This window comes from Ranitomeya variabilis, chromosome 1 (assembly GCF_051348905.1).
Source record: "Ranitomeya variabilis isolate aRanVar5 chromosome 1, aRanVar5.hap1, whole genome shotgun sequence".
Lineage (NCBI taxonomy): Eukaryota > Metazoa > Chordata > Amphibia > Anura > Dendrobatidae > Ranitomeya > Ranitomeya variabilis.
This window is the reverse complement of record NC_135232.1, coordinates 689,197,216-689,269,304: the sequence shown is the minus strand read 5'-3', so window position 1 is coordinate 689,269,304 and position 72,089 is coordinate 689,197,216.

Here is a 72,089-nt window from a genome sequence, read left to right as displayed (position 1 = left end):
ACTGGGGGCAGAGATGCTGGACACACTGGGGGCAGAGATGCTGAACACATTGGGGGCAGAATGCTGGACAAACTGGGGGCAATATGCTGGACACACTGGGGCAGACTGCTGGACACACTGGGGACAGTATGCTGGAGACACTGGGGCAGATTGCTGGACACACTGGGGGCAATATGCTGGACACACAGGGGCAGGATGCTGGACACACTGGGGGCAGGATGCTGGACACACTGGGGGCAGGATGCTGGACACATTGGGGCAGAGATGCTGGACATTGGGGGCAGGATGCTGGACACATTGGGGGAAGGATGCTGGACACATTGGGGGCAGAGATGCTGGACACATTGGGGGCAGAGATGCTGGACACTGGAGGCAGAGATGCTGGACAATGGGGGCAGAGATGCTGGACACACTGGGGGCAGAGATGCTGGACACACTGGGGGCAGAGATGCTGGACACTGGGGGCAGAGATGCTGGACACACTGGGGGCAGAGATGCTGGACACATTGGGGGCAGAGATGCTGGACACTGGGGGCAGAGATGCTGGAGACATTGGGGGCAGAGATGCTGGACACATTGGGGCAGAGATGCTGGACACACTGGGGGCAGGATGCTGGACACACTGGGGGCAGGATGCTGAACACATTGGGGCAGAGATAGTACACTAGTACACTCCTTATGTAACCCCAGTGCACCCTATCAAAAGCTTTTTCAGCATCGAGTGACAAGAATGCACTGGAGGAACCATAGAGCTCAGCAATTTTAATCAGATGAATAATTTTACGTGTCCCATCCTTCGCCTCGCGTCCCGCCACAAACCCAACTTGGTCAGGGGAGATAAGAGAAGGGATAATGTGATGCAGTCTCATGGCTAATATTTTTAAAAATATCTTCACGTTACAATTCAAATGTGAAATAGACCTTAAGTTACCTGGGCATGTAGGATGTTTACCTGGTTTTGGTAATATAGTAATTGTAGCCTCCAGATTAGAAGTGGACACAGATTCTTTTACCAGTCAATGCTTATAAAGTCGCAAAAGAAGCGGGGATAATATTTGTTGGAAATGGCAATAATATTCATTTGGCAACCCATCTGGTCCGAGGGCTTTACTACTCTTTGTCAATTCAATTGCAGTCCTAATCTCCTCCTCAGTGAAGGGAGCGTTAAGACAGTTTAGCTGGTCTTGGGATACTCGGAGTAGATTAATAATTTGTAAATATTGATCAATCTCTGACTGAGATGGTTGAGGAGTTTGAGGGTCTCTATGTAGATTATAATGTTGGATATAGTAGTGGGTGAATAGGCCTGCTATCTCCATGGGGTTACGAACATAATTTTCATGAGGGTCTACAAGGTGATCAATTCTGGTTCGCTTTTCGCGTTTTTTAACTCTGTGTGCCAGTGGGGTTCCAGCTCTGTCCCCAGTTGCATAAAATCTCGTATTAATTTTTTTAAGAATGTATGCATAAATAGAAAGGAGATTTTCTCATAAATAATTTAAATCTAAGTTTACATATAGCCTCTGAATTATCAAAAGAAGGGTTGGATTTATTAATTAGTTCTACTTGATGGAGTTGCATTATTATCTAATTTCTGCTCCTCTCTCTTTTCCGTTTCAAATAAGACGCCTGTTGAATGAATATTCCTCTAATGACCACCTTATGTGCTGACCATAAGGTCTCATCTGAAACCTCCCCCACATCATTAGTGTAATGTGAAAGCTCTGATGACACTTTTTCCATCCCATGCTTGTCAAGGAGAAGAGAGGTATTTAATTGCCACCTAGAGGATGGGTTTGTTTGGTGTCGCAGGTAGTGTTGAGCATTCCGATACCGCAAGTATCGGGTATCGGCCGATACTTGCGGGTATCGGAATTCCGATACCGAGATCCGATACTTTCGTGGTATCGGGTATCGGTATTGAAACAACATTAATGTGTAAAAGAAAGAATTAAAATAAAAAATATTGCTATACTCACCTCTCCGACGCAGCCTGGACCTTACCGAGGGAACCGGCAGCGTTCTTTGCTTAAAATGCGCGCGTTTACTGCCTTCCGTGACGTCACGGCTTGTGATTGGTCGCGTGCCGCCCATGTGGCCGCGACGCGACCAATCACAGCAAGCCGTGACGTAATTTTCAGGTCCTGAATGCAGAATTAGGCATTCAGGACCTGAAATTATGTCACGGCTTGCTGTGATTGGTCGCGTCGCGGTCACATGGGCGGCACGCAACCAATCACAAGCCATGACGTAATTTTAAAATGCGCTCGTTTCCTGCCTCCCGTGACGTCACGGATTGTGATTGGTCGCGTCGCCCATGTGACCGCGACACGACCAATCACAAGCCGTAACGTAATTTTCAAATCCTGAATGCCTAGAATTAGGCATTCAGGACCTGAAAATTACATCACGGCTTGCTGTGATTGGTCGTGTCGCGGCCACATGGGCGGCACGCGACCAATCACAAGCTGTGACGTCACGGAAGGCAGTAAACGCGCGCATTTTAAGCAAAGAACGCTGCCGGTTCCCTCGGTAAGGTCCAGGCTGCGTCGGAGAGGTGATTATAGCAATATTTTTTATTTTAATTATTTCTTTTACACATTAATATGGATCCCAGGGCCTGAAGGAGAGTTTCCTCTCCTTCAGACCCTGGGAACCATCAGGGATACCGTCCGATACTTGAGTCCCATTGACTTGTATTGGTATCGGGTATCGGTATCGGATTAGATCCGATACTTTGCCGGTATCGGCCGATACTTTCCGATACCGATACTTTCAAGTATCGGACGGTATTGCTCAACACTAGTCGCAGGGCAAGTATCAAGGTCACTGGGGCGTGATCCGACCAGGAAATGACCGTATATACTCGAGTATAAGATGACCCGAGTATAAGCCGACCCCCCTAATTTTGCAACAAAAAACTGGGAAAACTTATTGACTCGAGTATAAGCCTAGGGAGGAAAATGCAGTAGCTACCAGTAAATGTCAAAAATAAAAATAGATACCAATTAAAGTAAAATTAATTGAGACATCAGTAGGTTAAGTGTTTTTGAATATCCATATTGAATCAGGAGCCCCATATAATGCTCCATACTATTCATTATGGCCCAATAAGATGCTCCATACAAAATAGGCCCCATATAATGCTCCATACAGTTCATTATGGCCCCATAAGATGCTCCATACAGAATAGGCCCCATATAATGCTCCATACAGTTCACTATGGCCCCATAAGATGCTCCATATACAAAAAAATATGCCCCATATAATGCTACATGCAGTTCTTTATGGCCCCATAAGATGCCCCATATAATGCTCCATGCAGTTCTTTATGGCCCCATAGATGCTCCATATAATGCTCCATGCAGTTCTTTATGGCCCCATAAGATGCCCCATATAATGCTCCATTCAGTTCTTTATGGCCCCATAGATGCCCCATATAATGCTCCATACAGTTCTTTGTGGCCCCATAAATGCCCCATATAATGCTCCATGCAGCTCTTTAGAGCCCCAAAGATGCCCCATATAATGTTCCATGAAGTTCTTTATGGCCCCATAGATGCCCCATATAATGCTCCATGCAGTTCTTTATAGCCCCATAGATGCTCCATATAATGCTCCATGCAGTTCTTTATGGCCCCATAAATGCCCCATATAATGCTCCATGCAGTTCATTATGGCCCCATAGATGCTCCATATAATGCTCCATGCAGCTATGGCCCCATAGATGCCCCATATAATGCTCCATGCAGTTATGGCCCCATAGATGCTCCATATAATGCTCCATACAGTTATGGCCCCATAGACGCCCCATATAATGCTCCATGCAGTTATGGCCCCATAGATGCTCCATATAATGCTCCATGCAGTTATGTCCCCATAGATGCCCCATATAATGCTCCATGCAGTTCTTTATGGCCCCATAGACGCTCCATATAGCATTGTACCACATGTAATGCTGCTGCTGCACTAAAAAAATGACATACTGACCTCTCGTTGCTGCTCCTCAGCGTCCCGTCTCTCCGCACTGACTGTTCAGGCAGATGGTGGTGCGCACAGTAATACATCATCGTGCCCTCTGACCTGAACGGTCACAGCAAGAGGACGGGAAGACGGAGTGGCGCCTGGCGGGTGGAACGCGGACAGGTGAATATTTAATACTCACCAGCTCTGGCGCGGTCCCTGGCTCCTTCTCCCGGACAGATGGTCTCCGGGCACGGCAGCTTCTTCCTGTCAGCGGTCACTGGTACCACTCCCTATGGGAGTGGAGTCCATATTCATTTACTTTAATGAGCGGTACCACGTGACCGCTGAACAGAGGAAGAGCTGCGGCACCCAAAGACCATGGGACAGGCAGGGACAGCGCCAGGAGCAGGTGAGTATGCGACAGTCCTCTCTCCCCCTCACCCGCCGCTGACTTGAGTATAAGCCGAGAGGGGCACTTTCAGCCCAAAAATTTGGTCTGAAAATCTCGGCTTATACTCGAGTATATACGGTAATCCAATTTTTGCTGAGACGCATCTCCCTAAGGTCTTACTATTGACTAGAAAATAATCCAGTCTACTGTAGGTCTGATGTCGAAAGGAATATAAAGTAAACTCCCTTTCGGTGGCGTGAGACTATCCAGTAATCATGTAAATGGAACTCGCTAATCAAAGGTTTTAATTCTTTCCGGAAGTAGCTTTTTTTTATTAGCACAATCTAAAAGTCTATCCACAGGAATATTGAAATCTCCACAAATAATTTACTCTTCCTGAGATAATTCGGATACCTTCTGAAATATTTTGCGCAGAAAGAGAATCTGTGCATTATTTGGAGCATATCCTGTAACAATAGTATGCGCCTCACTGTTACGAGAGCACACTAAACTCAGAAATCGACCCGCTGGGTCTTTATAAGAATGTATACACTGAAATGCCACCATATTTTTAATTAATATACATACCCCTGCTTTCTTGCCAGGGTTATTTGCAAAGAATGTGTGTGGGAATTGGGGATGGCTAATCCTACTATTATCGGACTCAAGCAAATGCATCCCTTGCAAACACACCACATCAGATTGTGACTTCCGCACCTCCCTCCACATCATGGACCTTTTCCCAGGGGAATTCAGTCCTTTAACATTGAGTGATAGTATTTGGATGCTCATGGTGGAACATGTAATCACCTAGGACTTCCCATATGCCTCCAAGTACAATCTAACAGTGTAATCAATATGACTAAACACTCTTTCATCATAGCATAACTTTGAGAGCACAGACACATCAATAAATGTAAACAAGTCAGGGTTTCAAAATCGCACATTACCAGAACAAGCAAAAAGAAGAAGAAAACACCTGAAAAAAAATCAAAAGTAGTTAAAGCTACAAAAAAAAGGAAAAAAAGAAATAAAAAACAGGTTGCAAAAAAACAGAATGCAAACTGTTAAGTCAAGGATCTGCAGATAATGTTGCTGCAAGGGCACTGTTTCCATTAGCCCCACAATGGGCCTCAGAGACATGGACCTGCTCCAAACCTCCAGATCATGGGTTAAACCACTCCTGGGTTAATTTCTTCCAGTGATTGATTTTCCTAGGAGAGAAAGGAATCTTCCACTCAGACAGTCTTCCGTTTGTTTGGGAGAGTGACATACCACCATTCAACCTTCATACGAGATCAACAACTTCACCAGCAAATAACCTCATCTGTATCGGATATTGTTGTCTCTAAGAGACTTACAAACATGGGCATATTCCCTCCTCTTAACCAACATTGCTGCGGAAATTCCTGGAAAAACTAGAAGGTTTTGCAAATCCTCTGGCAGAAATGTTTCTTTAGTGGTGAAAAAATGCAGTCTGGCTAATGTGTCCCTAGGGAGATCAGGATTCCATCCCATTCTGCTCCCCGGTCCTCACCTGAGGCCTCTGGGTCACCGCTTCTGCTTGGCGGCCGGTGGGGACGCGGTCTCCTGGGGCTCCCATCCCATGTCATGCGCTGTCTGCTTCTGCTGCTGCTTCCTGGACTCTGTGCGTGCCCCGCAGGTCTCTGGGCACGTCTCTAAGGGCGAGCGCAACTGCACTCCCAATCTCTTAAAGAGACAGAGCGCCATTCTCATAATAGCTTTCAGCCAATGGCTGAGTGTCTTGTATTATTTCAGGCACCTCTGCCCTTAGGGAGGTACCTGACCAACAAGTGCTTCCTGTTACTATTCCCAGATGTCATGACTCTGGACAGGATGGTTCCGCCTCCATCCTGGTCAGGTCAGGGTTAATTCAGTCCACCTCCCTTTGTTTTTTTGGGCAGCTATTTAATTTTGGCAGTATCTGCATTTAGTGTCAGTGATACTTCCATTTACTCGGTTAGTGGTAGCTGACCCAGGTAACTCGTCCTTAAACGTGTGCTTCTGTGCCTTGCTGTGCATGATTCGGTTTTTCCCCTGACTTCTGCCTCTGTATCCTGCTTTTGTAATGTTCTCTCTCTCCTGGTTATATAATCCCCTTGGCTTGTCCCTGTTTGCTCTTTGTCTTGTCCCTAAGTACTGTGCGTTCATCTGGCTTCTGACTCTCAGCTCTCATTGACAATGTTTGCTGTCTTTGCCCTGTGCTCTGCGTGCTCAGTATCCTTCCCTGTACTCATGTGCAGTGGCTCTGCCCCCTGGTCACGTGATCACTCAGTGCCAGGTCCTGTGCTCTCTACACTAGTCTGAGGTCCTTATGCATTGCGCTCCTTCTGCCTGCACTCCCTATGCTCATTCACGCACCCCTTGGGCAGCGCCAGTGACATCTTAGGTGTCATTACACCATTTCCCCGTATCTTGGTGTCAGTATTCCGCCAGTTTCCTGCTAATTCCATTTGTCTCCTCAGTGTGCCAGTCGTGCCTCCCTACGCCTCCTGGGATGTTGCCAGAACTTCCTGCATCAGTTCCAGGCCACTACCTGACTCTTGTGCCTGCTGTCAGCCGAGTGCTTCACTACCCGCAATACCTGCCAGTCCACTTGTTCCGCTGGGTCAGCTTCCACGTGTCTGGGATCTAACTGAAGGTAGCAGCTGCATCCCTCGTGCATTCCAATCCAACCCTGTTTGAGGGGTCCTACTATGGGTGTCTGGGGCTCGCATAGTCATGCCCCCTTCGGAGCCCCCCGGACAGTGGTCCCATGGTTTCACAAAATTGCAATAAACGAATGTACACTGCAAGATCTGTGCCTCCGGCTTCTTCCACCTCTGTCCAGGCTGCGACCACCTCCACTGAAGGTTTCCAGGTTCCCAGCTATGTGTCAGGTAAAGGACCCCATCTGCTGGCTCCCACCCGGTTCATTGGCGATCCCGCCCAGTGTCAGGGGTTCATTAATCAGTGCGGCTGCACTTTAAACTCCTGGGCCATCTGTTTGCATCTGATCGGCCCAAGGTAGCCTTCATTATGTCTCACCTCGCTGGAGAGGCTCTTTGTCAGGACTCTGAACATTTTTTATTACCTTTTTGTGCATTACTGCCCTTTTCCAAGATGGCGTCTTTGGTCTCATGTGCACTGTGTCTTCCTGCTATAAAACTCCACCCCAGCCTTCAGTCTGTGCTAGAGTATTCTTCCTTGCGTCCAGCTCCTGAACTCTGGTGACTCCTTGGCTATATACCTGCTCCTGTGAACCTGTGGGGTTATCCTGCTACTCTGCTCTGAGTTCCTGCTGCATACACCAGTTCCAGTAATCCTCCTTCATCTGCTGCTCGTGTTTGCTTCCATCTGCATTTGCTGGACATGTAAGCTGTTTCTGCTCTGCAAGAACCTGAGACTATTACCCAGACCTCCCTGGTTGAGCTAAGATATTATTTGAACTGCCTTATAAGCATATCTATCTGTGTTGTGGACTAAGCAAGGACTTATTCGTGTCAAGTATCCTCAAGAATAATTGTGCTTCATAGACTTTCTGCGTGATTGCATTTTCCTCTGAAGTATCCTATAGACTGCTGAGCTGCATTTGATATTTGCACCAAGTGTTGTGGACTTGAGTTTCTCTCTGCACCTGTTTGAATCACCGTGTGATAATATAGTCTTTACCACTTATAAAACTGTGTCCTGTAGTTGTCTTATTCCACGCAAAGAGTCTCCTGAGTTATCCCCTATAATTATTACACTCTTGCTTGGCTGAATTCCTTATGGAAGAGAGGGGATCCTCTGGTCATTGACCTCCAGTCTTTTCTTGAGGCGTTCCCCAGGACCTTTGACAAGCCTGGCTGTACTACTTCAACAAATTCCTCCCTTCTTCTTCAGGAGAGTCTCACGGTGGCTCAGTATGTTGTTCAGTTCTGTACCCTTTCCTTCAAGTTGTCCTGGAATGATGAGACCTTGGTGCCTGCCTTCTGGGAGGGTCTGTCTGGAAGAATAAAGGATGAGCTGGCAGGATGGGACATTCCTACATCTCTACATGGCCTGGTATTCCTGGCGACCTGGATTGACCTCCGGTTTCAAGAGCGCTCTAAGGAGACTAAGCGAGAGAGGAGACCTTATCGCCTTGCTTCCATTTTTCAGAGGTCGGTTGCTTCCCATAATTCTGCTTCCCCTTCTGAGGCTATGCAAGTTGACCGTGTGAACTTGGCTAAACAACGCCAGGAGGAGCACCAGGAGGAGGGGAGGTGTTTCTACTGCGGCAGTTCTGAGCCTCAGATCCACTCTTGTCCTGAGAGGTCAGGAAACTCCAGAGCCTAGGGTCAGTAGTAGAGGCCTGCCTATCATTCTCTGATAACGACCGTGTATTTGTCCTTCGACACTAAGTTTTTCTGAGTCTGGCTACATGAATTCCGGTCCACAGGGAACTTCATTTTGCAAGCTGTAATGGACCGTTTCCGGATTCCTGTCCAGCGTGTTCAGAACCCGGTGTTGGTGACCTCCGTGGATGGCAGAGTCTTGTCCGAGCCTGTTCATTTCCAGACTGTGCCTGTGGAACTTCGGATATGTCTGATGCACTCAGAGAGAATCTGTTTTCATGTTTGCCTGGTTTGTCTCATCCCTTGCTCATAGGTCACGAGCACACGAGCCTGTGTTAAACTGAAAGACCGACGAAGTCCTGTGCTGGGGAAACTCTTACTTCAACCGATGTCTTGCTTCCATCTGTCCAGTTCGTCCCCCTGTGGCGCCAACTGCTCTACCGAATCTACCATCTTGCTACTGGTCATTCTCTGACATCTTCAATAAGAAGGAAGCTGATATGCTGCCTCCTCACAGGTCATATGATTGTCCCATTGATCTGCTCCCAGGGACGTCTCCTCCTCGGGGTCATATCTATCCTCTATCCCTAGCCGAGATCCAGGCCATGTTGGAATACATCCATGTGAATTTAGGTAGAGGATTCATTCGGAAGTCTTCTTCTCTGGCAGGCGCAGGTTTCTTTTTTGTCAAGAAGAATGATGGATGTCTGCGACCCTTTATCAACTATAGGGGTCTAAACCAGATCACGGTAAAAAACAAGTGCCTCTTATTTTGGAACTGTTTGACCATCTCTGAAGAGCCAAGATCTTCACCAAGCTGGATCTCAGAGGGGCCTACAACCTGATTTGCAAACGTTAGGGAGACAAGTGGAAGACAGCCTTCAACACCCGAGGTGGTCACTATGAATAACGGGTTATGCCGTTCGGGCTAAGTAGCGCGCCCGTGGTCTTTCAGGAGTTCGTGAATGATATTTTTAGGAATCTCCTCTATTCTTGTGTAGTTGTCTACTTGGGTGACATTTTGATCTACTCCCCAGACTTAGCCACTCACCGGAGGAATGTCTGCCAGGTCTTGTAGAGGCTCAGGGAGAACAGACTGTATGCCAAGTTTGAGAAGTGTGTCTTTGAGCAACCCTCTCTGCCCTTTCTTGGCTATATTGTCTCGTCCACAGGTCTGAAGACGGATCCAGGAAAATTAGCCTCTATCCTCAAATGGCCTCGCCCAACCAGGGTTAAGGCGATACAACGGTTCCTGGGATTCGCTAATTATTACCGTCAATTCATCCCACACTTCTCATGTCGAGTGGCCTCCATCTCGGCTCTGACCTGAAAAGGCGCCAACTCCAAGGATTGGTCTCCTGAACCTGAGGAGGCCTTTACTTAGCTGAAAAAGCCTTCTCTTCTGTGCCTGTGCTCCATCGTCTGGTCGCGGATAAATAATTGTTCCTGGAGGTGGATGCTTCCTCCACAGGTGCTGGGGCGGTTCTCACTCAGAAGTCTTCCTCCAGGCATATGGTCTCTTGTGGCTTCTTCTTGAAGGTCTTGATTTCCCTTTCCGAGCGAAACTATTCCATTGGTGATCAAGAATTGTTGCAATCAAGTTGGCTTTGCAAGAGTGGCGTCATCTTCTCGAAGGAGCAATCTGCTAAGTCGTCATATTCACCGACCATAAAAACCTAGCCTATCTCCAGTCTGCACAGAGGCTGAACCCATGCCAGGCCAGGTGGTCCTTGTTCTTTGTTAGATTCGACTTCGTTCTTCACTTCCACCCTGCCAGCAAGAAAGTCAAGTCTAGTGTCTTTCTGCCTCCCAACTTGGAGGAAGAGCCACAACACATTATTGAGCCTCACAGGATGGTGTCAGTAGCCTCCATCAATCTGTCTCAGGTTCCTCCCTGAAAGACTTTGGTATCCACTTCAGAGAGAAGGCGAGTTCTTCAGTGGGGTCACTCTTCCAAGTTGGCTGACCATGCTGGGCAGAGGAAAACATTGCAACTAGTGATGAGCGAAAAGCATTGTTGCTCTGATCTCCCCGAGCATGCTCGGGTGATCTCCGAGTATTTGTTAGTGTTCGGAGATTTAGGGTACCATCTCACAGTGGCACTTTGGTCGCTATGACGGCACGATCCGTGACATTCCAGCGATATTGTTACGATCTTGCTGTGTCTCACACGCTACTGCGATCAGGGACCCCGCTGAGAATCGTACGTCGTAGCAGATCATTTGAAACTTTATTTCGTCGTTGGATCACCCGCTGACATCGCTGCATCGGCGTGTGTGACGCCGATGCAGCGATGTCTTCACTGGTAACCAGGGTAAATATCGGGTTACTAAGCGCAGGGCCGCACTTAGTAACCCGATGTTTACCCTGGTTACCATTGTAAATGTAAAAAAAAAAAAACACTACATACTTACATTCCGGTGCCTGTCACGTCCCCGGGCGTCCGCTTCCCTGCACTCCTCCTGCATCCTGTGTCAGCGCCGGCCGGCCGTACATCAGAGCACAGCAGTGACGTCACCGCTCTGCTTTACGGCCGCGCTTACACAGGATGCAGGAGGAGTGCAGGGAAGCGGACGCCCGGGGACGTGACAGGCACCGGAATGTGAGTATGTGTTTTTTTTTTTTTTACATTTACAATGGTAACCAGGGTAAACATCGGGTTACTAAGCGCGGCCCTGCGCTTAGTAACCCGATGTTTACCCTGGTTACCCGGGGACTTCGGCATCGTTGGTCGCTGGAGAGCTGTCTGTGTGACAGCTCCCCAGCGACCACACAAGGACTTTCCAACGATCACGGCCAGGTCGTTGGAAAGTTGCTGAGTGTGATGGTACCCTTAGTTTTCGCGCCTCATTTGCATGATTTATGGCAGCTAGACAGGCTGAATACATGTGAGGAATGCCTGTTTGTTAGGGAATTCCCACATATATTCAGGCACTCCAGCAGCCATAAATCATGGAGCTGAGGCGACAAAAACTAAATCTCTGAGCACTAACAAATACCCGAAGATCACCCGAGCATGCGCGGGGAGACCCGAGCAACAATGCTATTCGCTCATCAGTAGTTGCAACTCATTTCCTGCTACTATTGGTGGCCTACCATGGGAAAGACATCTCAAAGTAAGTATCGGCTTGCTGTTGTGAATTTGCTTTTTGCTCCCTCTAGTGGTTACTAGTTTTTTGACTCTGGTTTTTCTGTCATTCCTTTTATCCGCACCTGGGTCGTTAGTTAGGGGTGTTGCTATATAAGCTCCCTGGACCTTCAGTTCAATGCCTGGCAACGTAGTTATCAGAGCTAGTCTGCTGTGCTCTTGTCTACTGATCCTGGTTCCAGTTGTATCAGCTAAGTCTGCCTTTTGCTTTTTGCTATTTGTTTTGGTTTTGTATTTTTGTCCAGCTTGTTCCAAATCTACATCCTGACCTTTGCTGGAAGCTCTAGGGGGCTGGTGTTCTCCCCCCGGACCGTTAGACGGTTCGGGGGTTCTTGAATTTCCAGTGTGGATTTTGATAGGGTTTTTGTTGACCATATAAGTTACCTTTCTTTATTCTGCTATCAGTAAGCGGGCCTCTCTGTGCTAAACCTGGTTCATTTCTGTGTTTGTCATTTCCTCTTACCTCACCGTCATTATTTGTGGGGGGCTTCTATCCAGCTTTGGGGTCCCCTTCTCTGGAGGCAAGAAAGGTCTTTGTTTTCCTCTACTAGGGGTAGCTAGATTCTCCGGCTGGCGCGTGTCATCTAGAATCAACGTAGGAATGATCCCCGGCTACTTCTAGTGTTGGCGTTAGGAGTAGATATATGGTCAACCCAGTTACCACTGCCCTATGAGCTGGATTTTTGTATTCTGCAGACTTCCACGTTCCTCTGAGACCCTCGCCATTGGGGTCATAACAGTTTGCCAGGCCAGTATTAAATGTTTAATGCATTGCAGAAGAGGGATTATAAGAAAGAAGATTCTGAGTTTTTTTTTTTTCTTTCTTCTTCCCCTTTACCTCAGAGTGGCTATGCTTGCTGCAGACATGAATGTCCAGACCTTGATTACAAGTGTGGACCAGCTGGCTACTCGTGTGCAGGGCATACAAGACTATGTTATCAGAAATCCTATGTCAGAACCTAAAATACCGATTCCTGAACTGTTTTCCGGAGACAGGTTTAAGTTTAGGAATTTCGTGAATAATTGTAAATTGTTTTTGTCCCTGAGACCCTGTTCATCTGGAGATTCTGCTCAGCAAGTAAAAATTGTTATTTCGTTCTTACGGGGCGACCCTCAGGATTGGGCTTTTTCGCTGGCGCCAGGAGATCCGGCATTGGCTGATCTTGATGCGTTTTTTCTGGCGCTCGGTTTACTTTATGAGGAACCCAATCTTGAGATTCAGGCAGAAAAGGCCTTGCTGGCTATGTCTCAGGGGCAGGACGAGGCTGAAGTGTATTGCCAAAAATTTCGGAAATGGTCCGTGCTGACACATTGGAACGAGTGTGCACTGGCCGCTAATTTTAGAAATGGCCTTTCTGAAGCCATTAAGAATGTTATGGTGGGTTTTCCCATTCCCACAGGTCTGAATGATACTATGGCACTGGCTATTCAAATTGACCGGCGGTTGCGGGAGCGCAAAACCGCAAATTCCCTCATGGTGTTGTCTGAACAGACACCTAATTCGGTGCAATGTGATAGAAAAACCGCAAATTCCCTCATGGTGTTGTCTGAACAGACACCTGATTTAATGCAATGTGATAGAATCCTGACTAGAAATGAGCGGAAAATTCATAGACGCCGGAATGGCTTGTGCTACTACTGTGGTGATTCTACACATGTTATCTCAGCATGCTCTAAACGTATAGCTAAGGTTGTTAGTCCTGTCACCGTTGGTAATTTGCAACCTAAATTTATTCTGTCTGTAACTTTGATTTGCTCACTGTCATCTTATCCTGCCATGGCGTTTGTAGATTCAGGTGCTGCCCTGAGTCTCATGGATCTCTCATTTGCTAAGCGCTGTGGTTTTACTCTTGAACCATTAGAAAATCCTATTCCTCTTAGGGGTATTGATGCTACACCATTGGCAGCAAATAAACCGCAGTATTGGACACAGGTTACCATGTGCATGACTCCTGAACACCGCAAGGTGATACGTTTCCTGGTTTTACATAAAATGCATGATTTGGTTGTTTTAGGGCTGCCATGGTTACAGACCCATAATCCAGTCCTGGACTGGAAGGCTATGTCAGTCTCAAGTTGGGGCTGTCGTGGTATTCATGGGGATTCCCTGCCTGTGTCTATTGCTTCTTCTACGCCTTCGGAAGTTCCGGAGTATTTGTCTGATTATCAGGATGTCTTCAGTGAGTCTGAGTCCAGTGCACTGCCTCCTCATAGGGACTGTGACTGTGCTATAGATTTGATCCCAGGCAGTAAATTTCCTAAGGGAAGACTGTTTAATCTGTCGGTACCTGAACATACCGCTATGCGTTCATATATCAAGGAGTCTCTGGAGAAAGGACATATTCGTCCGTCTTCTTCCCCTCTTGGTGCGGGATTCTTTTTTGTGGCAAAAAAGGACGGATCTTTGAGAACCTTGTATTGATTATCGGCTTTTAAATAAGATCACTGTCAAATTTCAGTATCCTTTACCGCTGTTGTCTGACTTGTTTGCCCGGATTAAGGGTGCCAAGTGGTTCACCAAGATAGACCTTCGTGGTGCGTACAACCTTGTGCGCATTAAGCAAGGTGATGAATGGAAAACCGCATTCAATACGCCCGAAGGTCATTTTGAGTACTTGGTGATGCCTTTTGGGCTCTCCAATGCGCCTTCAGTTTTTCAGTCCTTTATGCATGACATTTTCCGGAAGTATCTGGATAAATTTTTGATTGTTTATCTGGATGATATTTTGGTTTTTTCTGATAATTGGGATTCGCATGTGGAGCAGGTCAGGTTGGTCTTTAAAATTTTGCGTGAAAATTCTTTGTTTGTCAAGGGCTCAAAGTGTCTCTTTGGTGTACAGAAGGTTCCCTTTTTGGGGTTCATTTTTTCCCCTTCTGCTGTGGAGATGGACCCAGTCAAGGTCCGAGCTATTCTTGATTGGACTCAGCCCTCGTCAGTTAAGAGTCTTCAGAAGTTCTTGGGCTTCGCTAACTTCTACCGTCGTTTTATCGCTAACTTTTCTAGCATTGTGAAACCTTTGACGGATATGACCAAGAAGGGCTCCGATGTAGCTAACTGGGCTCCTGCTGCCGTGGAGGCTTTCCAGGAGTTGAAACGCCGGTTTACTTCGGCACCTGTTTTGTGCCAGCCTGACGTCTCACTTCCCTTTCAGGTTGAGGTGGATGCTTCAGAGATTGGGGCAGGGGCCGTTTTGTCGCAGAGAGGCCCTGGTTGCTCTGTTATGAAACCTTGTGCCTTTTTCTCTAGGAAGTTTTCGCCTGCCGAGCGAAATTATGATGTGGGCAATCGGGAGTTGTTGGCCATGAAATGGGCATTTGAGGAGTGGCGTCATTGGCTCGAGGGTGCTAAGCATCGTGTGGTGGTCTTGACTGATCACAAAAATCTGATGTATCTCGAGTCTGCTAAACGCCTTAATCCGAGACAGGCCCGCTGGTCATTGTTTTTCTCCCGCTTTGATTTTGTTGTCTCGTATTTACCAGGTTCAAAGAATGTGAAGGCCGATGCTCTTTCTAGGAGCTTTGTGCCTGATGCTCCTGGAGTCGCTGATCCTGTTGGTATTCTTAAAGATGGAGTTATCTTGTCAGCTATTTCTCCGGATCTGCGACGTGTGTTGCAGAGATTTCAGGCTGATAGGCCTGAGTCTTGTCCACCTGACAGACTGTTTGTCCCGGATAAGTGGACCAGCAGAGTCATTTCCGAGGTTCATTCCTCGGTGTTGGCAGGTCACCCGGGCATTTTTGGCACCAGAGATCTGGTGGCCAGGTCCTTTTGGTGGCCTTCCTTGTCAAGGGATGTGCGGTCATTTGTGCAGTCCTGTGGGACTTGTGCTCGAGCTAAGCCTTGCTGTTCTCGTGCCAGCGGTTTGCTCTTGCCCTTGCCTGTCCCGAAGAGACCTTGGACACATATCTCCATGGATTTCATTTCTGATCTTCCGCTATCTCAGGGCATGTCCGTTATCTGGGTGATATGTGATCGCTTCTCCAAGATGGTCCATTTGGTTCCTTTGCCTAAGCTGCCTTCCTCTTCCGATCTGGTTCCTGTGTTTTTCCAGAACGTGGTTCGTTTGCACGGCATCCCTGAGAATATTGTGTCAGACAGAGGATCCCAGTTCGTTTCCAGGTTCTGGCGATCCTTTTGTAGTAGGATGGGCATTGATTTGTCGTTTTCGTCTGCTTTCCATCCTCAGACTAATGGACAGACGGAGCGAACCAATCAGACTTTGGAGGCTTATTTGAGGTGTTTTGTCTCTGCTGATCAGGACGATTGGGTGACATTCTTGCCGTTGGCTGAGTTTGCCCTTAATAATCGGGCTAGTTCCGCCACCTTGGTTTCGCCTTTTTTCTGCAACTCTGGTTTCCATCCTCGCTTTTCTTCGGGTCATGTGGAGCCTTCTGACTGTCCTGGGGTGGATTCTGTGGTGGATAGGTTGCAGCAGATCTGGAATCATGTGGTGGACAACTTGAAGTTGTCACAGGAGAAGGCTCAGCGCTTTGCCAACCGCCGCCGCGGTGTGGGTCCCCGACTACGCGTTGGGGATTTGGTATGGCTTTCTTCCCGCTTTGTTCCTATGAAGGTCTCCTCTCCCAAATTTAAACCTCGTTTTATTGGGCCTTACAAGATATTGGAAATCCTTAATCCTGTATCTTTTCGTCTGGATCTTCCTGTGTCGTTTGCTATTCACAATGTATTTCATAGGTCCTTGTTGCGGCGGTACATTGTGCCTGTAGTTCCTTCTGCTGAGCCTCCTGCTCCGGTGTTGGTTGAGGGCGAGTTGGAGTACGTGGTGGAGAAGATCTTGGATTCTCGCCTCTCCAGGCGGAGGCTTCAGTACCTGGTCAAGTGGAAGGGCTATGGTCAGGAGGATAATTCCTGGGTGGTCGCCTCTGATGTTCATGCGGCCGATTTAGTTCGTGCCTTTCATGCCGCTCATCCTGATCGCCCTGGTGGTCGTGGTGAGGGTTCGGTGACCCCTCACTAAGGGGGGGTACTGTTGTGAATTTGCTTTTTGCTCCCTCTAGTGGTTACTAGTTTTTTGACTCTGGTTTTTCTGTCATTCCTTTTATCCGCACCTGGGTCGTTAGTTAGGGGTGTTGCTATATAAGCTCCCTGGACCTTCAGTTCAATGCCTGGCAACGTAGTTATCAGAGCTAGTCTGCTGTGCTCTTGTCTACTGATCCTGGTTCCAGTTATATCAGCTAAGTCTGCCTTTTGCTTTTTGCTATTTGTTTTGGTTTTGTATTTTTGTCCAGCTTGTTCCAAATCTACATCCTGACCTTTGCTGGAAGCTCTAGGGGGCTGGTGTTCTCCCCCCGGACCGTTAGACGGTTCGGGGGTTCTTGAATTTCTAGTGTGGATTTTGATAGGGTTTTTGTTGACCATATAAGTTACCTTTCTTTATTCTGCTATCAGTAAGCGGGCCTCTCTGTGCTAAACCTGGTTCATTTCTGTGTTTGTCATTTCCTCTTACCTCACCGTCATTATTTGTGGGGGGCTTCTATCCAGCTTTGGGGTCCCCTTCTCTGGAGGCAAGAAAGGTCTTTGTTTTCCTCTACTAGGGGTAGCTAGATTCTCCGGCTGGCGCGTGTCATCTAGAATCAACGTAGGAATGATCCCCGGCTACTTCTAGTGTTGGCGTTAGGAGTAGATATATGGTCAACTCAGTTACCACTGCCCTATGAGCTGGATTTTTGTATTCTGCAGACTTCCACGTTCCTCTGAGACCCTCGCCATTGGGTCATAACAGCTTGCCCTTCCTGTGCCCAAAACAAGTCTGCAAAGCACCTTCCATCCGGACATCTTCTGCCACTTCCAATTCCTTCAGTCCCATGGCAGCACATTGCTATGGACTTCATTACGGATCTCCCCGTTTCCTCTGGCTGTTCCGTTATCTGGGTTGTTGTGGACCGCTTTTCGAAGATGGCTCACTTCATTCCTCTGTCTGGTCTTCCGTCTACTCCTGAACTGGCAGAATCCTTCATTTTGCATATTTTCCCACCTTCATTGGTTTCCTCTCCATATTGTGTCTAACAGGGGTGTCCAGTTCACTTCAAAGTTTTGGAGGGTGATCTGTAATCTAACGCTTATCATCCTCAATCCAATGGGCAGGTGGAGAGGACCAATCAGATCCTCTCCGGGTTCCTGCATCACTTCACCAACGTGCATCATAATGACTGGGTCAAGTTACTACCGTGGACAGACTTCTCCTACAACAATCACATGATTCCTCTGCTAAATCTCCCTTCCAGATTGTGCTCAGTCTCCAACCCAGAATCCCTCTTCCTACCTCTGGGTCGTCGGGCATTCCAGCTGCTGACACCCTTACGAGGGATTTTTCTAAAGTGTGAAGAGACACCAAAACCACTCTAGAGAGAGCATCGCAGTGTATGAAGAAGCATGCCAATAAGAATTGCCTGGATGCTCTGACCTTTTAGCCTGGGGACAAAGTGTGGCTCTCTTCCAAGAACATCCGTCTGAAGATGTCATCCTACAAATTGGGTCCTCAAATTCATCGGTCCCTTAGAGGTCTTAAAACAAATGAATGCTGTGCCTTACAAGTTGAAATTGCCTATTTCTTCTCAAGTTTCCCTTCTCAAACCGGTAATCTTGAGTTCTTTTCTTAACGATCCGTGTACCACTCCTGATCCCATCAGCGAGGAGGATATCTTTGAGGTAGAAAATATTTTGGCCACAAAAAGGGTAGGGGAAAAGTTTTTTTTGGGTGGATTGGAAGGGCTTCGGGCCTGAGGAGAGGTCATGGGAGACCAAAGAAAATATCCAGGTCCCTCTCTTACTGGAGAGATTTTTTGCAGGCTTGAGAAAGAGGGGGCATAAAGGGGGGGTACTGTACACTGAGTTCCAAATTATTATGCACAAAGAGTTTAGGAGTGATAAGGTTAGAATTTTTTTGTTTGTCATTTAAACTCATTGATGGTGATGTGTGTCAGGGCTCTTTATATCACTGAAAGCAATTGCAGATACCTGTGCAAATTAGTTTGGCAGGTGTGTCCAAATAAAGGCAAGACTACTTAAGAAGGCTGTTCCACATTATTATTAAAGGGAACCTACCACCCCGTTTTTTAAAAATTAGATAAAAATAGTGTGAAATAGGGGCAGAGCTGGGCTTTACATTAGGGCCTTTTCGGTGCCTTTACACCCCCGTTAGGCTGCCCAAATACCTTTGTGAAGTGGCCGTTTTCTGCTGTCACTCAAGTGGGTCAGGTCGGATGGGCGTGGTCACAGCGCTGTTTGTCCCCCAGGATCCTGCTCATCATTACGTTGGTGGCGTAGTGGTGTGCGCATGTCCAGCAGGCGAATCCACTGCCCAGGAGATGAATAAAGGCGCGGTCTTCGCTATTCAGCCGTTTACCGGTGGGCGCGGCCATCTTTCCTGTGGCCGCGCCTGCGCAGATGGAGCGCTCTGCTGCCCGGGACTTCAGGAAAATGGCCGCCGCGATCTCCATCTGCGCACGCGCGGAATCCCGCGGCCATTTTCCTGAAGTCCCGGGCAGCAGAGCGCTCCATCTGCGCAGGCGCGGCCACAGGAAAGATGGCCGCGCCCACCGGTAAACGGCTGAATAGCGAAGACCGCGCCTTTATTCATCTCCTGGGCAGTGGATTCGCCTGCTGGACATGCGCACACCACTACGCCACCAACGTAATGATGAGCAGGATCCTGGGGGACAAACAGCGCTGTGACCACGCCCATCCGACCTGACCCACTTGAGTGACAGCAGAAAACGGCCACTTCACAAAGGTATTTGGGCAGCCTAACGGGGGTGTAAAGGCACCGAAAAGGCCCTAATGTAAAGCCCAGCTCTGCCCCTATTTCACACTATTTTTATCTAATTTTTAAAAAACGGGGTGATAGGTTCCCTTTAAGCAACCTACATTTTTTGACAAAATGGGAAAGAAAAAGGATGTGTCGGCTGCTGAGAAGCAACAAATTGTGGAGTATAGTTGTAGCGCCCCCACTGCCGCAGGGCCGAGGGGTACCCGGTACCGGGCCTCTGAGTCTCTGCTCTGGGGTTGTCACGGTGGCTAGACCCGGTCCGTGACCCTGCTGAGGGGCGTACAGTGATAGATGTAGATAGTGGTGGTGGTGCGGTGCAGTAAATAACGAGGACACCAGGTTGCAGTCTCTTTACCTCTTTACTGAAGGTCTCTGGGTCCTCAGTCCGGAATACGGTTCACCAGGCTGCGCAAGTCCGGCCGGTCCGATGGCACCTCCAGAGTTCTCCTTGCAGGTGGAAATCTGTGCCTTCCTGCTAGCGCTATGTGTTGTGGTCCTCCCCTGCTGTGCTTACGGGATAGTCCCCACAACTGTTGTGTCTGTTTCTCGTGTTCCCTCACAACAACTCGATTAGATGATGTTCTGCTAATCCTCCGTCCCTCCCGGTGTTATGGTTGGGACGCACCCGTATGACGGGTAGGCTCGGAGCTCTTCCGGGACCCTAGAGTCGCCCCTCTCCACAGGTTTCCCCCCAAGTCTGCATAGGTGATTTAGGTGAGACAGCCCGCCTGTGACTGACTGTCCTGCCGTTGGTTTGAAGTATTGCTTGGAGCTAGATATATGAATACTTCCTCGGCGTTCGTACAGCACGACTCCTACTGGTATTCTCCTTCTTGCTTTGATCTCGTTTCTCACTCAGCACAATATATCTCGCTTCTGATCCTTTCTTAGGGCACCGCCGCTATGCTGAGCAGGCACGGTCCCGTGACATTCTTTCTTGTTGCCAGGCCTCTGTCAGGGTCCCAAACCTGACAGGGACCCTACCGAATCTTCCCCACAACACCCCCTGCCACAAGGTGTTGCCTGGTTCCAACCCAGTCAGCTTTCTGAACTAACTTCCTGCCTGACCTCCAGTTTACCCACACGGTGAGGAGTGGCCTAATAAATTGCACCCATAGCTCCCCCTGGAGGCCCGACTGTGAAATGTATTGGTGTATGTGATACCTGGTCAGATGAACTCCTTCAGTGCCATCAGACGTACCATAGCCCCCCTTAGCGGCGGAGCCACAGTACTGCAATGACCAGGACTCTGGGGCGCTGCATATAGGTCAAGGCATGACTACAATCAACATTGCCAAGACACTTCATCATGATCATCGCACAATCAAGAAGTATCTAGCTTATTCCCAGCACACACGTGTGCGTGCTGATAGGGAAAAATTGAGGACTCTTTCCAACAGGTAATGGCATAAGGTTAAAAGAGCAGCTGCAAAAATGCCTTGTCATAGCAGCAGACAAGGTTTGCAGCTGTGCGTAAGCCATCCTGTCGACCACCTCTATCCACTGCACACAAGCAGAAAAAGCTCCAGTGGGCCAAACGATACATGAAGACTGACTTCCAAACTGTTTTGTTCACCGATGAGTGCCGTGCAACGCTCGATGGTCCAGATGGATGGAGTGGAGGATGGCTGGTTGATGGACACCCCATGAAAACACAGCTAAGGCGCCAACAAGGAGGAGGTGGAGTAATGTTTTGGGCTGGAATCATGGGGAGAGAGATTGTCGGCCCCTTTATGATCCCTGAAGGGGTAAAGATGAACTCCATAATCTATGTGGAGTTTCTAAAACAACACTTCCTGCCATGGTTCAAGAGGAAGAACCGTGCTTTCCGCAGCAAGATCATTTTCATGTATGATAATGCACCGTCTCATGCTGCAAAAAACACATCTGCATCTCTGGCTGCTATAGGCATAAAAGAGGACAAACTTATGGTGTGGCCACCATCTTCCCCTGACCTCAACCCCATTGAGAACCTCTGGAGCATCATCAAAAGGAGTGTCTATGATGGCGGGAGGCAGTTCACATCTAAGCAACAGCTCTGGGAGGGTATTCTGTCCACATGCAAAACAATTGAAGCAGAAACCATCCCAAAACTGACAAATTTAATGGACGAGAGAGTTCAGAAGCTTCAAGGGGTCCTATGTGAAAATGTAACATCACCTAGAATAAAGTTTTCACTTGAAAACTGTTTGATTTCATTTTGTAATAAGCTGATAATGCTTATAACTTCACAATTGACCCTTTTTTTATTCAAAATAAAAAAAAAGGTTGAAAACTCTGCTGTGCATAATAATTTGGAACATGCATTTTGAGTGTTCATTTTTAAAAAAAAGATACTGTTTTCATAGGCAGTTTGTTCCAAAACATTGCAAATACAGGTCCTTCTCAAAAAATTAGCATATAGTGTTAAATTTCATTATTTACCATAATGTAATGATTACAATTAAACTTTCATATACTATAGATTCATTATCCACCAACTGAAATTTGTCAGGTCTTTTATTGGTTTAATACTGATGATTTTGGCATACAACTCCTGATAACCCAAAAAACCTGTCTCAATAAATTAGCATATTTCACCCGACCAATCAAATAAAAGTGTTTTTTAATACCAAACAAAAAAACCATCAAATAATAATGTTCAGTTATGCACTCAATACTTGGTCGGGAATCCTTTGGCAGAAATGACTGCTTCAATGCGGCGTGGCATGGAGGCAATCAGCCTGTGACACTGCTGAGATGTTATGGAGGCCCAGGATGCTTCAATAGCGGCCTTAAGCTCATCCAGAGTGTTGGGTCTTGCGTCTCTTAACTTTCTCTTCACAATATCCCACAGATTCTCTATGGGGTTCAGGTCAGGAGAGTTGGCAGGCCAATTGAGCACAGTAATACCATGGTCAGTAAACCATTTACCAGTGGTTTTGGCACTGTGAGCAGGTGCCAGGTCGTGCTGAAAAATGAAATCTTCATCTCCATAAAACATTTCAGCCGATGGAAGCATGAAGTGCTCCAAAATCTCCTGATAGCTAGCTGCATTGACCCTGCCCTTGATGAAACACAGTGGACCAACACCAGCAGCTGACATGGCACCCCACACCATCACTGACTGTGGGTACTTGACACTGGACTTCAGGCATTTTGGCATTTCCTTCTCCCCAGTCTTCCTCCAGACTCTGGCACCTTGATTTCCGAATGACATGCAAAATTTCCTTTCATCAGAAAGAAGTACTTGGGACCACTTAGCAACAGTCCAGTGCTGCTTCTCTGTAGCCCAGGTCAGGCGCTTCTGCCACTGTTTATGGTTCAAAAGTGGCTTTACCTGGGGAATGCGGCACCTGTAGCCCATTTCCTGCACATGCCTGTGCACGGCGGCTCTGGATGTTTCCACACCAGACTCAGTCCACTGCTTCCTCAGGTTCCGGTCACCTCTTCTCGTTGTACAGCGTTTTCTGCCACATTGTTTCCTTCCAACAGACTTACCATTGAGGTGCCTTGATACAGCACTCTGGGAACAGCCTATTTGTTGAGAAATTTCTTTCTGGGTCTTACCCTCTTGCTTGAGGGTGTCAATGATGGCCTTCTTGACATCTGTCAGGTCGCTAGTCTTACCCATGATGGGGGTTTTGAGTAATGAACCAGGCAGGGAGTTTTTAAAAGCCTCAGGTATCTTTTGCATGTGTTTAGAGTTAATTAGTTGATTCAGAAGATTAGGGTAATAGGTCATTTAGAGAACCTTTTCTTGATATGCTAATTTATTGAGACAGGTTTTTTGGGTTATCAGGAGTTGTATGCCAAAATCATCAGTATTAAAACAATAAAAGACCTGACAAATTTCAGTTGGTGGATAATGAATCTATAGTATATGAAAGTTTAATTGTAATCATTACATTATGGTAAATAATGAAATGTAACACTATATGCTAATTTTTTGAGAAGGACCTGTATACTAGAATAGTAGATGACTGGAAAATAACAATGACTGCATTTCAGATAGGTAATTTAGAGAAAATATGAGGAAATATTATTTGCATAATAATTTGGAACACAGTGTAGTGCCTCCATCTCATTCTGCTCCTCGGTCCTCACCTGTGGCCTCTGGGTCGCTGCTTCAGCGTGGTGCCCGGCCGGGACGCTTGTCTACTGGAGCTTCCATCCCATGTCCCACGCTTTCTGCTTCTGCTTCCTGGACTCTGCGCGCACCCCACAGCTCTCCGGGCACATCTCTAAGGGCATGTGCGCGCGCACTTCCCGGTCTCTTAAAGAGACAGCGCAAAATTCTCAAAATATCTTTTCAGCCAATGGCTGGGTGTCTCATATTATTTCAGGCACCTCTGCCCTTAGGGAGGTACTTGAGCAACAAGTGCTTCCTGTGGCTATTCCCAGGTTCCCCGTATCTTGGTGTCAGTATTCCACCAGTATCCTGCTAATTCCATTTGTCTCCTCAGTGTCCTGCCTCCCTATGCCAGAACTTCCTATACCAGTTCTTACCCACTCCAGGTCACTACCTGACTCTTCTGCCTGCCATCTGCTGAGTGCTTCGCTACTCACAATACCTGCCAGTCCGCCTGTTTCTCTGGGTCAGCTTCCACATGTCCGGGGTCTAACTGAAGTTAGCACCTGCGTCCCTCGGGCATTCCAATCTGACCCTGTTTGAGGGGTCCTACTATGGGTGTTTGGGGCTCGCATAGTCATGCCCCCTTCGTAGCTCCCCAGACAGTGGTCCCATGGTTCCACAAAATTGCAAACGAATGTAAACTGTAACATCTGTGCCTCCCTTTCCATTCGTCACATATGCCATGGTTTAGGGGTTCTATTAACTCTATCCACCATCAGATCCCTAAATCAGGGAGAACTGCCTACAGAATGATTGCAGGAAAGCTTGTAGGCTGATATCAGCAATTCCCTCTGGATGCTTCTTATGCAAACATTATTCCTTCAAGATCTGTCCTCTAGATCATATACTTTGTCACTAAGCTGAGCTAATTCTTTCAAAGCCTCAATCTCATCATTCAGGGCATTATATGATGTGGTGAATTCTGCCATCTTATTTTCCACATGGGCAGTGTGTTCTCCCAGGCTGGAGATCTCTTCCTTCATCTCCCCAGCATAGATTTCAAGTCCTCTCTTAATGAGGCTCTTAAGGAAGAGAGGAGACTCTCCATATCTCCTTTCATGAGAGGTACATTATGCTCCTACTCCACTGTGTCCACTGCACCTTCCCCACGCCATGTGAGGAGTGATAGGATCCAGAGGGAGATGCAGGCACCATTTTACCTGAGCTCCCAGCAGGCTTCCCTCTGGAAAAGAAGTCCTCCAATCTTGGTGGAGATCCACGTTTCTGGGTTCTCCCCCTGGTCATCATGTGCTCGCAGCCTTCAGATACCCGCAACCTGTGTTATGAAGGTAAGGATTCTGTCTGGAAGCTGCTGTGTACCTGTGTTAGGTCCACAGTCTCAGGAGCCCTGAAGTTATGTGACTGCTGCCATCTGCTTGTAGGCCATGCCCCTCAAATTGGCATTTTATCATCATGTGCAACTAGAACTTGTGCTACCAGAAATAATAGCAGCTTATGCGCAATGAACAATCTATTACAGATCGTTCCGAGAAACAAGAATCTATCAGCAAATAAGTAGCTGATCGGGGGTCATTTAATGCTGCTGGTCATCACCTCCAGTTATGAAAGTTAGCTTTGTGAAGTTGAGTACAATCACTAGCCTTTCAAATAAACTACCTTACTTTGCTATATATCTGAGCTTAGTGAATCAACATGTTTAATTTGCACTTATTTCTTTTTTTATATTTCATTCTAGAAGAGCATGGTCTGATGGAACAGGGACTGAATGAGTTCGAGCAGACTGCACGTAGTGCATCCTATGCAAACTATACATGCTAAACATTCAATAAAAAAAATCTTGCAAATCTTTTATTTGACAAAGGACAAGCAATGTAATAATAAAAACAAATGTTCAAAGTACAGAAAACTGTACTTACTCAACAAACTTGACATGAACTGGATACAGATAAAATAAACTCGACATAGTGCTACCAAAGTAAGGTACAAATATATTAAGCACTGCAAATGTTAGGAACAAGTTTGTTTCTGGTTAATACTTTTATCAATCCTATTAGGATATGTTAGATTTAAAGGAGATCCAAGCTTATAAAGTATGCCATACACACAATATAGCTGTTGGCCAATTGCTTATTTGTTTCCCGTCCACCTAATAAAAATGCCAAGCATACATGTGAGACAAGCTGCTCCCAAATCTTTTTGAAGCAGCTCATCTCCTGACAGAGTAAAGGATTAGGTATGTTTACAATCAACATGACTAAGCTTTACTATTCCCCACATCTACCTCTGGGAGACTGTTGGAAGGTTCTCATAACAGAAAATTAATGGATATTGCCAATTTGTGTGAGGACTGATAAAATTAATCTTACAAGTATAAACAGGCAGCTTGGTTTTTAGAAGAAGATCAGGGCACTAAAGTCACCAATAATCATCACTAAAATCAAGGCACCTTGCAGAGGTCCAAGCAAGAATGAAGCATTATTTAGTAATTAGTAAGGATCAAAACAACACACAGATGTCGATAAACTAAAAATATAACTAAATATATCTACCAGGTCTGATCTTATGGACAGAGATGCAGCAAACATGCTGTGTGCACATGGGAATATATGCAGTGACTTGATAACCGCCTCAAAAGAGGATACTTTACCGAAGGCTTTTGTTTTTAGTTCCAGCCGAAGGAATCAATATGCCTAGCCCGTTATAATGTGCGGTATAATTATAGATAATATATAGCATGGTGAACATAAAAACACAATTAGTGGGAAAGTACATGAATACTTTTATTTGTCCCAGGTGTGTTCTGTTTCTTATCCTTGGCTAAAGAGCACAGATCAGTGATCTCAACAAACTGAACACAATATATCCAGAGCAATTTGGAAGAAAGTTTTTTTTTGTTTCTTTCATCATGTTCATCTTATGCTATAACATGATCAACAAAGCTCAAACAATGAGAAAGAAGAGTACAGAGCTTGTGAAATATGATTTGTGACAAAGAATGGTTTCTTCTTTTTACATGAGTAAAAAAAATAGTAAAGTTTAGTAAAAAATATCACTGATTTACTTATTAAAGGGAACCTGTCACCACGTTTTTGGAAGATGGGATAAAAATAGCGTTAAATAGGGGCAGAGGTGGGCGTTACATTAGTGTGTGTGTTATGCGTTTATTACCCACCTAAGTTGCCGAAATAACTTTGCAAAGTCTCCGTTTTCGCCTGTCAATCAGGCTGGTCAGGTCACATGGGCGTGGTGTCTTCACCCAGATTTGGCGTAGTTTTCCGTTGGTGGCGTAGTGGTGTGCGCATGCCCAAAGTCCGGAATCCTCTTCCAGGGGATTTAAAATAGCGCGGTGTTCGTTATTGCATTGGTGATCGGTGGGCGCGGCCATCTTCCTTTGGCCGCGCGTGCGCAGAAGCGGCGCTCTGCTGGCCGCGGCTTCAGGAAAATGGCCGCGGGATGCCGCGCGTGCGCAGATGGATATCGCGGCGGCCATTTTCCTGAAGCCGCGGCCAGCAGAGCGCCGCTTCTGCGCACGCGCGGCCAAAGGAAGATGGCCGCGCCCACCGATCACCAATGCAATAACGAACACCGCGCTATTTTAAATCCCCTGGAAGAGGATTCCGGACTTTGGGCATGCGCACACCACTACGCCACCAACGGAAAACTACGCCAAATCTGGGGGAAGACAACGCCCATGCGACCTGACCAGCCTGATTGACAGGCGAAAACGGAGACTTTGCAAAGTTATTTCGGCAACTTAGGTGAGTAATAAACGCATAACACACACACTAATGTAACGCCCACCTCTGCCCCTATTTAACGCTATTTTTATCCCATCTTCCAAAAACGTGGTGACAGGTTCCCTTTAAATGACAGTTGGGTCATGTTGAGCGCCGTGTTCACTTTACTGTTTACCATACCAGGTACAGTGCCTTACATCTTACATTTGGCAGTGGCTTTAGGGTATGTGTCCACGGTCAGTTAACGCTGCGTGTTTGACGCTGCGTGGGGCCGCAGCGTCAAACACGCAGCGTCCAGATGTTCCAGCATAGTGGAGGGGATTTTTTGAAATCCCGTGTCCACTATGCGTGGAAACACGCACGCGGCGGCCCTGCGACTCCAGACATGCTGCGCGTCTTTTCAGATCGCAGCATGTCCGTGTTCCTTGCGGCGACGCAGCGTCGCCGCAAGGAATATCACAGGGCCCTATGCGAGGTGTGCGATGATCCCGGATGTGTACAGTTAACACATCCGGCATCATCGCATCCCAGAAGGGGGCGGGGCTTAGCGCCAAGCGGCTTAGCCACTCCGACGATACCGCCGGCCATCCTGAACGTGGACACGCACCCTTACTTGGTATTGCAACTTAGTCTCATTTGAATTTAGCAATACCTGGCACAGATGCGACAAAATGTATGAAGCTCTGCCTGATAAACAATGAAGAGGACGTGGCACTGGCTGGAATAATAAAGCCGCTTCAATCAGCTGACCAGTGTGAATATTTGGATTCAGACAGAAGTTATGTTCATAGCCCATCAATATAAAAATCCAAGAAAACCAAAGTTAGTAATGAAAACATGCCATTACTGAAGGTAGAGATACTAAGAGACCGAATTTAAACAACAACATCCCAAGAACTGCAGGCTTCACTTGCCTCAGTTAAGGTACTCAGTGTTCATGACTCCACCATAAGGCCGGGGACACACACAACATATAAAAAAACGGTCTGTTTTTCACGGACGCGATTCGCACAAATGTTTACAAAACAGTGATCCGTGTGCAGTGCGAGGATGTGTTTTTCTCGCATCAAATGATCCGTTTGACATCCGTGTGACATCCGTATGGCATCCGTATGGCGAGATTTTCTCACAGGCTTGCAAAATGGACATATAACGTTTTTTTCACCTGAAAAAAATTAAAATCATCAACAATAACACTATTTAAGGGCCCTAAAACAGGTGGCAGCCACCAATCTATGCAGTAGAGTCCCTGCTTGTGTTGGTGCATTTCTACTTGCTGAGCAACATGTCTGATCTACTGACTTTTAACACCACAGAGCGTGTGCTTTACAACTGGGTACTTTCCCAACGTTTTGGGGAGCCATACCCAGTTATTGTAGATTCGAGGAGGTGGAGACGGATGTGGGTACATCCACTTTTGAAGCAACGGATCAATAAAGGACATTTCAATCATCTGTATGCTGCTCTGAGGACAAATCCTGACAAGTTCTTCAACTATTGTCGGATGAGGATACAAACGTTTGATATTTTGTTGGATATTTTGCGACCAGGGATCACCAAGAAGGACACCAGGATGCGCAAATCTATTTCTGCAGAGGAGCGCCTTATCCTTACGTTACGGTATGTATAAATCCTCTTTTTCCAAATAATGTTTTGACTTTCTTGGTCTTACCCCTTTTTATAATTCGATCATTAAATTGTTCTGTAAATTCAACATCATTTGAGCATCTTTTCTAATATTTTAGTTTATCTAACATCAAAGCCATCGCATGTCCTTAATGTTTGATTAAACATGGCATCTTAGTTATCTAATCTTAGTTTTTGTCCATATAACACTGTAATGTGTTCATTTTGTGTTTTTTTGTTTTAAACATACTCTGTTTTCTTTTAGCTTCCTTGCCACTGGCCTTTCAGCCTTTCATATGCGGCACTGCATTTAGAGTTTTTACTGGGCAAATCAACAATTTCTGGAATTGTGCGGGATACATGCACGGAAATCTGGAGAAGACTCCATCAAGAGGTGATGCCTGAGCCTAAAATGGCAGACTGGTTACGTATTGCACATGGATTTCAGGACACCTGCCAGTTTCCGCACTGTATTGGGGTCTGGACGGAAAGCACATCCGTGTGCGTAAGCCGCCGGGCTCAGGGACCCAATTCTATAATTATAAACAGTTTTTCTCTGTAGTGCTGTTGGCCCTGGTTGACAGCAACTACAGGTTTATAATTGTAGATATTGGGGCCTATGGGAGAACTGGAGAGACTCTAGAGTCTTCAGTTCTTCCATTATGGGTCGGCGGCTGCGCAACAATGAGTTGGATCTCCCAACCCCAAGTCACATACCAGGGGCTAATTTTGAAGCGGTGCCTTACATGATGGTAGCAGATGTGGCGTTTCAGTTATCAAGGAACGTCATGAGGCCCTATCCACAGAGAGGCCTGGACTACGAATTTTTAACTTGCGTCTTTCCCGTGCACGCCGTCTGATAGAGTGTTCATTCGGCATTCTCACTGCAAAATGGCCGGTACTTCAGTCCGCAATCCAACTGAGTGAAGGCAATGTCAATGGCGTGATCAAAGCTTGTGTTGTTCTTCACAACTTTACAAGATGCCATGATTGCCTGTCATCTGCTGATGATGAAGTTGATTATGCAAATACTGTCTTGTCTACTACACGTGTTCTTCCTTCACGTCGTCAGCCCTCAGGCCTAAAAGTTCGTGATGTGTTAACAAATTATTTTGTGTCACCAGAGGGATCGACTGTCTGGCAAGACAATGCTGTTTTGCTATAATCTTTAGTTATATTGTAACTTCATGAATAGCATAATGTTCCTGTTTGAATTGTGTAGTATGTTTGTCCTTAAAAAATACTTATTTTAAGTTGTCACATCATGTATGTAGTCAGAACAATATATAACACTCATATTTGTTAAACCATTTTTACTGCTTAAAGCATATATCTTGTAGCGAAAAACATATTCACATCATATATAATTGTAGGCATATAAACCTGAGCAAACAAGAAAGCATAACAAGCCAAGGGCACAAATAACTTAACACATAAAACAGCATAAATGACAGTCCAAAAACTGGTTTGGCGAAATTACAGGTTCTGGTAGGTTGGGGGTGGTGATGGTGATGGCGGGTGTCCAGCATGTGCGGAACTTGGCCTAGGGGGATGACCAACCAGACTGTCAACCTGTGGTATGCCTGATATATATGTAGGGTGTTGTTGCAAGGATCTATCCTGTGTCTGAGGTAAAACTTGATGTTGAGGGTAGAAGTGCATCAAGTCCTGTGTACTGGATTGTCCCATTTGGTCATACCCCCCAATATGGCCATGTCGAGCAGACACATGTTGGGACCAGCCTCAAAATGTGTGTCTGTTCAAGTGGTCAGATTGGGCAGTTGCTGGATAATCATAAATTGGCCTAAGTTGTGGTTGGTTGCTTTGGCCAGGCTGTTGTTGTGGAGCTATATGTGGCGGGGATGGTGCTGCGACTGTTTGTGTTTCTTCCGGTGGAAGGTCTTGCACCACCAGAAGGTTTGCAGATGACATTTGCCACCGTTCGAGGTAGTTAAGCACATGAGTTGGGTTGTTTGGGGGTGTGGCCCGGTGGAAGGTCTTGCACCACCAGAAGGTTTGCAGATGACATTTGCCACCGTTCGAGGTAGTTAAGCACATGAGTTGGGTTGTTTGGGGGTGTGGCCGCATCTATCACAATTTGGAGACAACCTCTGGTCCACAGCCTGAGCGAGCGTGGAATGGGCCGTAAATAGCAGGCAAGACTGCGGAAGTACGCTACCTCCCCATCGTCATGGGCAGCCCTGGCCAAATAGTCCAACACCCCTGTATCCACTTGCCTCCTGGTGGCAGTGGTAGAAGCCACCCTTCTGCGCCGACCACGGTTTGGTCTTGTATTAGGCTGTGGTGATGTATCCAGAGCCAAGGTTGGAATGCTGCTCTGGGCTCCTTCCTCCACCTCTGGATTGGCCTCCTGTGTGGCAGAAGATGCTGCTGCTGGTGGTGGTTGGTTGCTGCTTGTTGGTTGGCCAGATGGTCCAGCCATTTCGGCACCTTCACCAACGGGGTCAATCACCACCTCAGAGTCAGATGCAGTCTCCCTTTCTGTCAAATTAGACTCTGTTCTGTATTTTAAAAAAGATTTTTAATAAAAAATTACAAACATATTCATGTTATTGTTATGGAAATATTTGGGTTGGATAAATTTATCCCTCTGTGTGTGCTGCGGCCGCTCCCAATTAGACTGAGTATTTTGAGCGCTCAAAGGAATGAGACTGCAACACCATTGTGTCAGAACAACATTCCATCAATACTGAAACTTTATTGTACATACATAGTTTTATATTTTCACATAGAAAGGAGTGGTTAGGGGTTGTCAGGGGTGGTTAGTTAATTACCATATTGTCTAGCTCCTCTGTCATTGGTTATCTAAACATATATGGAATATTGTGATTAATGCTCATATGACTGCTGATTAAGCTACTAAAATTGAGCTCTTTGCATGTAGGACAGAGTTGAGACATCTGACACTGTTGGTCTGCTGTTTCAGCAAGATTCAGCTATATTCTAGGCATTATTTCAGACATCTGACCCAACTTCCGCTTTTGAGATGGAAACCCCCCATACAATCTGTCTGGCTTATATCAGGCTTATATCAGTTCATTGTCAGCCATTTTAAGCCATTTATTATAATGTATATATTAGCTGTGATTATATAAGTATATATTTGATTATAGAGGAGTATACATGCAAGTGAGATCTACATGATATATATATTTCTATCACAAGCCCCCCTTAGATATCACTTGCCCTAATCCTAGCCTCCTGTCCCAAAGCGCTGCAACTCTTTTGTGCTGTCGGCGAACTGACACAAGCCTAATGCCTGTGCCCCACTCCGTACAGACTTTTCGCAAATGGGCGGTCAGGAGATCTGTCCCTAACGGGGGTTCGTTGCAATCAGTCTCTTAGTCAATAGCATGTGTAGTGAGTAGTGTTGAGCATTCCGATACCGCAAGTATCGGGTATCGGCCGATACTTGCGGTATCGGAATTCCGATACCGGGATTCCGATACTTGCCGCGTATCGGATACCGGAATCGGAAGTTCCAAGATTCAAAATGCAGAAATTCAGCCAATGAGAATGATTCCAAGTGTGGGCACATCCTGTTTAGCATGGAGGGCATGAAACTACTGGCAAGGCTGTGATTGGCTGCTGAAATGATGTCATGCTGCAGTTTAAAAGTCGCTGGCGCCATTTTGCGATCACTCTGCTGTGAATTCAGTTAGTGACAGGACGCTGTTTGCTGACTGAGGGACAGTTTAGAGATAGCGATTTGCTTCTTTGTGCTTTCCAAAGGCTAATTTAGCAACCGCTGTGTTCACCTACTATTCACCTTGCTTTTGCCTTGTAGCGCTGTTTTCACAGCGATCTGCAAGGTCTGTGTGTGTGTGTGTGTGAGTGCAGCCCACTCTCTAGTCTGAGTGCAGCCACATAGGCCATCCATAGCTGGTTGTATTCAGTTCAGGGAGGGTGGTTCATTGCCTCATACTGTTCTTTTTTTTTTTTTTTTTTTTTCAAGTAGTGTAGTCGGCTGCTAATTTATTCAAAAAAATCCTATTAGTGTCTTTCCACCCGTCTCCAGCTAATTTGTGGAAAAACACTACATAGGATAAAGTAGAGGAGGGTTTTTGGGCCTTACAGCACCGTTTACGGCTGTCTGCACGGTCTCCGTGTGACTGCAGCTCGCCCTGTAGTCTGTGAGCAGCCATAGCCTGGTTGTCTCCAGCTCAGGGTTGTTCACTGCGTCATACCGCCAAATCAATTTTATTTTTTTTTCAAGTAGTGTAGTCTGCTGCTAATTTATTTAAAAAAATCCTATTAGTGTCTTTCCACCCGTCTCCAGCTAATTTGTGGAAAAACACTACATAGGATAAAGTAGAGGAGGGTTTTTGGGCCTTGCAGCGCCGTTTATGGCTGTCTGCACGGTCTCCGTGTGATTGCAGCTCGCCCTGTAGTCTGTGAGCAGCCATAGCCTGGTTGTCTCCAGCTCAGGGTTGTTCACTGCGTCATACCGCCAAATCAATTTTAATTTTTTTTCAAGTAGTGTAGTCTGCTGCTAATTTATTTAAAAAACTCCTATTAGTGTCTTTCCACCCGTCTCCAGCTAATTTGTGGAAAAACACTACATAGGATAAAGTAGAGGAGGGTTTTTGGGCCTTGCAGCGCTGTTTACGGCTGTCTGCATGGTCTCCGTGTGATTGCAGCTCGCCCTGTAGTCTGTGAGCAGCCATAGCCTGGTTGTCTCCAGCTCAGGGTTGTTCACTGCGTCATACCGCCAAATCAATTTTCTTTTTTTTTCAAGTAGTGTAGGTTGCTGCTAATTTATTTTAAAAAATCCTATTAGTGTCTTTCCACCCGTCTCCAGCTAACTTGTGGAAAAACACTACATAGGATAACGTAGAGGAGGGTTTTTGGGCCTTGCAGCGCCGTTTACGTCTGTCTGCACGGTCTCCGTGTGACTGCAGCTCTATCTGTTGTCAGTTCAGCCCCCAAAAAATAAATAAATAATAAAGTTCACCAAACACACCAGTTACACCACTTTACATTTGTGTAGGCCACATTAGCTCATATTAAAGTCTAGTCCACACTTTAGAAAATTAGTGTTTCTTATACCTGTTAGGAGGAGTTGCTCAGGAATAAGCACACAAATCCGTTAGTACTTTTCTGCTTATCTTTATCAGTCAACCAAGATGAAGAAGGCAGTGAGTAAGGCACGTGGGCGTGGGCGCGGAGCAGGGAGGGGACGTGGGGATTCTGTGCCTGCTGCGGGCACCGGTGACTCATCAGCACCCACTTTCACCAGGCAACAGTCGTTCATGCGCAGCTTTGTGTCAGAGCGCCGTACACCGCTGCTGCGTCAAGACCAAATTGAAGCTGTTGTCGGATGGATGGCAGCTAATGCATCAACTTCCATTAGTGCCACATCCTCTCAGACACAGAGCACTGGAGAGCAGCCATCTGTCTCTTCACCACCTGCCAAATTGCCCAGGCAGACAGAGAGCCCAGGACAGGAGCCGTCTCTACTTCTGTTCTCTGAATCTCTTGGCTTGGAAACAGGGGGCCAGCCAAGCAGCATTGGAGAAATGGAAGAAGAGGCAGGGTGCAGTGATGCCCAACAGCTTTTTCTGTCTTCCTCTGAAGAGGCGGGTGGGCCAGTGGCTCCGGTCACCACATCGCAGGCCGCATCAGCTGATGATGACACTCAGGTGCCACTTACTGGTGCGTGCTCTGCTGCTGAGACTACCCAGGAGGAGCAGTTGGGGGCAGAGGGTAGTGTAGATGATGAGGTCCTCGACCCATCTTGGCGTGAGGGACAGGAAGGTGGTGGGAGCAGCTCTGAGGAAGAGATTCCCCGTACGGCCCAAAGAGGGAGAGGGAGGGGGAAGACTGCGGATCCTGCAGCCTCCGCTTTGGCACCCGTTAGGAGCATGTCTCTTCCAAAAGCCAAAAAGGGCGCTCCCAAGACTTGCAGTGCCTGGTCCTTTTTTGACACAGTTGCAGATGACATTTGCTATGTCAGATGCAAGGTGTGTCATCAAAAAGTCAAAAGAGGGAAAAATGTCAGCAACCTCAATACCTCCAATATGTGGAAACATGTGCGCAACAGGCACCCGGCGGAGTTAGAAAAACACACTGAAGAGGTAGGCCAACCAACAGCGGCAGCTACCACCTCTTCAGCTCGTGTTGCCTCTTCCTCTAGCTCACACGCAGCTGGTTCGGCTTCCTCCCAGGATCGCCGTGGAAGAACCTCTGGCCCTGTTGTCCAGAGACCCGCTGTAATTCCACCCGCAGCACCACTTTCCCAGTCATCCACACACTCCCAGCCCAGTCTACAGCCATCGGTAGTACAGGCATGGGAGAAAAGGCGGCCTTTCTCGTCAAACCACCCACGAGCACAGGCTCTGACTGCAGGCATTGCCAAACTTCTGTCACTGGAAATGCTGTCATTCAGGCTGGTGGAGACTGACAGCTTCCGTGACTTGATGTCATTGGCAGTCCCACAGTACAATGTGCCCAGCCGCTTTTACTTCAGCAGGCAAGCCGTCCCTGCCCTGCACAAGCATGTGGAGGGACACATAAAACACGCGCTACTGAACGCCGTCAGTAGCAAGGTCCACCTCACCACCGATGCGTGGACCAGTCAACATGGACAGGGGCGATACCTTTCCCTCACTGCCCATTGGGTTAATGTCGTTGAGCCGGGTACAGACCGTGCGAGTGGCGCAGGACGTGTGCTGCCCACTCCAAGGATTGCAGGAATCCATTCTGTACGCATTGACTCCTCTTACACCAGTTCCTCAGAATCATCGCTGCAGGAGCCGTCACAGTCCACCTCCACATGGACCCGTGATGAACGTGTACCTGTTACGACCGACATGAGCACAGCCGTGGCCAAACGTCAACAGGCCGTCTTGAAATTAATTTTTTTGGGGAATCGTAGCCACACAGCGCAGGAGCTCTGGAATGCCATCAAGCAGGAGAGCGATGTGTGGTTTGTGCCAGCGAATCTCCAGCCAGGCATGGTAGTGTGTGATAATGGCCGAAATCTGGTGGCAGCTCTGGGCCTCGGCAACCTCACTCACATCCCATGTCTGGCACATGTGCTCAATTTGGTCGTGCAGAGCTTTTTGAGGGACTATCCGGATCTTGATGCACTGCTGCACAAGGTCCGCCTAGAGTGTGCTCACTTGCGGCGTTCCAGCACGGCAAAAGCGCGCATTGCGGCTCTGCAGCGCCGACACCGCCTGCCGGAACATCGCATCATATGTGACCTACCTACCAGGTGGAATTCCACGTTACATATGTTGGAGCGGTTGTGTGAGCAGCAGCAAGCTGTAATGGAGTACCAGCTGCTTCAGGCGCAAAAAAGTCGCAGTCAGCGCCGTACAGACTTCACAACCACAGAGTGGGCCACTATGAATGACGTCTGCCAGGTTTTGCGTCCCTTTGATTATTCCACGCGGATGGCGAGTGCAGATGATGCACTAGTCAGCATGACTGTCCCCCTTATCTGCCTGCTTGAAAAATCATTGCAAGCGCTAAGGGATGATGTTGTGGAAGAGGTGGAGGATGAGGATTCACCATTTCCATCATCTTCTGGACAGTCAGCGCCACGTGGTTCCTCACAAACGCGTAGGCAGGGGACAGTTTGTGAGGAGGAAGAGGAGGAGTCAATGGAGGAGGAAGACGTCCGTCCAGAGGAGGGAGTTACCGAATTGTCCAGTACTCAGTGTGTACAGCGAGGGTGGGGTGATGACGAGCAGGCAGAGATCACGCCTCCAGCAGGGGACAGCGTTTCTTGGGCAGTTGGCAGTCTGCAGCACATGGTGGATTACATGCTGCAGTGCCTGAGAAACGACCGCCGCATCGCCCACATTCTCAACATGTCTGATTATTGGGTGTTCACCCTCCTCGATCCTCGCTACCGGGACAACGTAGAAAGCCTCATCACACCGTTGAACCGGGAGCGAAAAATGCGGGAGTACCAAGACACACTGGTCAATTCCATCATCTTCTCCATTCCAACTGAGAGAAGTTCTGCTAGTGCATTCCAAAGCAGCTCAGTGCGTCCAGGCAGTGGTGGAGGCTCTGCACAAAGAGGGAGCAGAAGCAGTGCCTCTGCCCAAGGCAAGACCAGTATGGCCCAACTGTGGCACAGTTTTCTGTGCCCCCCACAAAAGTCTACACCATCACAGACGGCTCCAGTCAGCAGGAGGCAACGGTTCCGTCAGATGGTGACAGACTACATGTCTTGCCCTCTTGCTGTACTCCCAGACGGCTCTTCCCCTTTCAAGTTTTGGGTCTCAAAGCTGGATACATGGCCAGAGCTAAGCCAGTATGCATTGGAGGTGCTGTCTTGCCCTGCGGCCAGTGTATTATCGGAACGTGTCTTTAGTGCTGCAGGTGGTGTACTAACTGACCGTCGCATGCGACTATCCTCCGATAACGTTGACCGGCTTACTTTCCTGAAAATGAACAAGGCCTGGATCTCGCAGGAATTTGCCACTCCTCCTCCTGATTAAATAATTAGGTCACTGTATACGTTATCCAGGTCTCCTGTTGTGTTCATCTTTCTACCACCTGAACTTAAATTCCTGGGCTCCAACACCGCCAGTTGAGGCTCAGAAGTGCCGTCTGCACAGTCAAAACATACGACCCAGTGTTATTGGGTTTCAGTAACGTCAGCTGATCCCCAGCTGTGTAGCCGGCAATGTGTCATGCGACCGCCACGCTGACACAACAACTGAAATGTAAGGGAATCTGTCCCCCCCCCCAAGGCGTTTGTTACTGAAAGAGCCACCTTGTGCAGCAGTAATGCTGCACAAGGAAAAGGTAGCTATTTTTGTTTAGCACCTTGCACACGCAGAACTTAACACTTATAAAATGTGTCCACTGATACCGTAACACCGTCCCGGAGGTGGGACTTTCCTTCGTAATGTGACGCAGCACAGCCGTCATTCCTACCCCCCCGGCGCCGCGCACCCGCTCCTCAGCGTTGTTTGATTCCGTCCCGGAGCCTGCGCTGTTATGTTATCCCGTGGCCAGGCACACTTAGCGCTGCCCGTCTTCTGGCATCATTTGGTGTCAGGATGGCTGCGCCTGTGCAGCCGCGCTGGCAGAGAGCCCGCCTCGCAGTGTCTTCTGATTTAATCCCACTGGGGGCCTGGGATCCATGGACATGCGCAGTGCATATCTGAACCTCCACCTCTCACTCATCTCCCTATGGCTTCTTCAGACTGTTCGGTGTCAGCTGGTCCCTAATAGCATGCCACGGCCGTGACACCGCACAGTCTTAAGAAGCCGTAGGGAGGGGAGTGAGAGGCGAGGATATGCACTGCGCATGTCCATGGATCCCAGGCCCCCAGTGGGATTAAATCAGAAGACACTGCGAGGCGGGCTCTCGGCCAGCGCGGCCGCACAGGCGCAGCCATCCTGACACCAAATGATGCCAGAAGACGGGCAGCGCTAAGTGTGCCTGGCCACGGGATAACATAACAGCGCAGGCTCCGGGACGGAATCAAACAACGCTGAGGAGCCGGTGCGCGTCGCCGGGGGGGTAGGATTGACGGCTGTGCTGCGTCACATTACGAAGGAAAGTCCCACCTCCAGGACGGTTTTACGGTTGCAGGGGACACATTTTATAAGTGTTTAGTTCTGTGTTTGCAAGGAGCATGATGAAAAGAGCCACCTTTCCCTTTTGCATCTTTTGTGCTGCACAAGCTGGCTCTTTCAGCTACAAACGCCTTGGGGGGGGGTTAAAGGTTCCCTTTCGACTTTCTCAGGCTTCGGCCTACATTGTGTTCCTCTGCTTTTCCACCTGTCCCTGGGCTCCAACACCGCCAGTTGCCGTCCAGAAGTGCTGTACGCACAGTCAACAGTCGCTCCTCTGTTATTGGGGTTCAGTAACGTCAGCTGTTCCCCTGCTGTGTGTGTGGCAATCCCTCCTACCTCCTCCAACCTCCTCCTCCTCCTCCACCTGTCCCTGGGCTCCAACACCGCCAGTTGCCGTCCAGAAGTGCTGTACGCACAGTCAACAGTCCCTCCTCTGTTATTGGGGTTCAGTAACGTCAGCTGTTCCCCTGCTGTGTGTGTGGCAATCCCTCCTACCTCCTCCAACCTCCTCCTCCTCCTCCACCTGTCCCTGGGCTCCAACACCGCCAGTTGCCGTCCAGAAGTGCTGTACGCACAGTCAACAGTCCGTCCTCTGTTATTGGGGTTCAGTAACGTCAGCTGTTCCCCTGCTGTGTGTGTGGCAATCCCTCCTACCTCCTCCAACCTCCTCCTCCTCCACCTGTCCCTGGGCTCCAACACCACCAGTTGCCGTCCAGAAGTGCTGTACGCACAGTCAACAGTCCCTCCTCTGTTATTGGGGTTCAGTAACGTCAGCTGTTCCCCTGCTGTGTGTGTGGCAATCCCTCCTACCTCCTCCAACCTCCTCCTCCTCCACCTGTCCCTGGGCTCCAACACCGCCAGTTGCCGTCCAGAAGTGCTGTACGCACAGTCAACAGTCCCTCCTCTGTTATTGGGGTTCAGTAACGTCAGCTGTTCCCCTGCTGTGTGTGTGGCAATCCCTCCTACCTCCTCCAACCTCCTCCTCCTCCACCTGTCCCTGGGCTCCAACACCGCCAGTTGCCGTCCAGAAGTGCTGTACGCACAGTCAACAGTCCCTCCTCTGTTATTGGGGTTCAGTAACGTCAGCTGTTCCCCTGCTGTGTGTGTGGCAATCCCTCCTACCTCCTCCAACCTCCTCCTCCTCCTCCACCTGTCCCTGGGCTCCAACACCGCCAGTTGCCGTCCAGAAGTGCTGTACGCACAGTCAACAGTCGCTCCTCTGTTATTGGGGTTCAGTAACGTCAGCTGTTCCCCTGCTGTGTGTGGGGCAATCCCTCCTACCTCCTCCAACCTCCTCCTCCTCCTCCACCTGTCCCTGGGCTCCAACACCGCCAGTTGCCGTCCAGAAGTGCTGTACGCACAGTCAACAGTCCCTCCTCTGTTATTGGGGTTCAGTAACGTCAGCTGTTCCCCTGCTGTGTGTGTGGCAATCCCTCCTACCTCCTCCAACCTCCTCCTCCTCCACCTGTCCCTGGGCTCCAACACCGCCAGTTGCCGTCCAGAAGTGCTGTACACACAGTCAACAGTCGCTCCTCTGTTATTGGGGTTCAGTAACGTCAGCTGTTCCCCTGCTGTGTGTGTGGCAATCCCTCCTACCTCCTCCAACCTCCTCCTCCTCCTCCACCTGTCCCTGGGCTCCAACACCGCCAGTTGCCGTCCAGAAGTGCTGTACGCACAGTCAACAGTCCCTCCTCTGTTATTGGGGTTCAGTAACGTCAGCTGTTCCCCTGCTGTGTGTGTGGCAATCCCTCCTACCTCCTCCAACCTCCTCCTCCTCCACCTGTCCCTGGGCTCCAACACCGCCAGTTGCCGTCCAGAAGTGCTGTACGCACAGTCAACAGTCGCTCCTCTGTTATTGGGGTTCAGTAACGTCAGCTGTTCCCCTGCTGTGTGTGTGGCAATCCCTCCTACCTCCTCCAACCTCCTCCTCCTCCTCCACCTGTCCCTGGGCTCCAACACCGCCAGTTGCCGTCCAGAAGTGCTGTACGCACAGTCAACAGTCCCTCCTCTGTTATTGGGGTTCAGTAACGTCAGCTGTTCCCCTGCTGTGTGTGTGGCAATCCCTCCTACCTCCTCCAACCTCCTCCTCCTCCACCTGTCCCTGGGCTCCAACACCGCCAGTTGCCGTCCAGAAGTGCTGTACGCACAGTCAACAGTCGCTCCTCTGTTATTGGGGTTCAGTAACGTCAGCTGTTCCCCTGCTGTGTGTGTGGCAATCCCTCCTACCTCCTCCAACCTCCTCCTCCTCCACCTGTCCCTGGGCTCCAACACCGCCAGTTGCCGTCCAGAAGTGCTGTACGCACAGTCAACAGTCGCTCCTCTGTTATTGGGGTTCAGTAACGTCAGCTGTTCCCCTGCTGTGTGTGTGGCAATCCCTCCTACCTCCTCCAACCTCCTCCTCCTCCTCCACCTGTCCCTGGGCTCCAACACCGCCAGTTGCCGTCCAGAAGTGCTGTACGCACAGTCAACAGTCCCTCCTCTGTTATTGGGGTTCAGTAACGTCAGCTGTTCCCCTGCTGTGTGTGTGGCAATCCCTCCTACCTCCTCCAACCTCCTCCAACCTCCTCCTCCTCCACCTGTCCCTGGGCTCCAACACCGCCAGTTGCCGTCCAGAAGTGCTGTACGCACAGAGCCAAACACCTCGCAAATGTGTTAGTGGGGTTCAGCACCGCCAGCTGTTCCCCTGCTGTGTATACGGCAACGTGTACTGCGACCACCACGCAGGCACAACAAGTTAAATTTAAGGGAACCTTTCCCCCCCCCAGGCGTTTGTTACTGAAGGAGCCACCTTGTGCAGCAGTAATGATGCAAAGGGAAAAAGTGCCTCTTTTCGTGGTGCTCCTTGCAGATGCTGAACCTAACACTTATGAAATGTGTCCCCTCACAGCGTTCAACCGTCCGGTAGGTGGAACTTTCCATTGTCATGTGTCGCAGCACAGCCGTCATTTTTACCCCCTTGGCGCCGTGCGCCGCCTCCTCAGCGTTGTTTGAATCTGTCCTGGAGCCTGCGCTGTTAGGTTACCCCTTGGCCATGCACACATTTCGCGCTGCCCGTCTTCTGACATCATTTGCTGTCAGGCTGGCTGCGCCTGTGTGGGTGCGCTGTCCGAGATTCAGCCTCGCAGTGTCGTGTAATGTAATCCCACCGCGGGCCTGGGATCCGTGGCCATGCGCAGTGCATATCCTCGCCTCTCACTCCCCTCCCTACGGCTTCTAAAGACTGTTCGGTGTCAGCTGATCCCTAATAGCATGCCACGGCCGTGACACCGCACAGTCTGAAGAAGCCGTAGGGAGGGGAGTGAGAGGTGAGGATATGCACTGCGCATGGCCACGGATCCCAGGCCCGCGGTGGGATTACATTACACGACACCGCGAGGCTGAATCTCGGACAGCGCACCCACACAGGCGCAGCCAGCCTGACAGCAAATGATGTCAGAAGACGGGCAGCGCGAAATGTGTGCATGGCCAAGGGGTAACCTAACAGCGCAGGCTCCGGGACAGATTCAAACAACGCTGAGGAGGCGGCGCACGGCGCCAAGGGGGTAAAAATGACGGCTGTGCTGCGTCACATGACAAAGGAAAGTTCCACCTACCGGACGGTTGAACGCTGTGAGGGGACACATTTCATAAGTGTTAGGTTCAGCATCTGCAAGGACCATAATTAAAAGAGCTAAGTTTACCTTTTCCAGCATTAGTGGTGTACACGATGGCTCTTCCAGCTACAAACGCCTGGGGGGGGGGGTTAAAGGTTTCCTTTCAACTTGCTCCAGTGCAGGCTTCGGCCTACACTCCGCTCCCCCTGCTCCTCCTGCTGACCCTGGGCTCTAACACCGCCAGTTGGGGCCCAGATGTGCTAGCTGCACAGAGAAAAACACCAGCGAATGTGTCAGTGGGGTTCAGCACCGCCAGCTGTTCCCCTGCTGTGCAGCCGGCAACGTGTCCTGCAACTGCCACGCAGGCACAACAGACCCAAAAGCTGCCGCCAGTGCAGGCTTCGGCCTACACTCTGCTCCATCTCCTCCTCCTGCTGACCCCGGGCTCCAACACCGCCAGTTGGGGCCCGGTACTGCTAGCTGCACAGAGAAAAACACCAGCCAATGTGTCAGTGGGGTTCAGCACCGCCAGCTGTTCCCCTGCTGTGCAGCCGGCATCGTGTCCTGCAAAAGCCACGCAGACACAAGAACTGAAATTGAAGGGAACCTGTCCCCCCTCCCCCAGGCGTTTGTACGTTTTAAAGGCCACCTTGTACAGCGGTAATGCTGCATGTGTGCAAGGTGGCTCATAAACGTATTCTCCTCGCACATGTGGAACTGAAAACACGTCTAAAATGTGTCCTCTGTGTGACCATTTAACCGTCCCGGTGGTGTGACTTTCCTTTGTAATGACACGCTGCAACCCCCTTGGTAGCGCTGCCCGTCTTCTGGCATCATTGTTTGGCTGCCTGCGCCTCTGCGGCCGCCCTGACCCACACAACGCCCCTCGTTGTCTTATTTATTGGGACTGCGAGGGTGTGATTGACGGGCATGATCAGTGCATCAGTTCGCCTGTCCCTCATCTCCTTCCGCCTTCTGCGGACTGTGCGGCTTCATGGCCGTGGCATGCGATAAGGGATCAGATGACGCCGCACAGTCTGAAGCGGGTGTAAGGACCCGAGTGTGAGAGGCGAACATATGTGCTGCGCCAGGCCCTGAATCCCAGCCCTGCAGTGTTTTAACAATGTTAAGACACTGCGGGGCTGGGATTCATGGTCATCGCGAACCGCACCGGCCGACATTAAATGATGCCAGAACATGGGCAGCGCTAACAGCGCTAGGCCAGGGGATCACACGACAGCGCAGACTCCTGTACAGCAAATAACAACGCTCAGGAGGCTGCACCCAGCACCAAGGTGGGATTCTTGACATCTGTGCTGCGTCTCATTACAAAGGGAACTCGCGCCTCCAACACAGTTTGACTGTTTAAAGGGCTAAATGTTATACGTGTTTCATTCAGCGTGTGCAAGGAGCGAAATTAAAAGAGCAACCTTTGACTTGTGCAGCACTACTGCTGCATAAGCTGTGGCTCTTCTACTTTGTAACCCCTGAGGGGGGGTTAAAGGTTACCTTTGAAATTGGTTCAATTAGGCTTCGGCCTACACTCTGCTCCCCCTGCAGAGCCCTGGGCTCCAACACCGCCAGTTGGGGCCCGGTACTGCTAGCTGCACAGAGAAAAACACCAGCCAATATGTCAGTGGGGTTCAGCACCGCCAGCTGTTCCCCTGCTGTGCAGCCGGCAACGTGTCCTGCAACTGCCACGCAGGCACAACAGACCCAAAAGCTGCCGCCAGTGCAGGCTTCGGCCTACACTCTGCTCCATCTCCTCCTCCTGCTGACCCCGGGCTCCAACACCGCCAGTTGGGGCCCGGTACTGCTAGCTGCACAGAGAAAAACACCAGCCAATGTGTCAGTGGGGTTCAGCACCGCCAGCTGTTCCCCTGCTGTGCAGCCGGCATCGTGTCCTGCAAAAGCCACGCAGACACAAGAACTGAAATTGAAGGGAACCTGTCCCCCCTCCCCCAGGCGTTTGTACGTTTTAAAGGCCACCTTGTACAGCGGTAATGCTGCATGTGTGCAAGGTGGCTCATAAACGTATTCTCCTCGCACATGTGGAACTGAAAACACGTCTAAAATGTGTCCTCTGTGTGACCATTTAACCGTCCCGGTGGTGTGACTTTCCTTTGTAATGACACGCTGCAACCCCCTTGGTAGCGCTGCCCGTCTTCTGGCATCATTGTTTGGCTGCCTGCGCCTCTGCGGCCGCCCTGACCCACACAACGCCCCTCGTTGTCTTATTTATTGGGACTGCGAGGGTGTGATTGACGGGCATGATCAGTGCATCAGTTCGCCTGTCCCTCATCTCCTTCCGCCTTCTGCGGACTGTGCGGCTTCATGGCCGTGGCATGCGATAAGGGATCAGATGACGCCGCACAGTCTGAAGCGGGTGTAAGGACCCGAGTGTGAGAGGCGAACATATGTGCTGCGCCAGGCCCTGAATCCCAGCCCCGCAGTGTTTTAACAATGTTAAGACACTGCGGGGCTGGGATTCATGGTCATCGCGAACCGCACCGGCCGACATTAAATGATGCCAGAACATGGGCAGCGCTAACAGCGCTAGGCCAGGGGATCACACGACAGCGCAGACTCCTGTACAGCAAATAACAACGCTCAGGAGGCTGCACCCAGCACCAAGGTGGGATTCTTGACATCTGTGCTGCGTCTCATTACAAAGGGAACTCGCGCCTCCAACACAGTTTGACTGTTTAAAGGGCTAAATGTTATACGTGTTTCATTCAGCATGTGCAAGGAGCGAAATTAAAAGAGCAACCTTTGACTTGTGCAGCACTACTGCTGCATAAGCTGTGGCTCTTCTACTTTGTAACCCCTGAGGGGGGGTTAAAGGTTACCTTTGAAATTGGTTCAATTAGGCTTCGGCCTACACTCTGCTCCCCCTGCAGAGCCCTGGGCTCCAACACCGCCAGTTGGGGCCCGGTACTGCTAGCTGCACAGAGAAAAACACCAGCCAATGTGTCAGTGGGGTTCAGCACCGCCAGCTGTTCCCCTGCTGTGCAGCCGGCAACGTGTCCTGCAACTGCCACGCAGGCACAACAGACCCAAAAGCTGCCGCCAGTGCAGGCTTCGGCCTACACTCTGCTCCATCTCCTCCTCCTGCTGACCCCGGGCTCCAACACCGCCAGTTGGGGCCCGGTACTGCTAGCTGCACAGAGAAAAACACCAGCCAATGTGTCAGTGGGGTTCAGCACCGCCAGCTGTTCCCCTGCTGTGCAGCCGGCATCGTGTCCTGCAAAAGCCACGCAGACACTTGCTCTTGTACCTTCTGCTCCCCATCCTGGCTCCAGTACCGTCAGCTGGTTCCGGGCAGAGCCTTTGGCTTAGGTGCCTCCCTCTGGGTATCCGAGTTCCACCAACGTCAGGTGGTCCTTGGTAGTGCTTTCAGGCACGGGTACCTCCTGCTTAGTAACCGGGTTCCAGTAACGTCAGCTGGTCCTCGGTAGTTCCATTGGCTCTTGGACCTTCGGCTACCCATCCGGGTTCCAGCACCGTCAGCTGGTTCTCGGCAGTGTCTTTTGCTCTTGTACCTTCTGCTCCCCATCCTGGTTCCAGTACCGTCAGCTGGTTCCGGGCAGAGCCTTTGGCTTAGGTGCCTCCCTCTGGGTATCCGAGTTCCACCAACGTCAGGTGGTCCTTGGTAGTGCTTTCAGGCACGGGTACCTCCTGCTTAGTAACCGGGTTCCAGTAACGTCAGCTGGTCCTCGGTAGTTCCATTGGCTCTTGGACCTTCGGGTAGCCATCCGAGTTCCAGTTCCATCAGCTGGTTCTCGGCATTTTCTCAGCCTTCTTGTACCTTCTGCTACATTTCCAAGTTCAAGAGACTAAACACGATGACCCGGAAGACCACCCCTAAGATGACGACGACACCAGAGACGACAACCACCGTGATGACGACGACCCTGGAGACGATGACCCCGAAGACCACCCCGATGACGACGACCCCGGAGACGACGACCCTGAAGACCACCCCGATGACGACGACCCCGGAGACGACGACCCTGGAGACGACGACGACCTGGAAGACCGAGAAGCAGAAGAACAAGAGGCTGCAGAACAAAGAGCAGAAGAACATTAAGCATAACACTAAATATCAGAGCAAAAAATATTATCTAAATTATAAGCAGAAGAAGACTAAGCAGTGTATGGGGGTGAGTCCGTTCCTCCTCGTGGTGCCCCTGGATAAAGCCTGATGCTGCAGGCCAAACTGAACGCGGACAAATGTAACTGTTTTGTGACAGGCAGAACGGAAGGTGTAATCTTCAAACTTTTATAGATAACAACTACGGGAATGCCTGTCACAAATAAGAATATGATGAAGAAGTAGAATATGATGAAGATAATAGTAAAATAAAAAGAATATGAACAATGTAACCAAAAAAATAATAGGTAGAAGATGAAGAAGAAGATGAATAAGGTGAAGAAGTTGATGTCAAAGAAGCTGATGATGAGGATAATGAAGAAGAAAGTGTGGGAGAAGTAAAAAAGAAGGTGAAGGGCGTGGAAGTAGTGAAACATCAATATCTGACAAAATAAAAAAAAAAATTAACATAGTCAAAATCTTTCTACCGCCGAACGTCATAAAAAAAACCCCAAATCCTGCTATTCTATTACATTGGGCTAAACCTCTTTGCCTTTAATGTCTCCGCCACGTCCCCCAATACATCCTACATTATTCTTAGTTGTTTTCCTTCATGTAGAATTAACCTACAAGTTTATAAAGGGTTTATTTTAATTCCGATATTTTCGTCCCATTGACTTGCATTGGGATCGGGTATCGGTATCGGATTGGGTCCGATATTTTGACGGTATCGGCCGATACTTTCCGATACCGATACTTTCCGATATCGGAAAGTATCGCTCAACACTAGTAGTGAGCGATGTGTAGTCTTTATCAGGTAGGTCATCTTTTCGGTCAGGCCGCAACATCATTCTGGCTTGGGTGTCATCTTCTGGTAGGGGAGCTTTCTTGCGATGCGATGAGTGGATCCAAGCGGGTCTTCCCTCCAGTTTCACAGAGTTTGGTGTCATCAGCCGCACTTGAACAGGACCATCAAATCTGGGATCGAGTGGTGTTCTCCTTACAAACTTTTTCACCAACACCCAGTCTCCTGGCTTTGAGGAGTGCGTACTGGAAACTGAATCTGGATCTGGGAATGAAGAAAAAAACTCTAGAATGGATGTTAGCAAGTTTCTTGGTGAGTTCAATTACATAAGCAGACAAAGTATCATATTACATAGTCAGCTGCTGAGGGAAAGGATACCCCTAACCTGGGACTAGACACAAACAAAATTTCATACGGTGACAGCTTTTCTGGGCCTCTGGGAGTGTGCCTAACACTGAGTAGTGTGATTGGGAGTGTGTAGGCCTAAGTCTGACCCTACTGCTGACTAGATCTCTCGTGTGAGGTTTGCTATGAATGCGGGTCCCTGGTCACTCTCTATCACTTCTGGGACCCCATAGCTGCATATCTCGTCTCTGAGAGTAGCTTCTTTGCAGCAGTCTTTGCTGACTGATTCTTCACTGGGAAAGCTTCTGGCTGCCATCCTGAGAACATGTCCACGGCCACAAGGGCATATTTGAATCCTCCACTTGGCGGCATCTGGATGTGGTCTATCTGGATCCTCTGGAAGGGGGTACAGTGGTCTGGCAAGTTGATGTGTGGGAGCTTTCTTCATTCTTTCAGGGTTGCATTTGCCACAGGTCAGACAGCTGTTTATGAACTTGGCTGTTAGGGTGGAGATTTCTGGAGCGAACCAGTAAGCACTAATCGGATCATTCATCTGTGTCTTTAATCTGTGTGTGGGCCCATGTGCCCACTGGACCACCATAGGGTACGTGCTTCGGGGTAAACAGGGTTTGTAGTCCATTGAGTATACCCTTCCTTCTTCATGTGTTGCTCACTTCTGCATCCAGCATTCCTTCTTGTCCTTTGGGGCCTGCTCTTGCAGCTTTTTTGAGCAGATCCCAGGATGTCATCTTGTCAGGTTTCCTGTCTTCAGCCGTCCTGTAGTAGCCGTCCGGCTCTACGACCTCTTCCACTTGTCCATATTGTCTTCCCTTGACTGTTTCTTTGGCTGCCATATCCGCCATGTTGTTGCCTCGTGCCTCTACTGTGTTTAGTTTTCCATGCGCTTTGACTTTTAGTACTGTCACCACTTTTGGAAGTTGAAGTGCATTCAGCAGGTCCTTAATGGCTCCATGATGCTTCACGGTTGTTCCGCTTGCTGTGATGAAGTCCCTTGCAGCCCAGATGGGTCCGAAGTCGTGTGCTATGCCATGCGAGTACCTTGAATCGGTATACATTTTCTCAGTCTTGTCTTCTGCCATCTGGTAGGCCTTCATCAGCGCTATCAGTTCTGCTTCCTGGGCTGACAGACTGGGCGGCAGACTTCTGGACCACAGGATCTCTTGATTGCTGGTCACTGCACATCCCGTGTGGAATCTTCCTTCATCATCTGCAAATCTGGAGCCATCCACATAGAGGATCAACTCTGGGTTGGTCAGTGGCTCTTTTGTCACCTTGGGTAGTCCTTCTGTTTCCTGTTGCATGATGCTGAAGCAATCATGGTCATCCGTCCGGAGCAAATTCATATCCCTGCAGAAGGTATCATGCAGATTTTGATCAGACTTTTTATCTGAGGGTCCATATCTGTATCCCCCCTTGGGAGTGGGAGTAGAGTGGACGGGTTGAGGACTGTGCATCTGGAGATGGTGACATTGTCGGGCAGGAGTAGAGAGCACTGGAGGCGAAGATGCCTGGCGGTGGAGAGATGTTTTGGCTGGGTTTGGTTGAGGATTGCTGAGATATCATGCAGAGCCAGGATTTCCAATGGTTTTTCCACCGATGTCAGTAGTCCTGTCCAGGAGGGCGTGTGCTGCAACTGCTGCTCTCAAGCGGGAGGAAGAGGCTCCCCTTGCAACTGGATCCAGGCGAGCTGAAAAGTAGTCCAAAAGTCTCTGCTTTCCCCCCTGAAGCTGCATCAGGACTCCAGTAGCAAGGCCTTCTTTTCTCATCAAGTAGAGACGAATGGCTTCTCGTAGTCAGATGGGCCTAGTGCTGGCGCTGAGACTACTGCGCCTTTTAACTTCTTGAACGAGCTGAAGGCTGCATCAGTCAGGAGGAACGGGGTCACGCTGATGTATTCACACAGAGGCTACATTAGGACTGAGGCATCAGGGATCCAGACTCTGCAATACGAAACTAGACCAAGGAAGGCCTGTAGCACCTTTGGAGGGACCATCTTCTCCACTGTGGTCTTCCGGTCATCTGTCAGGCATTTCGCCTGGTGAGCAATACAGTGTCTCTGGAACGTAACTTGCTTCAGACACCACTGGACTTTGTTCTTTGAGATCTTGCAGTGCTGCTCCGCCAGGTAGAGTAGGAGATACAAGGAAAGGGCTTTACACGTGTCAAAGTCAACTGCACAAAGGAGTAGATTGTCCATGTATTGTAGCAGGGTTACTTCTTGTTCTGTGACTCAGTTGGTGAGAACTGTGGACATTGCTTTGGTGAACTGTGAAGGGCTGTTCTGGGCCCACTGTGGCATCACTGTCCATGTGTGGTGTCCCCCCTGGTGCATTAAGGCAAACAGGGACTGGTCTTCCAGATGAAGGGGAACACTGGAGAAAACATTAGCCAGGTCGGTCACTGTGAACACTTTTGCTGTGGCAGGCACATTTGAGAGCAGAGTGTGCGGATTCGGCATAATTGCAGTTTCAAACACCGTGGCGTCATTCACAGCTCTCAGGTCATATACCATTCTGATCTTGGCTGGCTCTCCTTTTACAGTCTTTTTCTTGACGAGGAAAAGCGGGGTATTGCAAGGCGATGTGCGAGGAACAATGATTCCTATTTCCAGGTAGACCTTCAGTTGGTCAGAGGTAGCTTGACTCTAGGCCTGGCCTGGGCCTTACGAGGGTATGGGGTACATGGCTTGAGTGACACCCGTACTGGGGCAACTTGAGGTTTTCTCACATGCTGGGGTCCCTTAGACCATAGACTTTCTGGTACTACGTCCAGTACCTCCTTGAGTAGGCCTCATTGGTTGCTTAATGTTCTTGTAGGGCCGCCAGCATGACTCTTCTTGGGTCAGGGATGAAGAAAGTGTCACTGTCCCATCTTCGTGGAACACTGTGGTTGCCTTCAGCTTCTGCAGTAGGTTCGCTCCCAGCAGGTTGAGTAGCAGGTCCTTTACACCACAAACTGGGACAGGATAGAGTGTCCTGGCTGAGTGCACACGCTCAGTGGCTTTGCAAGCTGAGAATGTCTGACTTGACCATCAATGCCCATGCGAGACACAGAGGATTCTGATCAGGTGGCAGGTGGGATCAGCGAGTTCCGCAGGTGTTATCACACTTCTGGCTGCACCACTTTGGATCTGACAACGCCATCCACTTTAAGGGTAATTTGAGGTATTGGTCGTGCAGATGAAGTTTTACATGTCAGGAGTGTAGTGTCTTGCGAACCTGGCTTGCTTGCCCCTGTCCTTTGGATGGGGTACTTCACTGCTTTCTGCACTTCTTCCTTGACCTGTTTCTCTGGACCAACTCTTGGGTTGCATGGGTCCAGTCTCTTCGGGGGCGTGGGTGCTTTGCACTGGTTCTGGTAATGGACAAACTTGCCACAGATGTAACACTTGACACTTCTTCTGTCTTTGTAGGGTGGTTGCGCTTCCAGGTTAGTAGTCACCATGAGAGGGGCTGTCTTCTGCACCCCTGGTTGGGACTCAATCCCTTTGGCTACTGTGGACAACAGCATGATGGGTACTGCAGCGGCAGCGGGGTCCGGCCTGCTGATTGAAGCTGCGGTGGTAAGACGGGGCCTGCAGGTGCATTCGAGGCGAGGCCCGGGGGTGCCATGAGACCGGCGGCTGCATCCAACCCAAGGTCTTGGGGCATTACAGGGGCTGCGGCTGCATCTGCCGTCACTTCTTACCCCTGGTCTGACATAGCTTCTCCCCTTTGCTAACCTTATTGAGGCCGATGTCTCCTCTCTGGAGTCTGCAGCGGTTCTTCTGGTGTGTTGGTCGGCACTTTGCAGCATCTTCACCTCTAGCTCCCCTTCTGGCGTTCTCAGCAGCACGGCACCCTTTTCCTTCTTTGCGCTCTTTGTGGTGCTATAATGGCGGCAGTTTTGGTGACAATCGGCAATATACAGTCTCCTAGGCGCACATAAAACATTTTTGCTGGGTCAGTCCATTGCTATTGACCTGTTCTCAGGCCTAGCCACTATCAGTGGTTTCCTAATTGGCTGTCTCAGTCCATGCACAAAGGCCTGTGCCAACATTTGCCTGTGTATCTGGTCATGAATGGAGAAGCCCAAGTCTTGGAATACTTGCATTACTCTGCCATGAAACTTCTTTACAGACTCTGTCTTGTCTTGGCTCATGTCATGGCTTGTCCTGCCAATCTGCCTTTGGCCCACTCTCTGAGCTGTTCAATTAGCTGTGGCCCTGACTCCCAAGCGTGTACGTCTAATTCTGCTGGAAATTTGAATTGTTCCTTCATGATTGGCCAGAGTGCATCACCTGCTTCTATTTCCATTCATGGCCCAGAGATCATTCCAGGTGGCTGCATATGTTTGCTGCTTCTGCTACTTTCTTCGGTAAAATGGCATGGGATGCATCCCTGGGTCTGGAAGATTGTCACCTGACTTGAAGTGCAGTGCACATAGTGTAATGGTGGTGCCTCTATCTGCCCCTGCATTCTTGGTGCCTGTGGGTTTCTTTTTCCTAGTACTGGACAGCATGTATGATGTTCCCTCTTCATCTTCATCAGAGGAATAGTTGTGATAGCTTGTACTGGGGTCATACACTGACTGATTTTGGACTTAGAAGTTGCTTTTTTATGTGAGGATGTCTCCCCCCTTGCTGAAGCTATGATGGATTAGGCTTATAGTTTCATGTTGGTGTGAATGTAGGCAGCTCTGACCGGTGCTGAAGCTGTACATTATCAATACATGGTGATATCAGTCCTCCCCCCTCTGCACCCAGGGCTGAGCTGTCTGCTGCCTGATATGTCTGGGGGCTGCCCACTGCATTGTGTGTAGGGGGATTTTCACCTTCTTTCCCCGATATCACAACTGGCAATGGCTGGACTGTGCCAGGGGCATAGAAAGGGGAACCTTGTGCTGTAAGCACCATATTGTTTGAATTGGGCGTTGGCCCAGCCGGCAACGAAGAGGAAAAAAGAGGAAGAAGAAGAAGGAGGGGTTGATGAGTGAGACAAAGGAATAGTAGGAGGGGAGAGAGAATGTGGACAAGAGGGAGGAGAAGATGGGAGGTGTGGAAGAGAGAGAGAGGGAGGAGAAGAGAGGTGTGGAGAAAGAGGGAGGAGAGATGGGTGTGGAGAAGGAAAAGAAGGAGGAGAAAGGTGTGGTGGGGGAGTGGAGAGGAGGGAGGAGAAGATGGAGGGTATGGAGGAGAGAGATAGAGAGGGGAAGAGAGAGAAGAGAAAAGAGTGGATGAAGAGGAGAGGAAAGGAGAGTGAGAGAGAAGAATGCGGAGAGAAAAGACTGACAACTGACAACTACCCGTGCCTGGAACATGGAACTGCCTGTCCCGAGACCTCCTGTCTCTCCTATGCACGGGAATCCTGCAATAACTTATCGAGCGATTTGACCTCCTGCGGTCTGTTACCCAGCCACCAGAAACAAAAGTCACTTTTTCCTTCTTCTCTCGGATTTTACTCAAACACATAACACATACACGGCACACAGCAGACACCTCCCAGGGTTTGGATTCGTGGCTACGGATTTTTTACACTACCTGGGAATTGGTGACCACACCTGACCGGCAAGAGGCATAGACAAGGACTGGGCACAGGGGACTTTCAGGTAAGATGATAACAATTTCTTACCTTACTTATGGAGCTGCGCAGTCTCCGCCCGTGAACCAAGGCCGTGGCAACACCTCCTTCTTTCCGGTCAGTAGTGGGTCCCCGTGTGCGTTTCATCCATGCCTCGCCGTTGGGGGCCATTATGTTATGGAAATATTTGGGTTGGATAAATTTATCCCTCTGTGAGTGCTGCGGCCGCTCCCAATTAGACTGAGTATTTTGAGCGCTCAAAGGAATGAGACTGCAACACCATTGTGTCAGAACAACATTCCATCAATACTGAAACTTTATTGTACATACATAGTTTTATATTTTCACATAGAAAGGAGTGGTTAGGGGTTGTCAGGGGTGGTTAGTTAATTACCATATTGTCTAGCTCCTCTGTCATTGGTTATCTAAACATATATGGAATATTGTGATTAATGCTCATATGACTGCTGATTAAGCTGATTAAGCAACTAGAATTGAGCTCTCTGCATGTAGGACAGAGTTGAGACATCTGACACTGTTGGTCTGCAGTTTCAGCAAGATTCAGCTATATTCTAGGCATTATTTCAGACATCTGACCCAACTTCCGCTTTTGAGATGGAAACCCCCCATACAATCTGTCTGGCTTATATCAGGCTTATATCAGTTCATTGTCAGCCATTTTAAGCCATTTATTATAATGTATATATTAGCTGTGATTATATAAGTATATATTTGATTATAGAGGAGTATACATGCAAGTGAGATCTACATGATATATATATATTTCTATCACAATAAGATGTGTTAAAAATTTTGTGACATGCATGCACTTACGGTCTGAGCTCCATCACCGGTGCAAGAAAATTAAGCCGATCAAAATAAATATATTTTCTTTTTTTGGTTGCTGCATCACCACTCCGCCCAGAAAGTTGACGTTCACGCCGGTATTGTTCCCGGCAACTCCGCCAGCGTCTATTGACATCATTCACTGCAAAGAAACACAAGATTTTTTTTAATATCAAGCACATAACTCCAACAGGTACAGGGTTTGCAATCACACATGGGTCCTGGAGCCTAGGGGGACATAAAACTCCCTTTGTCCTATATTAATGGACTATAGCGAGTACATTTCAACCATATTTGTGTGTCATGTTGATGATTTTGCATCCGCAACCAAGAGCTTTGAACATTTACATCAGTGATAAACACACCACATATGTGTTCATGGTTAGTTTTATCAGGAACACAATTTTAAACACAATTTTGTTAAATGATGGTACTTACAAATTTCTTGCTGAACCTCATGAGGTCGCTCATCAATCGGGGAACATGTGGCGACAGATTGCCCTCCATGCTGCGTCTTTACGTGCACGGTCCGCATAATGTGCGTCGCGTTGGTCCGATAATTCTGGTCTATCATGGACCAGAGCAATCAGCATCTCCACATTTATATGCCTGGCCATGCTGCTAAACAGTACACTCCGTGGAGGCGTGCTTCCTGCTTTTCAATCCAGCGTGGCCCAGAAATTAGCATGCCAAAGCTTCCTGATAATGGATGATTCAATTTCCTATCACCTGGGAAAGACTTCCGTATTTCTTGCAATGCACACGCATGGTCCGTGTGTAATCCAATTTTTTCTCGCACCCATAGACTTGCATTGGCGATTCTCGGCCGAGATACGCTGACAATCGCAGCATGCTGCGATTTCACTCGAATCCTGAATACGGCTGAGAAAATATCGGATGATGGGAGCTGCCCCATAGATTAACATTGGGTCGAGCGCTATGCGATTTTTTCTCACAATGCACTCGTCCATATTACGGTCTAGTGTGACTCCAGCCTAAGAAAGAGACAGGGTAAAAATGGCCTGCATGGCAGAGTTCCAATTTGTAACACCTCTGAGCAATAAAAACATAAAAGCTTGTTTCAGTTTTGCCAGAAAACATCTTGATGATGGTCATCTGTTCTTAACCTCGGCAGGACAATGATCCAAAAGACACCAGCAAGTCCACCTCTGAATAGCTTAAGAAAAACAAAATTAAGAATTTTGAGTGGCCTAGTCAAAGTTCTGACCTTAACTAAGATGCTATGGCATGGCCTTAAAAAGGCGGTTCATGCTCACAAACCCTCCAATGTGGCAGAATTACAACACTTCTGCAAAGATGAGTGGGACAAAATTCCTCAAGAGCGTTGTAAGGGTATGTGCCCACAATCATAGTTGATGCGATTTCTAGAAATCACATGTATACTATGTGTGCATGTGCACCTGTGGATCATGCACAGATGCTGACACGCCACGTGTCTTTCAAGACAGGAGGACAGCAATTTCTCTTGCGGAGATGCTAGTCTCCACAACAGAAATTTAAATAATAGAAATGTATTGAACAAGGTAAATCCGCATGGTTCAGTGAACACATGCGGATATACCTGCTTTCAATAGAAGGCAGCATTTCGGACACAGCGAACATATACTGCGTCCAAAGCGGTGCTACTTCCGGATCATGGACACATAGCCCAAAAGACTCATTGCCAGTTATCGCAAATGCTTGATTGCAGTTGTTGCTGCTGAGAGTGGCCCAACAAGTAATTAGGTTTAGGAGGCAAACACTTTTTCACCCAGGGCCCTGAAGGTTTGGATTTCTTTTTCCCTTAATAATAAAGACCTTCATTTAAAAACTTCATTTTGTGATTACTTGTATTATCTTTGTCTAATATTTAAATTGGTTTGGTGATCTAAAACATTTAAGTGTAACAAACATGCAAAAGAATAGAACATCAGGAAGGGAGCAACAGTTTTTCAAACCACTATACATATACAGTTAGGTCCATATATATTTGGACAGAGACCTTTTTCTAATTTTGGTTATAGACATTACCACAATGAATTTTAAACAAAACAATTCAGATGCAGTTGAAGTTCAGACTTTCAGCTTTCATTTGAGGGTATCCACATTAAAATTGGATGAAAGGTTTAGGAGTTTCAGCTCCTTAACCTGTGCCACCCTGTTTTTAAAGGGACCAAAAGTAATTGGACAATTGACTCCAATCCAAGGCTATTTCATGGACAGGTGTGGGCAATCCCTTCATTATGTCATTCTGAATTAAGCAGATAAAAGGTCTGGAGTTGATTTGAGGTGTGGTGCTTGCATTTGGAAGGTTTTGCTGTGAAGTAAACATGCGGTCAAAGGAGCTCTCCATGCAGGTGAAACAAGCCATCCTTAAGCTGCGAAAACAGAAAAAACCCATCTGAAAAATTGCTACAATATTAGGAGTGGCAAAATCTACAGTTTGGTACATCCTGAGAAGGAAAGAAAGCACTGGTGAACTCATCAATGCAAAAAGACATGGGTGCCCACGGAAGACAACAGCGGTGGATGATCGCAGAATAATCTCCATGGTGAAGAGAAACCCCTTCACAACAGCCAACCAAGTGAACAACACTCTCCAGGAGGTCGGCGTATCAATATCCAAATCTACTATAAAGAGAAAACTGCATGAAAGTAAATACAGAGGGTTCACTGCACGGTGCAAGCCGCTCATAAGCATCAAGAATAGAAAGGCTAGACTGGACTTTGCTAAAAAACATCTAAAAAAGCCAGCACAGTTCTGGAATAACATTCTTTGGACAAATGAAACCAAGAGCAACCTCTACCAGAATGATGGAAAGAGAAAAGTATGGCGAAGGCGTGGTACAGCTCACGGTCCAAAGCATACCACATCATCTGTAAAACACTGCGGAGGCAGTGTGATGGCTTGGGCATGCATGGCTGCCAGTGGCACTGGGTCACTAGTGTTTATTGATGATGTGACACAGGACAGAAGCAGCCGAATGAATTCTGAGGTATTCAGAGCCATACTGTGTGCTCAGATCCAGCCAAATGCAGCCAAACTGGTTGGTTGTCGTTTCATACTACAGATGGACAATGACCCAAAACATAAAGCCAAAGCAACTCAGGAGTTTATTAAAGCAAAGAAGTGGAATATTCTTGAATGGCCAAGTCAGTCACCTGATCTGAACCCAATTGAGCATGCATTTCACTTGTTATAGACTAAACTTCAGACAGAAAGGCCCATAAACAAACTGCAACTGAAAACCACTGCAGTGAAGGCCTGGCAGAGCATCAAAAAGGAGGAAACACAGCGTCTGGTGATGTCCATGAGTTCAACACTTCAGGCAGTCATTGCCAACAAAGGATTTTCAACCAAGTACTAGAAATGAACATTTTATTTACAATTATTTAATCTGTCCAATTACTTTTGGTCCCTTTAAAAACAGGGTGGCACATATTAAGGAGCTGAAACTCCTAAACCCTTCATCCAATTTTAATGTGGATAACCTCAAATGAAAGCTGAAAGTCTGAACTTCAACTGCATCTGAATCGTTTTGTTTAAAATTTATTGTGGTAATGTCTAGAACCAAAATTAGAATAATGTTGTCTCTGTCCAAATATATATGGACCTAACTGTATGAAAAATAAATCTATACTCACCATATTAATCCCCCACTGTTTTTACTCACTTCCTGCAGCGATGATGTGTCAACCACTTAGGCCGGTTTCACACGTCAGTGGCTCCGGTACGTGAGGTGACAGTTTCCTCACGTACCGGAGACACTGACACACGTAGACCCATAAAAATCAATGCATCTGTGCAGATGTCATTGATTTTTTGCGGACCGTGTCTCCGTGTGCCAAACACGGAGACATGTCAGTGTTCGTGGGAGCACGCGGATTACACGGACCCAATAGAGTCAATGGGTCCATGTAAAACACGGACCTCACACGGACGTTCTCCGTCTGGGGTCCGTGTGCGTGCAGGAGACAGCGCTACAGCAAGCGCTGTCCCCCCACATGGTGCTGAAGCCGCAATTCATATGTTCCCTGTAGCAGCGTTTGCTGCAGAGAAAATATGAATAATAGTATTTAAATGAAAGATCTATGTGTCCGCCGCCCTCCCACCCCCTGTGCGCCCCCCCGCCCCCTGTGCGCCCCCCCCCGCTGTCCTGAAAATACTCACCCGCTCCCACGTTGGCTGTCACTCCTTCCTCTCTGCCCCGCGCCTCCTACTGTATGCGGTCACGTGGGGCCACTCATTTACAATCATGAATAGTCGGCTCCGCCCCTACGGGAGGTGGAGCCACATATTCATGACTGTAAATGATCGGCCCCACGTGACCGCATACACTAGAAGCTGCGGCCAGACCAGGAAGCAGCGAGGGAGGCGGGTAAGTATTTTCTGAACAGCGGGGGGGCGCACAGGGGGTGGGAGGGCGGCGGACACATAGATCTTTATTTTAAACACTGTTATTCATATTTTCTCTGCAGCAAACACTGCTGCAGGGAACATATGAATCGCGGCTTCAGCGCGATGCAGGGTACCACACGCGTGGGTACCACACGCTCCGTGTGGTACCCACTCGCCATACGGGCGGCACACGTGTGCCGCACGTATGGCCTACGTGAGTTCCCAGGCACACGGACACGGATAACTCCGGTACCGATTTATTCCGGTACCGGAATTATCTGGACGTGTGGGACAGCCCTTACACATAGTCACTGCTGCCAATCACTGGCAGCAGGTTGATATGTTGGAGCATGATGGGTATGTGACCAATAAGGTCAACCTGCAGTCGTCTCTGGGTTGTTTTCTTGCGTAAATTTAGAATTTAATAATTAAGTCAGGTATTACTGAATTCAATGTAAATCTATACAACATTTGGACCAAAAAAGGGCAAAATTAAAAAAGATTTGCTTTACTTGTGTACAGAAAAACAGGCTTTCAAAATGAGTCACAAGATAGAATGATGACATTGCCGGACAGAAAGGCAAGAACATGATTCACATAATAGGACATAATAAGGGTACCAATATGGTTATCGACAACCATGATATGGACTGTTCCTAATGTAAATCACCAGTACAAAAAAAAATCAGTGCAAAAAACAACAATGATTCACATAATAAAAAGGAACACGCTTCCGAGAATATTGATAAAAACCACAATATAAGCATATGCAACAATAATGTGGGCTGCTTATGCTACAAACTGCAACTAAAGTGCCCGATGTAAAAGAACAATGAATGTCTCAGCAGATGTGGAAAAATCTACCATAAAGTGGCCGATGCAATGGTAAAAACCACTGTAAAAAGGATAATAGAATGTCAGTATATCCATAATAGATACACCAATAATCCCTCTGGGATGGCAACAATCCTCTAGTTTCTGCTTACTTCGTGCACCAGCCACCCGCACATAATCATTGCTAATTAGCCTCAGCAGAAATGGGAGTATGGCTGTTAAGGGACCAACGAGGCCAGTGACTGCCTGCAGTTGTCCGTAACTTGTTTTCTTGCATGAATATAGAATTTTATATTCAAGTCAGACGTTACTAGGTTCTATGTTATTCTTCCATTTATTTATATAAAGAAGGGAGATCAGGATGGACAGCTGTATAAGTATTCCCCAGGCAGGGCAGTGTGAGGTATTGTTCTTCAACGCTCACCAGATACCATACTGAAAAGCAAATCTGCTGTTAAAATGGGGCTAAAGATCCAAGCAAAACTATGCAAGCATCTCCTAACCAGTCCAGAATTAACTGTGCTCAATATCTGTACATATTCAATCCAATACATTTACTACAATCATGATCTCAAATACTGAACAGTTCAAAGCACAAAATAAAATATTTCCCTCATGACACATGCTTAACATAGGCATTTTGGTTTAAGCTAGGCTAGTACTGTAAGCTGCAGCCTTTTAATATGATATCTGGGACTAAAGCACTATCAGGCAGGTAGCTGCTATCTATCTGCCTGTTGTGCCTGGTGCCATTCTCTGTTGGCACAGAGCAGTCACTGACTTCCATCAACAAAGAAAACGTTTATTTTCCTGTTGACAGGGTGGGACTACTGGTGTCATGCTGATTGACAGCCGGTGTCATGCTGCCTAATTGGGGCTAAACTAGCTGTCAATCAGCATGACATCAGTAGTCCCACCCTGTCAACAGGAAAGGAAACTGCTGCTCTGTTGACAGGGAGCAGCTGAATCTCTGGCAGGAGGGGTCAATGACCGGCGCCGGGTACAACACGGTACAGTAGTTGCCTCTGTTAGTGGTTAGGCATATTGTGGGGTTTTTTTTAAAGTCCTGGATATGCCCTTTAATTTGGAGCTAGTATCCACTTTAATTATTCATATATTTTATATTAAATTGCTTCTGTGTGCAATGTGAAATATACTGAAAATATTCCCTTGTCATATTGTACATTGTCATTATTGCTCTTACATATAGACTTTCTGCTTTTTCAACAAGACAAAAAAAACTAAAGAAAAAAAAACTTCTATCTTATAATGCAGGTGCCATATTCTGTAAGTTGTGTGTGGTGTGGCCTCTATATTCAAAATACCCTTTAGCTAAAAGGTCACCCACATAAATCAACTGGGCAACAATTGTTGTAAAAAAGAAATATGTAATATAGTTTGACTGGATTTTTACAAACCTATCACTTGGACAGAAATTTTTTAAAAGGGGTTTTGCATCCTTTTTCTTCATAAGGACACCACTTCTCTGTTCTCTGCTTGCTGGGGGGCAGTACTCGCCTGATAATTCACAGTCTGGGCCAAATGCATTGCTGCACCATTGGCCCAAACTGTGATGCTACATGCAAAGACAGCAGAGAAATAAAGAGGCACTAAAGCTGTTCAGATCCAGAAATCCAGCCAGCTTCAGGTCAGAGCAAATCTCTACAGCAAAAAGCTTGCAAGTGTTTCACTCCTTGCCTAGTAGACCGACCACTGCTAACAGATGCAAAGATGGCTCGTGATCTAGCAAATGAGCTGTAAGCTATAGCCTTAAAACTCCTCTGTTCTTGAGAACTGAAAGCATTTTTAATAAGAGGTAAATTGCAAGGTTTCTTGTTTTTACAAGCATTATGCAATTTTACCCATTTAAGAACATGAGACAACTACTTTAACAGCATTTTGGAGGCGCTCAGGAAGAACATAGAGGATACTGTTGTTCCCAGTAGATAGCAAACCAAATTCTTGTTTCAGATCCTGCTAAGTTGTACATGGTCATGGCTTTTTAACAGATCTCACCTAATAAGCAAATATAGAGAAGCTGCAAATACAGTACATTTCTTATACAGAACTTTTTCTATGCTTAACTTTACTTTTTCATCTTGCAGGCTTCGGTTTCTTAGTAGAGCTGTGAAAGGCTCTTTTCTTTTCAGTAGAAATGACATAAACAGGATAAATCTTTAGCTTTTGCTGTTGGCAGAACTCTTGTTTATGACCGATAGCCCTGTTACTCCATGATACATGAATTGAGTTACCAGTGCAGTTGCCTCAGGCTTCCTAATGAATGTGTCACACAAGTAACAGTTCATATATTAAGTTGCTCGAAGCCTCAGCAAGTGGGCAGAATGAGGGAATTTCATTGCTGTAAAATGACTGCGGAGCTCCCACTAAGCCTGAATTACCCAGCAGCAACTTTCAATTAATTAAATGGCACACAAATGAATTATATTTGCCTTTTTTATTACTAATCAGCAGCAATCAACAAACAGCTATATTTATATAGAAATATTAAATATTCTAAGAAAATATTAAAATTAATTTTAGTACATTCCTACAACTGTCTGGTGTAGACAACCTTAGTTGATTTGTTTTTCAATGATATGACCTACAGTTCAGGCAACATGTCGATATGAGGTCACGCAGGATTCACACTTAGGATTAATTTATACTTGTGTAGCAGGGATTCAGTATTTATTTCATTTCATCATTGAAAATAAACGTTGTCAAAACATTGAAATGGTGTTATTAAAATTTAGACTTTAAATGTAGCTTTTTTTGGTACATAACATTTTTTTCAATACTAGCATACCTCATAAGTTCTATTTTTACATCTATAAATGTCAAACAGTGGATTTTAAAAATGCTCATTCTGTACTTGCAAAGTTCACACATCCATATTTGTTCTATTTTTAGAAAAGAAAAAATGATTAAAGGACGACAAATAAAAATGGAAATATCATGAACAAATACAGAAAGAAGAATTATTATAATGCAAAAAAATGAAAATAATTGTTCAACGTAAAACAATATAAAGACATATGCAAATTCATATTTGATTGAGATCTTCACATATAAGTGTGAACGAGTATCTAAAATTGTGGTACAACCACAATTTCAATATTTTCCTGTGGGAAAAATATGCATGTTTAATATGGTCACACCAGGTATCCGTAGGCAGAGCAACATAGTCTGCTGTGTTATCCAACCCAGAAGAAAGAATGGAAGCCTGATAGATTGTATTGATATAGGATCTATTAAGAACGGTTTTGTCTTTATTTAGATCTTCTCTAAGGATATCCATTATTGATTTGTAAAAATGCAACTGTGAATAAAACCTTTGGTAAAAACGGCTGGACTACAGTCAAAACGTGCAAATTAAATTTTAGACTAGCCCCTTGAGACTAGCCCCTTGAGCACCTGGACAGCTGTTAAATATTAATTATTAATTATTGAATTATTATTATACTCAATTCTGTACTGAGCCTCGTGGAAGGTTTCGCTGACATTACATTAGCTACTTCAGTATATTTAGCTCAGAGTAAAAGTTAACACCATATAGAGAAAACATGTGCTCTATGGGACATATACTGTATATCCACGGCTCTTAAGAAGGGGGGGCTGGCACTTGGGGGCTTTCACTTGGGGCCTCCTCCATCACTCGCTACGGACTTCAGACTTCACACAGACAGAATGAACAGCTGTTAGCCATGTGCTTCTTGATTACTTCTACTCCATGACAGAGACAGACGCCATTTACCTTTCAGAATCTCAGGAAAGATGGGGACCAAACTTTGATATGAACAAATGGACAGTCTCTTTAACTATTTCCCCTATTTTATGGTTTGCTGCAATGATGCTTTTTGGTGGACAATCCAATAAACCACTATGTTTTTTATGAGACATCTGGTAAAGAGTCCTGATTAAATAAATATGCATTTTTATCAACAGCTCATGCAATTTTTCACACACTCCAATAAAGCTACTCGGATATAGCAGAAATAAAACTACATACATGAAGTAAACAGAATTGCGAAGTTGTGCCATTATAAATCCAACCTTGAGAAATCATTTTTCATCTTCTCAAGCTAGATTGGTTTGTGTTGCTATGTTGTTAGGCATTGGGATTCTCCAGCTGTGCGGGATACATCCCAAGCATTGTCTGGTGCTGTGGTCTCCCATTCGGGTCCAGCCGCTGCGGTTGCTTCTCAGCACATAAGCCAGTCGCAGCGTCTTACTCAGGCTCGTGGCATACGTTTGGTTACTGCTTGCTCTCCAGCCAAGTCTATGGTAAACAGTGATATGCAGGTGCAGCCTTGTGCTCTGGAGTCTAAGTCCAGAGATCAACTTTCTGAGCATGTCCGTGATGTGGCGTCTTCTCATTGGTGGTCGGACGTTAGCTGCTCTGATGATGTGGCAGTTTTGGATTGGCCCTTGGGCGATTTCTCAGCCAACTGGGCATGAGTGTTTGGGGTGGAGCCTAGCATATAAAAGGCTCTCAGCGGCGCACATGGGCACGCTAGTGTCATTTACATTTAGTGTGTGTGGGAGGATACTCTATCACTCTGCCTGCAGGTTTGTGTGTCTGCCTTGGCTATGAGCCTGTACACGTTGGCAGGTAGGTTTCACACTTGTGCGGTTTCGTACTCATGGCTCTCTGAGTCTCTAGTCTGCTACATGCTTTGGGTGCCGGTCAGGCATGGGTTCAGTAGTGTCAGGACTGGGGTAACTAGCTGCTTGGCTTATCATCTGTTTCGATCTTGTGTGCGGTTAGCACAGTCCAGTTACAGAGCAAGCTCAGCCTTTACGCTATACTTCTCAGTGAATGTGACAGGGCATTAGATCTAGCGTCATTAGAGTCCTTTCTATTGGCTCAGCATCTGCTTCATTCGTGTGTGCAGTTAGCACAGTTTAGTTGCAGAGCAAGCCTAATCCACGTGCTAACATCCCTGTGATGTGAACAGGGTTTAGCACTTGGCACTCTAAGTGCAGTACCTTTTGGTGAAGTAACTGAGCTTGGTACTCGGTGTTCAACGTCCAACTGTGGCGCAAGTGGATTTGTGGACCAACTGTGCCCCAGGGCTGAGCCTGCATAGGAAGGGGCGTAGCTAGGCAGCTACCAGTGGTCACTAGAGCTCCTGATGGTGGCGACAGACCGGGCTGCAGGTAGCCACCAGCTACCACTCTTAGGCCGTACCCGCTACTGCAGCTGCTGACTTAGGCACTGGCCACACCGGGACCAGGGAATAAAGTTCTGGGACTGGCCACACCGGCACAAGGGGACCTCACAATTGCACTGATAGAACACCAACTTCCAAATAACTAAACATGTTGCTTTGTGACTCCTTAAAGGGAACCTGTCACCCCCGAAATCGAAGGTGAGCAAAGCCCAACAGCATCAGGGGCTTATCAACAGCATTCTGGAAGGCTGTAGATAAGCCTCCGATGTTGTCACGGGGAGACTAGGTGAGCGAGAGCTAATAACCCGGGCCCCTGCAATTTCCCTCAGACTAGGAAAATCCTGACTGACCCTCTACCTGGAGTTTACACTGATGGTGTGCATGTCCAGGCCTCGAACCTCACCCTGTCTCCTGTTTCAACCCTAGGCTGAAACCTCCGCACACCACCCAGTGAAGAGGTAATACACCAATACCCACAGTTAGCACAGACAAAGATAAAGGAAAATATACACCACGCCGCAGTCACTCAGGAATACACTATAAATGTGCAGGGCAAAATAAATACAAATATAGGAAGGAGTAAATAAGACAAAGGAAAATACACCACAAGCAACGAATCTCCAACAACCAGCTCTCCACTCCAGACCGAGATAACAACGCACAAGACAGAAGCTATAATCGGCGACGCCCAATGATCAGGAGAACTATTTAAAGGCAATGGGCATGGCCCAGCTTCCAATCCGAGGATCAGGTAAATTAACCCCGAAACAGCTAGATGAAATCTAGCCGACGCCAATGAGCAAATAGTGGTCAAAAGCGGAATTACCGCTGTCTGTCGAACGACCTGGTCTGAACAGCGTCCGACATGACAGTACCCCGCCTTCTACGAGGGACCCCAGGGCCCTCACGGCTTATAGGACCCGGCTTGTCTGGATGGCGACGATGAAAAAACCTGACCAGCCGATCCGCATGAATATCCGAGGCTGGTACCCAGGACCTCTCCTCAGGCCCATAACCACGCCAGTGTACCAAGTACTGTAAAGTGCGACGCACTACACGAGAGTCAACCACCTTGGAGACTTCAAACTCCAAATTACCATCCACCACGACTGGAGGTGGCATAGGCGCCTGTTGTGAATTCCGTTCTCGGGCTCCCTCCTGTGGTCATGAGTGGTACTGTGTGAGTTTGGTCTTGGGCTCCCTCTGGTGGCCTTTAGCGATATGGCTGGTCTTGGCTTGGCTCAGCTGTTTCATCTCCTGCTAGGCTGGGCCTATTTAATTCACCTGGACCTTTACTTGTCGCCTGCTGTCGGTGTATTCAGTCCTGATCCTGTGCTCTCCTGAATATTCCTTGTGACCAGTCTCCTGCTATGAGAAGCTAAGTTTGCTTGTTCAGTTTCTCATTATTTCCTTGAAAACGTTTCTCATTATATTATGAGTTCTGCCCAGCTTGCTTTTATGTGATTTTTTTGCTTGCTGGTTAGTTCTGGGGTGCAGAGTGCGCCCCTCACATCCTGAGTCGGTGTGGGGGTTCTTGTATTCTCTGCGTGGTTTACTTTTGATAGTTTTTGTACTGACCGCAGACACCTATCTATTTTCTGCCTATCTAGTATTAGCGGGCCTCATTTGCTAAATCTGTTTCATCTCTACGTTTGTGTTTTCCCCTTGACTCACCGTTATTATTTGTGGGGGGCTATCTAAAACTTTGGGGTACATTTCTCTGAGGCAAGTGAGGTCTTCGCTTTCTCTCTAGGGGTAGTCAGTTTCTCAGGCTGTGACGAGACGTCTAGGTTTTCAGGTAACGTTCCACAGCTGCCTTTAGTGTGTTTGGATAGGATCAGGATTGCGGTCAGTATAGCTCCCACATTCCCAGAACTTGTCCTATATACTCAGGGTATATTTGTCAGGTCAGTTTGAGATCCTACCACCAGGATCATAACAGTACAGCAGGCCCGAAAGTGTTAATGCAGCTAAAGAGGGAGAAGAGAAATCTTAAGGTCATTTTTTTTTTTTTCCTCTGCACTGTGTTTTGCCTCTCTCCTCCCCTTAATCTCTGGGTGGTTCTGTATGCAGCTACTAATATGGACATTCAGAGTCTGTCTTCTAGTGTGGATCATCTCACTGCAAGGGTACAGGGCATTCAGGATTATGTAGTCCGCAGTCCTATGTCAGAGCCTAAAATACCTATTCCTGAGCTGTTCTCCGGAGATAGATCTAGGTTTTTGAACTTTAAGAATAATTGTAAGTTATTTCTTTCTCTGAGACCTCGCTCATCTGGCGACTCTGTTCAGCAAGTCAAAATTGTTATTTCTTTGTTGCGGGGTGACCCTCAAGATTGGGCATTCTCTTTGGCGCCAGGAGATCCGGCACTGCTAAATGTTGATGCGTTTTTTCTGGCGCTTGGAGTGCTTTATGAGGAACCAAATCTGGTAGACCAAGCAGAGAAGGTTTTGCTGGCTCTCTCTCAGGGTCGGGATGAAGCAGAGGTTTATTGTCAGAAGTTTAGGAAGTGGTCAGTGCTCACTCAGTGGAATGAGTGTGCCCTGGCGGCGATTTTCAGAAAGGGTCTTTCTGAAGCCCTTAAAGATGTTATGGTGGGGTTCCCCACGCCGGCGGGTCTGAATGAGTCAATGTCTTTGGCCATTCAGATTGATCGGCGTTTGCAGGAGCGCAAACCTGTGCACCCTCTGGCGGTATTTTCTGAGCAGAAACCTGAGCCTATGCAATGTGACAGGATTCTGACCAGAGTTGAACGGCAAAACCACAGACGTCAGAATGGGTTGTGCTTTTACTGTGGTGATTCTGCTCATGTTATCTAAGCATGCTCTAAGCGCACAAAAAGGGTTGCCAAGTTTGTCACCATTGGTACTGTACAACCTAAATTCATTTTGTCTGTTACTTTGATTTGCTCTCTGTCATCCTACCCAGTTATGGCTTTTGTGGATTCAGGTGCTGCCCTGAATTTGATGGATTTGTCATTTGCCAGGCGCTGTGGTTTTATCTTGGAGCCTTTACAATTCCCTATTCCGCTAAAGGGAATTGATGCTACACCATTGGCCAAGAATAAACCTCAGTACTGGACTCAATTGACCATGTGCATGGCTCCTGTACATCAGGAGGTAATTCGCTTTCTGGTGCTACATAATTTGCATGATGTTGTCGTGTTGGGTCTGCCATGGCTGCAGGCTCATAATCCAGTCCTGGATTGGAAAGCAATGTCTGTGTCAAGTTGGGGGTGCCAGGGGATTCATGGCGATGCTCCTTTGGTGTCAATTGCTTCTTCTGCTCCTTCTGAAGTCCCTGAATTTTTGTCGGACTACCAGGATGTATTTGATGAGCCCAAATCCAGTGCCCTACCTCCTCATAGGGATTGTGATTGTGCCATAAATCTGATTCCTGGTAGTAAGTTCCCTAAGGGACGACTTTTTAATTTGTCTGTACCAGAACATACCGCTATGCGGAGTTATAAAAAAGGAGTCCTTGGAGAAGGGACATATTCGCCCGTCCTCGTCCCCTTTGGGTGCGGGGTTCTTTTTTGTGGCCAAGAAGGATGGTTCTCTGAGACCCTGTATAGATTATCGCCTTCTAAATAACATCACGGTCAAATTTCAGTATCCCTTGCCACTGTTGTCCGATCTGTTTGCCCGAATTAGGGGGCCAGTTGGTTCACCAAGATAGATCTTCGTGGAGCGTATAATCTTGTGCGCATAAAGCAGGGCGATGAATGGAAAACAGCATTTAATACGCCCGAAGGCCATTTTGAGTACTTGGTGATGCCTTTTGGGCTTTCTAATGCCCCCTCTGTGTTTCAGTCCTTCATGCACGATATCTTCCGAGACTACCTGGATAGATTTATGATTGTGTACCTGGATGATATTTTGGTCTTTTCTGATGATTGGGAGTCTCATGTGAAGCAGGTCAGGATGGTATTTCAGGTCCTGCGTGCCAATGCCTTGTTTGTGAAGGGCTCTAAATGTCTCTTCGGAGTCCAGAAGGTTTCCTTTTTGGGCTTTATTTTTTCTCCTTCTACTATCGAGATGGATCCAGTCAAGGTCCAGGCTATTCATGACTGGACTCAACCTACATCTGTGAAGAGTCTTCAGAAGTTCTTGGGTTTTGCTAATTTTTACCGTCGCTTCATCACTAATTTTTCTAGTGTGGTGAAGCCTTTGACGGATTTGACCAAGAAGGGTTCTGATGTGACGAATTGGTCTCCTGTGGCCGTGGAGGCCTTTCAGGAGTTGAAACGTCGGTTTTCTTAGGCTCCTGTCTTGTGCCAGCCCGATGTCTCTCTTCCCTTTCAGGTCGAGGTTGATACTTCAGAGATTGGAGCAGGGGCTGTTTTGTCACAGAGAAGCTCTGATGGCTCTGTGATGAGACCATGTGCTTTCTTTTCAAGAAAGTTTTCGCCTGCCGAGCGGAATTATGATGTTGGTAATCGAGAGTTGTTGGCAATGAAGTGGGCATTTGAGGAGTGGCGACATTGGCTTGAGAGAGCCAAGCATCGTGTGGTGGTCTTGACGGATCACAAGAATTTGACTTATCTCGAGTCTACCAAACGGTTGAATCCGAGACAGGCTCGATGGTCGCTGTTTTTCTCTCGTTTCAATTTCGTGGTTTCATATCTTCCGGGTTCGAAAAACGTGAAGGCTGATGCCCTTTCTAGGAGTTTTGTACCTGACTCCCCGGAAGTTTCTGAACTGACTGGTGTTCTCAAAGAGGGGGTGATTTTGTCTTGCCATCTCTCCTGATCTGCGACGGGTGTTGCAGGAGTTTCAGGCCAATAGACCTGACCGTTGTCCACCGGAGAGACTGTTTGTCCTAGACAGATGGACCAGTAGAGTTATTTCGGAGGTTCATTCTTCGGTGTTGGCGGGTCATACTGGGATTTTTGGTACCAGGGATTTGGTGGCGAGATCCTTTTGGTGGCCTTCCTTGTCGCGGGATGTGCGTTCCTTTGTGCAGTCCTGTGGGATTTGTGCTCGGGCCAAGCCTTCGTGTTCTCGTGCCAGTGGATTGCTTTTGCCTTTGCCTGTCCCGAAGAGGCCTTGGACGCATATTTCCATGGATTTTATTTCGGATCTTCCTGTCTCTCAGAAGATGTCTGTCATCTGGGTGGTTTGTGATCGTTTTTCCAAAATGGTCCATTTGGTACCCTTGCCTAAGTTGCCTTCCTCCTCCGATTTGGTGCCATTGTTTTTTCAGAATGTGGTTCGTTTACATGGTATTCCGGAGAACATTGTGTCTGACAGAGGATCCCAGTTTGTGTCCAGATTTTGGCGATCCTTTTGTGCTAAGATGGGCATTGAATTGTCTTTTTCGTCAGCCTTCCATCCTCAGACGAATGGTCAAACCGAACGAACTAATCAGACCTTGGAAACTTATTTGAGATGTTTTGTTTCTGCTGACCAGGATGATTGGGTGACCTTTTTGCCATTGGCTGAGTTCGCCCTCAATAATCGGGCTAGTTCTGCTACTTTGGTTTCACCTTTCTTTTGCAATTCTGGTTTTCATCCTCGTTTCTCCTCGGGTCAGGTTGAGTCTTCTGACTGTCCTGGGGTGGATTCTGTGGTGGATAGGTTGCAGCAGATTTGGAACCATGTGGTGGACAATTTGACTTTGTCCCAAGAGAAGGCTCAGCGCTTTGCTAACCGCCGTCGCTGTGTGGGTCCCCGACTTCGTGTGGGGGATTTGGTATGGTTGTCTTCTCGTTATGTCCCGATGAAGGTTTCCTCTCCTAAGTTCAAGCCTCGTTTCATCGGTCCTTATAAGATTTTGGAAATCCTCAACCCTGTGTCTTTTCGTTTGGACCTCCCAACATCGTTTGCCATTCATAATGTGTTCCATAGGTCATTGTTGCGGAGATATGTGGTGCCTGTGGTCCCTTCTGTTGATCCTCCTGCTCCGGTCTTGGTCGAGGGGGAGTTGGAATATGTGGTGGAGAAGATGTTGGATTCTCGTATTTCGAGACGGAGGCTTCAGTACTTAGTGAAATGGAAGGGTTATGGTCAGGAGGATAATTCCTGGGTTGTCGCCTCCGATGTTCATGCGGCCGATTTGGTTCGTGCCTTTCATTTGGCTCGTCCTGATCGGCCTGGGAGCTCTGTTGAGGGTTCGGTGACCCCTCCTCAAGGGGGGGGGGTACTGTTGTGAATTCCGTTCTCGGGCTCCCTCCTGTGGTCATGAGTGGTACTGTGTGAGTTTGGTCTTGGGCTCCCTCTGGTGGCCTTTAGCGATATGGCTGGTCTTGGCTGGGCTCAGCTGTTTCATCTCCTGCTAGGCTGGGCCTATTTAACTCACCTGGACCTTTACTTGTCGCCTGCTGTCGGTGTATTCAGTCCTGATCCTGTGCTCTCCTGAATATTCCTTGTGACCAGTCTCCTGCTATGAGAAGCTAAGTTTGCTTGTTCAGTTTCTCATTATTTCCTTGAAAACGTTTCTCATTATATTATGAGTTCTGCCCAGCTTGCTTTTATGTGATTTTTTGCTTGCTGGTTAGTTCTGGGGTGCAGAGTGCGCCCCTCACATCATGAGTCGGTGTGGGGGTTCTTGTATTCTCTGCGTAGTTTACTTTTGATAGTTTTTATACTGACCGCACAGACACCTATCTATTTTCTGCCTATCTAGTATTAGCGGGCCTCATTTGCTAAATCTGTTTCATCTCTACGTTTGTGTTTTCCCCTTGACTCACCGTTATTATTTGTGGGGGGCTATCTAAAACTTTGGGGTACATTTCTCTGAGGCAAATGAGGTCTTCGCTTTCTCTCTAGGGGTAGTCAGTTTCTCAGGCTGTGACGAGACGTCTAGGTTTTCAGGTAACGCTCCACAGCTGCCTTTAGTGTGTTTGGATAGGATCAGGATTGCTGTCAGTATAGCTCCCACATCCCCAGAACTTGTCCTATATACTCAGGGTATATTTGTCAGGTCAGTTTGAGATCCTACCACCAGGATCATAACAGTACAGCAGGCCCGAAAGTGTTAATGCAGCTAAAGAGGGAGAAGAGAAATCTTAAGGTCATTTTTTTTTTTTTCCTCTGCACTGTGTTTTGCCTCTCTCCTCCCCTTAATCTCTGGGTGGTTCTGTATGCAGCTACTAATATGGACATTCAGAGTCTGTCTTCTAGTGTGGATCATCTCACTGCAAGGGTACAGGGCATTCAGGATTATGTAGTCCGCAGTCCTATGTCAGAGCCTAAAATACCTATTCCTGAGCTGTTCTCCGGAGATAGATCTAGGTTTTTGAACTTTAAGAATAATTGTAAGTTATTTCTTTCTCTGAGACCTCGCTCATCTGGCGACTCTGTTCAGCAAGTCAAAATTGTTATTTCTTTGTTGCGGGGTGACCCTCAAGATTGGGCATTCTCTTTGGCGCCAGGAGATCCGGCACTGCTAAATGTTGATGCGTTTTTTCTGGCGCTTGGAGTGCTTTATGAGGAACCAAATCTGGTAGACCAAGCAGAGAAGGTTTTGCTGGCTCTCTCTCAGGGTCGGGATGAAGCAGAGGTTTATTGTCAGAAGTTTAGGAAGTGGTCAGTGCTCACTCAGTGGAATGAGTGCGCCCTGGCGGCGATTTTCAGAAAGGGTCTTTCTGAAGCCCTTAAAGATGTTATGGTGGGGTTCCCCACGCCGGCGGGTCTGAATGAGTCAATGTCTTTGGCCATTCAGATTGATCGGCGTTTGCAGGAGCGCAAACCTGTGCACCCTCTGGCGGTATTTTCTGAGCAGAAACCTGAGCCTATGCAATGTGACAGGATTCTGACCAGAGTTGAACGGCAAAACCACAGACGTCAGAATGGGTT